At 39.4% G+C, this 72,089-nt stretch overlaps 2 protein-coding genes across 2 annotated transcripts; one reads left to right on the forward strand and one right to left on the reverse strand.

Annotated features, from left to right (window-relative positions):
• The first annotated feature begins 19,391 nt into the window (after positions 1 to 19,391).
• Positions 19,392 to 27,676, forward strand: LOC131524080 (uncharacterized). Its single transcript, XM_058750822.1, is given in 5 exon segments — positions 19,392 to 20,295; positions 20,670 to 23,531; positions 23,534 to 23,582; positions 23,584 to 24,616; positions 27,623 to 27,676. Coding segments are annotated over 5 exon segments (4,902 nt in total).
• Positions 27,677 to 44,770: 17,094 nt separating this feature from the next.
• On the reverse strand, positions 44,771 to 59,995 carry LOC131524839 (N-acylneuraminate cytidylyltransferase B-like). Its single transcript, XM_058752200.1, has 8 exons — positions 59,730 to 59,995; positions 59,360 to 59,502; positions 57,736 to 57,891; positions 57,342 to 57,475; positions 47,710 to 47,804; positions 47,465 to 47,636; positions 46,328 to 46,493; positions 44,771 to 45,056 (listed from the first exon to the last, which is right to left on the reverse strand). The coding sequence occupies exons 1-8, from the start codon at positions 59,921 to 59,923 to the stop codon at positions 44,842 to 44,844; spliced, it is 1,275 nt and encodes a 424-aa protein (XP_058608183.1). The 5' UTR covers positions 59,924 to 59,995; the 3' UTR covers positions 44,771 to 44,841.
• Positions 59,996 to 72,089: the final 12,094 nt, after the last annotated feature.

Here is a 72,089-nt window from a genome sequence, read left to right on the forward strand (position 1 = left end):
TTCGTAAGAAACTTGCCTCTCAACTTATACTTCCAATCCTTGATTATTGTGATGTTGTTTATCAGACTGCATCAAAATTAGATCTTGCTCCCCTTAACACAGCATATAATAGAATTTGCAGATTTGTTTTGGGGTGTTCTTTTATACTCATCATTGTATAATGTATGATGCACTTCAGTGGTCATCTTTGCACACAAGACGACATATTCACTGGCTTCAATTCATATTCAAATTCATTTGAAATATCCTAGTTATTTACAACAATACTTTGTACCTTTTTTTTAAATTATCAAGTTAGGCATTCTGTTCAGACCTATTTTTGGGTCCAATAGACTGGATTAATTTATCTGCTGATATTCGAGCTATCACGTCATTTAAGATGTTTAAGCAAACTTTATCTTATTTTACTTTGGATTGTACATGTTATTTTTGAAGATGGTATTGATTTTTATATATATATATATATATATATATATATATATATATATATATATATATATATATATATATATAGTTTTGGCTTATGTTGTGAGCAGATACACTGATCGGTATATTTTGTATTATGTTTTGTTTTATATTTGCTACTAGTTATTTTTTGATGTTGTGGTGTTTTTTTTTCCCAATTAATGTTTGTGTTTTGTTGTTTATGGATGTAATGTTAATTTGTGTTTTTTTTTTTTTTTGTTACTATGTTGTGATTGTGATACATTGTGGGACCCCCTCGAAAACGAGATGGTACATCTCAAGGGGTTAATCCTAATAAATAAATTCAAATAAATATATTACTTTTTACTAGGGTGGTTATTAACAAATGCTTGTCTACTGGCTCCTTCCCTAACAGTTTTAAATATGCTGTAATGACACCATATCTTAAAAAAACAAACCTCGATTCTTCTTCTCTTTATAATTTTCGTCCTATTTCTAATCTACATTTTTTCTTAAAGGTTCCTGGTAAAGCTGTAATGACACAAAAGTTTGTGTGGCTGTAAATTCTGTTCATTATATGTTACTATCCAGTTTTAAAGCTTTACAATACTGAATCTGCTCTTTTAAGGGTCTCATGTGATATCTTTACAGAAGCTGATTCTGGGAAATCCATGGTTGTAGTTTTATTAGATCTGAGTGCTGCATTTTATTTGGTCAATCATTAGGTCCTGTTGACATGTCTGAAGATATCTATGGGCCTTCTTAGAGCAGTCTTACACTGGTTTTGTTCATATCTGACTAACAGATTGGGGGTGGGGGGGGACCTTGACATTTTTCTTTTTAGCGTCCTGTAATGTCTCCAAATCTCAGGTGAAAATTATCATTTTGACCCCCTCTATAAAATAGTGGGTAACTCAGTAAATATTCATCCATGACATCTAACATTTTGGCTTTAATCACTATACACAATTAACTTTTGTGGTTGATTGACTCGCCTAGTCCTATCCCATGTTGTGTACACATTTTTTTTTGTACATTTTCTTCATTTATGTGTTTCTTTCACCAGAAAAAAAATAAAATAAAAGAAAAATTTGAGCCAGGGACCTCTGGTTGAGTTGACATGGCTTGACCCATGTGCATAAGTAAACAGAAGTTAAAACATCAGTAGATCCAGATACACACGTGAAAATTTAAATATTATAAATAAGCATAAATCATTAAATAGGACCAACACATAGAGACACAACACCTCAACATGTATATAAAGTATAAGCAAATCTATGCAATTACTACATATATAATCATTTTAGAAAACAGATCTTTGCAGACACATTTCTCTGATTAATGGCCTTACATGTTCAATTTGTGTGACTTTGTGTTTGTTGCGGTACGCTGTTGCAGGAAGGACATGGGAAGCACGAAGAAGTGTTAACAGTCTTTAATAGGTGAACACAGGAGTAAATTCACGAGAGGAGCAGGAACAAACACACGTACATCACAAGGAGACCTGAACAAACAGGAACTTAAATGCAAGTGGTAATTGGGAAACACAGGTGCACATAATGACTAATTAAACCAAACGAGGACAGGAACATGACCAAAAAATGGAACAGAAACAGGGCAAAACAGGTCCATAATCCTGACAGTGTTTTTATGTTAACAGCATTTTAAATTGTTGCCCAGATTATTCTTAAAACATGACGAACCTTGTGCAAACTGTGTTAGACACTGTAAGCATCTCAAATATCTGAAAATGAGCAGGTACTCAATATCCCAGCAATGCAATGTGACATGAATAATTATGCAATTGTTTAATTTTTTAAAATGTATACCTGTCTTATTTATCCCTCTTTTAGTTATTTTTCATTTGGTGAGTGAAAGCATATTTTCATTAGAATGTTATTTTTTAAAAGTGTTACTGATTTAACACTAAGAGTTATATTTGCACTGTAAAACAACTCTGGTTATGTAAAGAGTGACAATTTAACACTATTAAAATGTGTTCCAACTCCAGATATTTTAAATCCAGTCTAATGAGTTGACTTTACTGTACTCCAACCAGGTTAAATTAGGAGAGTTGACAGTAACTGTCAGGAAATAATTTGTGACAACTTGCAGAGTTACATTGATAACAACATTGAGAGTACATCAAAACAATCCATAAAGTTAAATTCAACTTCAGTCTGGGATCAGAGTAGACGAAATAAAGGCAAAATGCAAACAGTTGTTTTAACAGACTAGTTCTTTATTAATGAACATCATGGAAGGTTCACTTTTAAAATAAATGATGAAGGCACAATGTAGGCATTTCTGTCATCAGAAATAATATGAAAGCTGCTTATCAAATGGTCTGTAATACTGTAATAATATAAAAGACCTGTACATGTCAGTCCTGTGTGTAAGTCGCTAAATGTCAGTCAATACTTTTGACTTTGCAACACAGTACAGCAGTGCTTGAGTCAACACAACTTTCCGCACATGAAAAATGGCAGAATACTGTATGTGGATCAGTTGTGTTGCAAACAGTAAAGTTCAGCGCGCAGCTGTTTCACAGAGCAGGAAAGGCTGTGCAGCTTCAACTTCCTCCAAAAAGAATGCTGGTTCACATCTACATAACACAAAACAGACCAATTCAAATGAATGCTAATTGTGTTTTATAAATATGGCAAGTTTATGGTGGAAAAAGTTCAATCATCTTGGACCTTTGAATTGATTGATTTCCAAGTAAAAAATAAACCAAAGAAATCATAAAAGCAAGATATGTGACTCCAGTGGTTTAACCTCAATTCTATGAAGCAACACAAGTAATTTGTTTGCACAAAAAAATTAATGACTTTATTCAAAAAATATTCATCTTCAATGCATGTCCACACAACAAAATCTGCTCTTACATCAACACAACATGCATGCACTGCGATGTTCACATGAACACACATTGGAGATTAATATTTTCTGTTATTAAGCCCCGGTTTAAGCCTATATTCCCAGACTAAAATGTAAATCTGAGCTGTTTCAACTGAAAGAAACTTGCACTAATTGATCTTAAAATAGGTCAGTGCCCTTGTTTTGTTTCAAGATGCACACCAGTAATGTTTTTTTTTTTTCTCTAAGGCATGTTTATAAAAATTAATTAAAAACGTCCTATTTGAACTATGGCCTAATCCTGGTTTATTCTAAGCCCTGTCTGTGAAACCAGGCCATAAAGTGGTAAATATATATATATATATATATATATATATATATATATTTTTTTTTTTTTTTTTTCTTTGCAAACACAGCACTCGCATAATTTAATAAAACTTATGTTGAACCACTGGAGTCACATTGATTACTTTAATGATGTCTTTATACCTTTCTTGGGCTTGAAAGTAGTAGTTGCATGGACTGTCGATGAAGAGACAGGAAGCGCTCAAATTTCATTAAAAATATATTCATTTGTGTTCTGAAGATGAACAAAAGTCTTACCAGTTTGGAACAACATGAGGGCGAGTAATTAATGACAGAATTTTCATTTTTGGGTGTGCTAACCCTTTAAATATAAATTAAGACACACACCTTAAGAAATCTCACTAAATAGCAGCTGCCTGAAGGAGGCTGATCTTTGCTGTGGCTTTGTGATGCTGGAGGAAGAGATGTCCCTGTCCAGTCTAAAATTAAAGGGCAAAAAAACATCTATACATATCACACATCAGTGTGTGGACATTTTGCTTGTTTTGTCAAGAAAACATCTTCCCATCAAATTAGTTTGAAAAAAAAAAAAAAACTATTGGTTTGACAACTGATTTTGAAGTAAAAAACAAAACAAACGAAAACTTTTTTTTAAATAATTTTATAAAAATTTGCTTTTGTAAAGTAATTTGACTGGACAAATTCAAAATGAATGTTATGAAGCACAGATATTATATTAATGCCAAGTAAATGGCAACAAAGCTATGATTATTTTTGGTGTTTGTGCCCAAACCACTGGATGTTTTTTTTTTTTTTTTTGCTTTTGAAGGCCTGACGATGGCGCAGATGTGTGTGGCTTGCCGTTCGCTGTCTGGTGTGTTTTCCCGTTAGTTTGTTTTATTATGTGATTTTACGAAATGCTTCGTCACTTTTAGCGTATGATAGACAAACTCTGCTTGACATTAAAACATACCACCGAAGAGCTACTTAATCATGTCCAAAGTGGTACTCAGTTTCTTCCACCGCCAGCTATACCTGATTATTTGTGCCGCGCACCGTGCCCTTTCCTGGGGAGGAAGCGCTGCAGGAGACGGGGACGACGTGGAGGTATCGCGGTCAAGCTCAAGCTGTTTCTGTTGTCTAAATCTGTTTGGCATGGGCCTACACGTGTATGAGGCACATTTCAACCGCTTCCTTGTGCGACGTTCACTGGAGCCAGCATACGCGTGGATTTTACCCCCCAGAAAGAATACAAGTGTGTGTGTGCGCGTGTGTATGAGTGGATGTGTTGATTTTGCACTCTAGATGTTTTAGAGTTTCACCCCTTCATTGCTGTGCAATGTTTTTCTGCATTGTTGGGGATTTGTAGATTGTACACACAAAAATTTTCTGTATTTTTTTATTTTTTCCCGTTTCCCATTCATTTCCTATGGTCGGTCATTTTTGACCGAAGACCATGAGTGGGACTATTTTTTTTACGACCACTTAACTTTTTCGAATCATGCCCTCAATTTTTTTTGTGTTCACATACCAAGTGCCATAAAAGTCACCGAGTTTCGTACCATTCTGGTGAAGCTACGATTTTTTAAAATTCAAAATGTAAAATTCTCCGGTCAGAAATGACCGAAGGCTGCATATGCAATCAGGGCGCCTGCAGGATTTCTTCAGTGGGTACGCACTTATCAGAATTACCTGAGCCCGTCTTCCCCTTCTCCCAAAACAGACTAGCTACTGTTATTAAAATAGTTCAGTTTTGTATGTAATGGAAAATTGTTTTTTTTTTCTTTCATAAAGTTAATTTAGAAAAACGAATGGAGCATTTTTTGTTTGTTAAATGCATTTTAAGCAAGGACCAAGCAGCCAGTGGCAGCAGTGAGTTAATCATAGCCTGTGTTTGATTAATTTAGCCGTATCAAATCATCACGACTTGCCTAAAATAAAATCTTTAGATATAAAACAGTTCAAGCATATCCCAATGTTAGTTTAAATGTTTAACCTATATAAATGTGCGCTGTTAGACGCATATCCAATAGTTTGTGTGGAGAGTGTAAGCTGATGCGCGCTCTGCAGGACATGTAGGCGCCAGAGCGGTCACTTGCATTTTTTTTCTTACAGTAGAAACAACTTAAAACAGGCCTACACCGTAATTTTTGCTCATTATGGTAAGAGAAATACATAATTCGGAACTTTAAAGGGTCTACTTTTATTTGTGTGCATTCACAATATCAACAAAATAGGAAAACAGGGGATGCGCTTTCTGTCGGTCTTGAACAGGAGCGCTTCACAATGATGAACCGAAACTCAGCGAAACTGACTCACAGATACGATAAATATATCTATAGAAAGCTTTAAATGACCATTTTAAAACGAAATAATAAAGTAAAGTAAAAACCCTTTCATTATCCGTAAAGATGCATTTCTCTATAAAGGCACGTACAATGAGGACATGGCGAGTCATTTTTCTCATCACCGTGACACCATCTAAAATATTTAAAAAAAATGGAAAAGCCTAAAACAGGCCCGATTATAATTTGCGTTTTATTTTATAATTGTATACAATAAAAAATAAAACACAAATTATAATGGCATATGTAAAACTTTGTTCTTTAATTGTATAGCTGCGTATATTTTCTGATATTTATGTTGCTCTGTCCTGAATACCTTAAAATTATAAAGATTAGTTTAACTAGCTACTTATAGCCTACTATTTTTCATTATTTTTCTGAATACCGTTAAATTTAAAGGATTTATCATCAAGTGAGAACAATTAAAAAAGCTTTTAGAAATGTTTATCTGTATTTATAATGTAAGTAAACATTTAGCTTTATTTACCAGCATTTTACATTAGGCTATTCATGAATGTAATAATAAAATGTGACTTGGCCTTAGCCTACCTTTTTTTTTTTTTTCTCAAAAATGCACTTTTATAAAAGTTATTTTTAATTCATGCAGCAAACGTTTAAAACACATCTTTAAAACTTTACTTTAAAAAACTATTAACTTTTTTATGTGCGTGCGCAGGCGCCCGTGTCTGTTTTGTCATTGTGCATATAAGAAGTGGCGCCACCCTGGCGCCGGGCCTGCTCATGACTCTAAATTTTTAATACTCCTCGATCTTTGGGACAAGGGGGAGGACTGGCTTCTATTTTTAAACAGAACTTTTGCTGTCGGACATTAGCGACTTAAGTCTATTCGAGCTTTGAACTTAAGTTGTTCATACTGAACTTGATAACCCAGTGGCGATTTCAGTCATTTATCATCCACCTAAACTACACAAAGATTTTATTAATGAGTTCTCTGATTTTTTAGGGGGAATTATTCCTAATTTTGATAGGCTTTTAATTCTAGGTGATTTTAATGTTCACTTGTGCTGTCCAGTTAATTCTTTAGCCAAGCAATTTTTGAGCCTTACTGACTCTTTTGATCTGGTACAGTTTGTGAATGATCATACTCTTGATCTTGTGTTATTACATGGCCTGACAGTATGTGATTTTGAAATAGAGGACCATGTCATTTCTGATCATAAGCCCATTGTATTTACAGTTCCTACTAGTTTTAATGTTTCTTGGCCTTCTAAGGCTGTTCGCTGGTCTCGGACATTTTCATCAACTACTAGCATTGATTTTTCTGCTGTTTTTAAGGAAGTTTCTCATGCATCCGACCAGTTTTACTATGATGGGAATGGCGCAGAGTATCTCAATCAGTTTAATACTACCTGCACTAATATTTTTAATTCTATAGCTCCTTTGAAAGCCAAAAAATGTAAATCTAAGTCGGAACCCTGGCTCAATGATACTACTCGTGCTTTACGTCAGATTTGTCGAAGGGCAGAAAGAAAGAGGAAAAAAGATAAGCTTCAAATCTCGTACTAGATACTAAGGGATACTTTGTTACAGTATGAGAAAGCAGTGAGATCAGCAAAGTCTAAGTATTTTTCAGATCTTATTGAAAAGAACTGGCATAGTCCTAGAATACTTTTCAATACTATAAATGCTGCTGTTAACCTCTTTGTTGGTTTGTTACCCTACATCATCTTTGTCTATGTGTGATAAATTTTTGACTTTCTTTGTGGACAAGATTAGGGATATTATCTTGAATATTGTGCCTTCTCTTTATGATCCTTTTGTCCCTCCTATTTGCACTAGTATTTTGTATCAGTTTGAAACTGTAACTTTGCCTTTTTTTTTGCAAGATATTGTAGGTCAGCTTAAACCATCTGGATCTGCCCTTGATGTTCTTCCCCCTAAGTTTAAAACATTTTTTTTTGAGGAGATTGGATCTAATGTTCAAATGATTATGAACAATTGCCTTGTGAATGGGTTTGTACCAGAGGATATGAAACATGCCATTATTCATCCACTTTTATTTATTCACAAATTTTTTGTCAAATTTTAGGCCAGTTTCTACCCTTTCTTTCATGTCTAAGATTCTGGAGAAAATAGTATTTCATCAACTGCAGAGCTTTCTGAATGGAAACTTTTTGAAACATTCCAGTCTGGTTTTAGGAAATACCACTCTACAGAAACAGCACTGGTAAAGGTTTTAAATGATATTTTATTAACTGCTGACTCTGGCAAGTCTGCGGTGCTAGGGCTGTTAGATCTGAGTGCAGCATTTGACACAGTTAACCATGCAGTTCTCATTCCATGATTGGAGTATTGTGCAGGCATTCGGGGAAATGCTCTTTAATGGTTTCAGTCTTATCTTTATAAGAGAAGCTTTTCTGTTAATATTGGATAATTTACGACAGGTGCAGCCCCTCTTACCTGTGGCGTTTCGCACGGCTCTATCCTTGCTCCGATTTTATGGTTTTTAAATGTTTGAATGGTCTAGCACCTGAATATTTGTCTGATCTATTCTCCATTCACAATCCAGTAAGGTCTCTGAGGTCATCCAACCAGAGACAACTAAATGTTCCGCAGGCTAGGTTGAAACTGAGAGGTGATTGTGCTTTTTCCATTGCAGCACCGAAACTCTGGAACAGTTGACCTGTTTACATTAGAACTGCTACAACAGTACATGATTTTAAGGAAAAGCTCAAAACATATCCATTTTCCTTAGCATTTAGCTAATTTGTGTATTTAGTGATTTTAAGTGTGTATAATCTGTCATGTTGTAATTGTTTTTATTGAAGGTTTTGATATTTTGTTCAGCATCTTGGTCAGCAGTTGATGTTTTTAATGGTGCTATATAAATAAAGTTGACATTGACATTGACATTGACACGATTCTCTAATATGTTATTAATTAGATCTTACCATCACCAGGTTCTAGTCTGTACTTCTCTGTACAGTCTTTAAACACCAAGCCAAGTACCCTGAGCCACTTGATGCGTCATAGAATTGCCCCTAAAAACACAAATAGCAAAAACACAAAAACAACACATTTAAACATGAAGGCATATCCAAATGTTAACCAAAAGTTTAACCTCCAATGGGTCCTCCAAATAAAGAAATAAATAGTTTGAGGATGAACACACACTGTAAACATAAGTCTTAAAGGTGCAGTAGGAGATCTTGGAAAATGCTAACTTTAGCCTGATAGCATTGAAAGTGAACGTCCCACCCTCCCTGCAATCACAGTCCAAAGCCATGCCCCCTGAACGCATACGCTCATTACTAAATCAGCGGTTCCCAATTCACGTTCATAGAATCGGGTGTGTTAACTAAGCGATACATGCACAATATGCAGAGATGGGGGGTGCACGGACTGGAATTGGGAACTGCTGGGCTACATCATGTGTCATTCACTGGTGAGTAACTGAGAGTGGCTCGATGAAGCAGCGTCAACTCGAGCTCTGATAAAACCCCCAGGGACATGATATGAGGTGATTACAAAGGGCAAGGTACCTAAGAAGAAGGTGGAGATTGGGGAGGTGGAGGGATGCTTGAGCAGCTGAGACCGGAGAGAGGTAAGCAGCTGCTTATATACTCTGGCTGTTGATTGAAAGATTAGATGGGTTCGCTCCTCCCTAACTTACGTTTAGGAACTTCATTTAACGAGTTCGTTTGCCCATATAATCATTAGGAAATAGAGTAAACTTATTTGGCTTGCTGTCCACTGAGAGTGGCTCGATGAAGCAGCTTCAACTCGAGCTCTGATAAACCCCCCCCAAAAGCGCAGAATAAATTTGGGACAGCAAGTTGGACATAGGGTGAATGAGATATTTGAAGATGTAGGTGTTCGGGATACCCAAATATTGAAGACTAATGGTGATACCCCCCAAAAGACGTGAAATTTTAAGATATAAAGGGGGGAGCAGTCCAGACTCAGAAAGATGCTAGTGATTGGTGAGCTTGCCTAATGTGATGAAGATCAGTTCGAACATATGATTCGAAGGTATGAGATGTCCATCGACCCAGCATTTTAATTTGGTGTTCGGAAAGACCTTTCTGGGCTGCTGTGGTGGCTGCCCCTATGCGGAAGGAATGGGAAGAGAAATGTTTGGTTGGGATGCCCAATCTGTTGAGGATGATTTTTTTGGAACCAATGTCTGGAGGCAGGGAGGTTTTTATCATTGATAAACAGAGAGTCGAGATGGGAGGTAATTTGAGACTTCCTCTGGTGAAGGAATAGGGCTATGGACTGATAAGGTTGGATGGGGGTTGGCAAATTAAAAATGAAGATTGAGTGGCCGCGTTTCATTTGATCGGTTTTGCTGGTTTTGATGGTGAAACGAATGATGTCATGGTTTACTACTTGAAGGTCGGAGAATGTAGGATGAATGGCTGGGTTGAAGTTTGAGTTGGTGGTGAATTCTGAGACTCTGAGGAAGCCGAAGAAAGCCAGATTGAACATGGCATCTAGGGTTCTTATTTTGTTAGGGGAAAATGAACCTGAACGTAGAGTAGTTAAGCAGATACTGAGGAGGTCGATGGTTAGGGGTTGTCTGGTGTCTGGACCGGGGGGGTTGGTTTTTTGTAAACCTTTGATGAAGAGAAAGATCTGAGGGTTTGAAATGTTAGGGCATTGTTGGCCGTGGATGAGCTTATAAAAGAAATGGATGACGCTGAGGTACACTTTGATGGATCCTGGTTTAATTGAATTGGTATGATGTAAGTAAGTGATGAAGGAAGATATAGAGAGGAGGGAGAACTCAGGGAAAACCAAGTTGTGGGTTCTGTGGAAGATTTTGAAGGAACTCCAAGCTGTCCAGTAGGTTTGGAGTATTCTGGGAGAAATGGCTTGTAAAATGGTATTGATAGAAAGGGTATGGAGGTGACTGAGGGGGTGGTCTAGAGGAATTGGAGTTCTGAATAAGGAGGAACTGGAGTTGGGTTGGAGTCTGCCTCCGGAGCCAATGTTCTGAATTTCTGATAGAATTAGGGAACGGAGGTGAGATGAGACTGGAGGTGGATCCATGGCGACTGCGTTGGGAGGAGCTTGAAGAAGGACTGCTGTGGCAAGAGAATGGGCTGGCAAGTGGATTAGACCTGAGGAAGAAGATGGATGCTGGGCAGGGAGCCCTAGAAGTGACTGGTGTCCGAGATGGCAAGGAGGAGCTGAAGCGAGAGGAGGGGGAGGGTTAGCAGGGAAGAGGGGGGAAAGAGTCCTTTGCGGAGGCAACCTCACGCTAGGGACTGCGCCAGGGGGAACATTAGGAGGAATTTGAGACCCAGAAGGGAGAATAAGGGGATGAGAAGAATTGACGTTAAAGGATAAAAGAGGGGGTGGGATCGCTAGTGAAGGCAACCTCGCACTAGGATCCGCTCTCTGAGTAGGGTATGAGAAAAATGAAACCGTCTGAGAGGAAGTTGCGCATGGGTTATCAATAGAAGGAAGGACGGGGAAAAAGGTTGAGATAGATGCGTCTTGTCTAGGAAGTGGAGAAGCCTGTATAAGAGAATTCGTGAGCGTTGGAGGGGCTGTGGAACGGTTTCTTGCAGCCGCTGTTGTTGGCCGGGCGGAAAGGCCGGCGGACAAGGAAGTATGTGCAGCTGTAGTTTTTTCCCCCCTTGTCTTTGCCGCGGCCTCTGGATTAGTGCGTTGAACGCGTTCAGAACACCGAACCGGAGGAGAAACAGAAGTGAATGAGGACTGGTTCTTCTTTTTTGAAGTTGAGGAGTTTGTTGGGATGCTGGAGCTGTTATTGTAATTAGAGAGTAAGTCGTAGGGTTGAGCTTTGGATGATCTGCGGGAGAAATGAAGTCCGGAGTTGGAGAGGGCTTGACGTAGGCTGTTGACGGACCATTCTGAAATGGGTAGAATCAGAGAAATGGCGGCAGTAGAATGAAGAGATGGACGAGGCGCAGTTACCACTGGCGATCTTGAAGGTGGAGGAGAGAGGAGTCTTCTGTAGCGTGGTTTGTATGAGCGGTGGATTTTGTGACCGAAGCGCTCAGAGGGAGTCTCCTGACTTGGATCCGTGCGTTCCGATGATATGCGAGTTGCGACTGTTGGTGTCTCGGGACAAGAGAAAAGTTCGTCATCTGAAGGAAAAAGCTGGAGGTCCGGTATGTTTGACATGGTTCTGAACAGCACTACTGGATGATGCTAGAGCAGCTGAGACCGGAGAGAGGTAAGCAGCTGCTTATATACTCTGGCTGTTGATTGAAAGATTATGATTAGATCATACCTGTGCCCTTCAGCAGAAATATACAGAAATTTAAATTGAAGTTATCAAACACTGAATTCTAAATGAATCCTTAAAGCTATAAAGCTATATATATTTTTTTTTTGTCCTTTGATTAATAGACATCACAGCATCTGGTTATTTTGGCTGTTATTTCTTTAAGAGCTGCTACTGCTGAACATGACGCGGATCTGACACGCATCATATTTTCTCTCAACTCTTTTTACCTTTTTCTGACCCACATCAGGTCTTAAAAGTCTCTATTAATGAGCTGACGAGTTGAATCGAGTGTGTTAGATGAGGGAGGACAGTTTTGAAAACCATTTCAGAGACATGTTCTTAAATGTGACTCATATAAAATATATTGCATGCATGCACAGTTTTAAGGCAGCTTTAATCGCCTCTTTGGTAACTTCATGACTTAACTGACCACGACATTGCATGCAGGTAGTTTATTTCGCGCTTTGATATGAAATGATACAGGCTACAGCGTGCGCTGGCGCCTTTGTGCGTGTGATTTAAGATCACGTGCTGCGAGCACAGTACCGTTTCCGCGCTCGTTTGACTCACGCCTGGTGCTGAAGTGAAGTGGAGCACGCATCTGAAACATCTCCGGTTTGATGTGGTCGTAAAGACGTTATGAGACTGAATAAATGCACTTTTTGTCAAGAGAAAACGTGACAGAAGCTGCAGTTGTGAGTGGGGTGGCCAACCCTAAGCCCCGCCCCTAAATATTTTTAACGTGTTAAACTGAAAAAATTAATCGCCTGCTTTAACGCGCTAATTTTGACACCACTAATAAATACAGATAAATACATTTAGACCACTTAACTTAATGATTGCTATCGGGGTGTGAAGAGACTTTCAACCAGCATAACAAAAAATGTTACTGAAGACAATCACTTATTGCACCTTTAAAGTATACATTTTTTCTTAATTTTAAACTCAGACCCTATCCATAATAAATCAATTATATTAAAATTCTTACCCATATACTTCATTTTAACAACAAGTATGTTAAAACATTAGTTAACCCAAAAATGAAAATTCTATCATTTACTTACCCTCAAGTTGTTCTAAACCTATATTAATTTCTTGTGCTGAACACAAAAGATGATATTCTGAAGGATGTGGGTAACCAGTTTCTGGTCCCCATTATTATTTCCCATTCTTTCATTATAAATTTTAACTACCATCAAGTCCCTGGCAATAAAACCTTTCAAAGGTTTGCATACCATATGCATACCTTTTTTGCTGCTTATTTATCAGAACAGTCTTTTGTCAGCCTCGGTTTTCTTCTTGTGGGATGGATGAACATGCTGCTTCTGAAGACATTGATACATCAGATGTATTTTTAGAAAACAAATGGTCAAATTTAAAGGGGACATCAGATGCCCATTTTCCACAAGTTGGTATGATACGTTAGGGTCTTGAAATGTCTGAAACACACTTTGGTTAAAATTCCTCAGTGGTGGCGTAAAACAACACCCTTTATACCTTGTCAAAAACAGCTCGGCACACAGCGACCTGTTTCTGTGCATGTCTCTTTAAATGCTAATGAGCTCTGCTTTGCTTAGGTAGATCGGGGGGCGCATTCCCTTCAAAAACAAAAGTAATCCACTGCGTCTTCAGCGACACAGATGTCGGGAGTAAATGAGGACTGCTATGTTCATTATTATATAGGGTAATATGTAAATAATACAATTTAGCTCAAAGGGAATCATTTATGATTTTATAGGGAATTAGAACAGAATCACTGTTTTGCGGCTGATCACTGAGTCGGCTGGCGATTCATTGAACGAGCCGCATAACATCAACTCTGCGCTCGATATTCAAATCCAAAATATAGTGAAAACACTATTAATAAGCACAGTAACAAGATCAGCAGATTAAGACATTAACTTGTAAGCACAAAACACAAGATACTTCTCTTTTCAATATAAATAAGACTTTATATAAAACTACATAAACTAATCTAACACATGAACACACTCATTCACACATTCACACGTTGCAGAATGAGAGAAAGTAAGGACAGGATGAGTTTAAGAGAATGATTGTTTAAGTTGCAGATTGGCTGGAAGTTCAGTAGTCGTTGAAGTGATGTCTTGGGCGTTGGCTGGAGATGCGGAGTTGGTCTGGTTGAAGTTTTGAGGCGGTCACAGGCTCGCGTGGCGGCAAAACTTAAACTGAGAACACGAAACGCAACGGAAAAGAAACTAAAATAAAAGAAAGAAAGGATGTAACGAGACTAGGTGGTTTTTCTTTTCATTGTGGTGTTAAGTAGCAACTGGCCTGTAGGCCAGAGCATGCTCAAAGAGCACTAAAAGCAGCGTCAAAATGCAGTGGCAAAAAAGAAGAAGAGAGAGCAAAGAGAGAAGAGAGAAGGGAAGATTTGATGGTGTCCTGAGTTTTTAAACTCGGCTTCTGGACACATCCCATCTGGTGTCTTGACCAATTAGATAGGCTATTATCTTAGCTAGGGGTGTTCCTTCCATCATAAATCAGCATGTTATCAGTCACATGGTCTGAATTTTACACACTCTTGCAAAGTATACTTTTGGATGTGATTTCTATAACCAGAATATGATAAATTTGACAAAGAATCAATTGGAAGAAACGTTTCAAGCTAGAATTGTCGAATTCATACATACCAAACACGAATAAACCTTAAAGTCATTCAATAGTTATTAAAAAGACATACATAATATGTGTTTAAAACATGATAGTCTAATGTGTGGGTTACATATAGGCCTGTACGATATATCGCATGCAATATTTAATGCGCGTCTCGTCAGTAAAGCTGGTTCTGTAATCAGCGGTAATTTCCATCATGTGCGTGATTTCACATGGAGCAGCATTTACTACACAGAGCCGTTGTTCACTGACAAGCTGCGCAAATCCACGTTCATTATCACATATAAATTGTATAGGCTAATTGGTTAACAAACAAGTCCAAGTGTGCATATAGCCTACTGCATGCATCCAATCAGTCATCACAACTTTACTAAACACACAAGCACAATATCTGGTGCTGATGTTGACGTTGCGGCCACACTTTTAGCCAATCATTAGGGATGAGCAGACAGACTTTTTTTTTATAGCACAGACAGGGTTTTTAGCGCGATAATGGATCTGATTTTGAATGTATAACTGTAAGTGACCATAATGCCTATATAAGTTCGATGGTAAAGAGTGGAGAGTGTTTTAACTCTCAAAACGTGAATTACACCTGTTGAGGGAGATGACATGAAGGCTGTATCACTGCAACTCCGAAATCAGAGCACAGTTAAATTATTTAATCAAAATCTATTTTATACGACCTTGTCTTTAATTTCCAGATTGGTATATCCTTTAAAGATGCTGGACTTGTTAGTTTTGACTGTGCAAAGTTCTATATCAATATGAACTTCACGAAAGATTAGTTCTGTGTGACATTATAGAGCGACACAAAGGCATTATTGTTGTTTTTTTTTTTAATTGTTGGATTATCAAACAGAACGACACAGTTTTGACTGTCATGGTGTGTGCATGAACGAGTGTGAAATACCTATAATTACATTGCTTATTCTGATCACTATTGGGCACTTTTTTTGCATTTAAATTCTGACTGTTGACATTGAAAATGATGCCTGTGTTTTTCGAGGGTATCGGTTAATTTCTTGATTGCCGTTTTGTCATTGTCTGCTTGCATATTTGAATCATATTTGTTAGTTCTCTTTAATGTATTTGTCCCGATTTGATCCATGGGACATTTATCATATTTATATTATTTTGTCATCATTATTTCGTTATAAGGAGCTAAAAATGATTCTTATCAACCTTGATTATTTTGACAGTTAAAGTTTTGGGCGGGTTTTTGTGAGCTTTTGGGCAGGAAATCGTCCATACAATCTGGCAACATTGTGCACAGAACAGACGCAGAGACACTGCGCCGGGAGAGTCAGACATCTTCCAACTGAACCATAGCTAAGGTTTATCCAAAAAAGTCGCTAGGTTTGTCAGTTTGTATATTCAATGGAAAAAAGCCGCTAAAAGGGTCTGAAAGTTGCTAAATATAGTGCTAAAGTCGCGCTCGTGTGTGAGACGCAGGAGCTGATGGCAGCAGGCAGTGGATATTGTGGATGAGTTCTTCTGTGTCATCCATAGACTGTAAAGGTGTCATCACGTTCTACTAGTTCTACAGCTTAAGAACTTTCACGCTTAGTAACAGTGGCGTGCACAGACCTCCGGAGGGCAGGGGCAAAACCTAGGGGGTGGGGGTGGGGGACAATATGGCAAGAATATCACGTTTTTTTTTTTTTTTTAAATATCACGATTCACAATATTATCACAATTCTTTGTCGATGTTGGATTTTCTATTTTGCAAGCTGTTTGAGCAGTACAGCCAGACTAATTTCCCTATTATAAAGACAAAGCCTTTCAAGGTAACAAAATATAAAAAAGTATGGCAGATATTTAGGCCAAAGTGGGTGAAGATAAGAATCGTTGTCATTATTATATCTTTGTTATTAAAAAATGAGAGCAAAGATGCACATTACAAATACACATAATATACAAATAAAACAGTGTTTTATTTTCAGGTAGTCTACAATAGGTACATTTAGCAGGAGCATTCAAGAAATTGAATGAACAAATATAAAAATAAAACACTATATAGATTGAGTCCTATTAAAGCAACTGTATTAAAGTTTTACAGTCAAGAGTAATGAGTGATTTTTCACTTTGTGTTTGGTGTTTCATTAACATTACAGGAATAATTCACCCCAAAATTAAAATAGGCTAGTGTTTGATTTTTATACCTTCATTTACTCACTCAAAAGTTGTTTTAAACCTGAACGAGTTTCTTCTGCTGAAAATAAATGCTATTTTGAAGAATGTGGAAAACCAAACAGTTGCTGGTCTACAGTGACTTCCATAGTATTTATTTTCTCCTACTGTTAAAGCCAATGTGAACCAGCAACTGTTTGGTTAGCCACATTCTTCAAAATATCTTCTTTTGTGTTCAGCACAAGAAAGAAATTAATACAGGTTTGGGACAACATGTGAGTGAGTAAATAATGACAGAATTACAATTTTAGGGTGAACTATCACTTTAATGACAGTCGGCAGCATGTTTAGTACTGTCCCTTTAAGACCTGCACGCATCTAATATACAGGCACGCATCCTTTTCTCTCAGCTGTTTACCTTCATTTTAGACATAACCAACTGAGTCTATACATAAACCTGGTGTGTTTTGACAGTATTAGCACAAAACATAACTTAGTTCAGTAATCAGGCGCTGTTTGACGGGCTTTTTAGAGCACGCGCTTTGGGTGTATGTGCTCAGAAAAGGCGCTGTCAGAACAGAACACTGAGTGAAACATTTAACCAGTAAGTCTTTGAAGCAGATGAAGATAATGTACTTCTGTGACTGCGAATAAGTGCAGTGTCCCGTGAGAGTAACTCTACCGCTGAGTTAACACTGATGTGAATGTATGTGGCGTTGTACAGTATATAGAGACGGAGGCGCCAGAACTGGAGCTGATAGAATGTGTGCTGTAGCACGATACTACGATATTTCTTCAAAAAAGCAAATCGTGGAGACATTTTTATAGTCCACGATCAAAAATCGTCATATCGAACACCCCTACCCTCGGCAGAAATCGCAGACCGGGAGCACCGGACCGCAAGGGCAATTTACTGTTTGTACGGTTGGACAGGGGAACTTTGTGGGATGCCGTCGAGCGGATGCCGTCAATTTGATGCGTGTTTAATACATTACAGCTCTGGTGCCGTGTGAATCGCACTACAGGTGCGGGCCAACGTGCAGGGGACGTTACAGTGGGCTCTGGGTTCATCTAAAGCGGATGTTCCTTTTGCTGTCTGCATTGTTTTGCTTCCGGTTTCGCCATCATTGGACTTGTCCCAGTGACTATTCTGCTTTCAGTGTTTAGGGACGGGACTACGAGTTTGTCTGTTCCATTGAACCGCCAGACGAGCATTATTAACTCATTAACTCAGTTTCAGATCGAGTGTTGACACGCTGCGTCTGATTTCCTCGTCCATCGTTCATGGTGTTGAACGCGCTACATCAGCTGGACCGATGATGGTGGGCTGTTGGTGTGGTATTTTTATCATGGATTGTGTATTGTGAGTAACCAATCCAAATTAAAAGCCTCCAGTGGTATTTAAACATGAGATAAAGCCACCTAACTGTCCCCATTATTTTCTGCAGTTTGTTTCCTGTAAACATATGATTTTTCTGTGAATTGATTGTTGTTGTGTGTTTATATTTTTTTTCTTATTCGATTGGATTGTTGTTGTGTGTTTGTTTTTCTTATTTGATTTAAGTCGGGTATATTACCCATATATATTTTTGTGAGTGACTTTTTTCAAGTTTATTTTTGTTTGTTTATCTCTTATGTGTTGGTGGCCTAAAGGCAGCCTATAGAATGTGTTTCTTTTTGTGATTTATTGATGGTTGTTTTTGCCCATTCCTGTCCACTCCAGCATTGTCGGGTGACCGCCTCGATTCGATGAACCAAATTTCTGTGGCGAACTTTTAAAATTGTTTTAGATTGCCTGTTGCTCCGTTTATGTGTTTGATATACTTGGCTTACTGTGTGTGTTTTGTTATTATTTTTATTATTTTTTTCTCTCTTCAGAATTGGGGCAGCCAGTTACAGAGGATTAGCGTCTCTTTCCGGTTGTGGTGGTGGGTTCTTTTGCCTGAGTGCTGTGCTCACAGTGAGGTGTGGCGTGAGTGTGCAGTGAGGGTGCACGCATGATTGCTGTATCAATTCTGTCAAGGATAGCCAGCGCCCCATTCTGAAGTGAGCGTATGTGTGTCATTTTGTGCGTAGATTCGTTTTGATTTATTGGTGTTGTCGTGTTAAATAAAATGATATTTTTCTATTACTGAGAACAATAAAGTTTTCTATTGTTTTATACTCAACCCATGTCTGATACCTGACTCTGATATAACGAACCTCTGAGCTTTGCTCTTGGTTAAAGGGCATTTCCCCGGAGATAGGCCCCGGGGTGGCGTAGTCGGTAACTTTTCTTTAATCTTTAGTGTACCTCTAGACCAAGCTGCCACATTTGGCGTAGTCGGCAGGGTATATGCAGTTGTTCAGATTCAGACTTGGGGAGTGTTTTTTTGTTTTTGTTTTGTATGGTTGCAGAACGTTGGTGACTGTGCAGTGGGGTTTTTGACTGGGTGAGTACCCTTTTCAGCACACTTATGGAGAACGAACTACAAGAAATGAGGGATTTAGTAGCCCAGTTAAGGGCAGATAATGAGAGACTGCGTCAGGAGAGGGCGACTGTTGAGCAGCCCGATCCTGGTGCAGCCTCTGCTAGCACGGCGCGCCCTTCTACGCCTCGGTCAGCTGATGTGGGTGCTGGCATGGTGGAACGATTCGTGTTCATTCCGAGAGACAGACGCTGTCCAAATTTTAATGGCAGGTCTGGTATCTCTATTGACGAGTGGGTTGAAGAAGCCAGAGCGTGCATGCGCATTCGTAATATGACACCCGCCGAGCAGGCCTTTTTCCTCTATGATCATCTTGAAGGAGAAGCCCGAGACGAGATTAAATATCGGTCAAGTACTGACAGGGGTGACTCAGACAAAATCATTTCTGCGTTGCGTGAAGTATATGGTTGTGCAGAGTCATATATCACACTACAGGAAACATTTTTTTCACGGCGGCAACATGAGGGAGAAACGTTGTTAGAGTTCTCCCTGGCTTTGTTGAGTCTTTTTGAGAGGGTGAAAAGCCAGTCGCCGCACGTTATTTCTAATGGCGATATCGTTGTGAGAGATCAATTTGTTGAGTGTGTGTCTGATAATGCACTTCGTCGAGAGTTGAAACAATTGATAAGACGGGAGCCCACTGTAACGTTGTTAGAGGTCCGGGGGGAAGCAATCCGTTGGGAAAGGGAGGGAATGCCAGGGGGGGCCAGGGGTCGAACTCAGTCGGTCCCTTTAATAGGTGGGTTCCAGTTCGAGGTTCGGGGAGGTCCAGGTCCAGTTCGGGGAGGTCCGGGCCTGGCTCGGGGAGGTCAATCGTCCGAACTTGGTGAGCTGCGAGAGATGCTGCGTCAGCAGCAACAGCAGATCAATCTGCTCACCCAAACTATGACCCGTAACCAAAATACCTTTTCACGTGGTCGTGCGTCTCATTCAACCCAATTGATCTGTAGAAGGTGTCAACAACCAGGCCATTTTGCACGAGAGTGCTACGGGGAACGTTGTCCCCCTCGTCCCCCGTCGCGCCCTCTTGTTGCCCCCTTGTCCAGTCAACCAAGGTCATTGTCCGGCCCTAATCCTTCGGAAAACTAGTTCCTTCCGGGCTTAGGAGCCATAGTTCGGTAGGGAGCGCACGTGGCTCTAATGTTTTTAATGGTAACGAATCGGCATCCCACTTGGTTTCCTCATGTCCACACCTTATTGTTAATATTGGGGGTGTCCAGGTACCCTGTTTAATAGATACTGGTTCCATGGTGTCAACCATTACAGAAACTTGTTTTCGGTTGAGGTTTGAGCCATGGGGCCAGGATCGCCTGCGGTCATGCCACTGGTTGCAGCTCCGTGCAGCTAATGGACTTGAAATTCCATATATCGGCTACCTCGAATTAGACATTGAATTGTGCGGTAGTACAGTCCCTGATTGTGGTGTGCTGGTGGTCCGTGATCCCCCTGGTGGTGGTACTGACACTCCAGGCATTCTGGGAATGAATGTGCTCGGTCGCTGCTACCGGGAGCTTTTTGGCCGTCATGGAGCCACTTTATTTGAGCTACCGTTTGTGGCTCAGGATTCTATAATTACCCGGGCATTTCAAGATTGCCAACAGGTCACTCATGCTTCAGATCGCAGCAGTAATGCTAAGGTAAGAGGGCGTAGCGTGTGTCGCATTCCAGGCGGCACTTTGAAGTTTGTGACTGCAACGTGCTCATCCTCCCTTGCAGGCAAAACTGTGCTATTTGAGCCCTTTGAGACTGGTTTGCCTGCGGGATTATTGGCCTCACCCTCTTTAGTGCAGGTAAATGCTGGTACTGTTTCGGTCCCCGTCGTTAATGTCGGCACCATTGATGTAGTGCTTTATCCTACTACAGTTATAGGAAAGTTGGGAGAAGTACATTTGGTGGGTCTACCCTGTGGTCTGACTGAAGTCTCATCGGTGACTGCTCAGGTGGCTTCCTGCGAAGCCTCTGTTATGTTAGAACCTATAGATTTGGTCGATTTAGGAGGGTTATCGGTTGAGGAACAGGAGCAGGTTAGGGTTCTCCTTCATGAGTACCGACATGTGTTCTCAATGCACGAAGGGGACTTGGGTTGTACTAACCTTCTCTCCCATGAAATCCCCTTGATAGATGATACTCCGGTCCGACAGCGTTACAGACGCATCCCGCCATCAGAGTACGAGTTGGTAAAGACCCACATTAGTCAGTTGCTTAACTCACAGGTAATTCGGGAGAGTTGCAGCCCATATGCCTCTCCAGTCGTCTTGGTGAGGAAGAAGGACGGTAGCCTGCGCATGTGCGTAGACTACCGTCAGCTCAACTCCAAGACGCGTAAGGATGCGTTTCCATTGCCTCGTATTGAGGAAACATTGGATTCATTGGCAGGGGCCCACTGGTTTTCTACTTTAGATCTGGCCAGTGGGTACAACCAGGTCCCTGTCTCCGAATCCGATCGTCCTAAGACTGCCTTCTGCACGCCCTTTGGGCTATTCGAATGGAATTGGATGCCCTTTGGTTTGTGCAACGCCCCAAGCACGTTCCAACGCTTGATGGAGCGGCTCTTTGGCGACCAGCGGCACCAATCCGTCCTGTTATATCTTGATGATATTATAGTGTTTTCTTCCTCGGTGCAACAACATCTGCAGAGACTAAGGATGGTGCTGGATCGCTTGGGAGCCGAAGGCCTCAAAGTAAAGCTTGAGAAATGCACATTTTTTCGTGAGAAGGTAAGGTATTTGGGGCATGTTATTTCGGCCCAGGGAGTAGCGACGGACCCAAGTAAGGTTGAGGCCGTAGCTCAGTGGCCTTGTCCTAGGACTGTGGCAGAGTTGCGAACCTTCTTGGGTTTTGTCAGCTACTATAGGCGTTTTGTAGAGGGGTTCGCTAAATTAGCGGCCCCATTACACAAAATAGTGGCCGAACTAACTCGAGGTAAGTCAGGTAAGCGTAGTCAGGAATTGACCGCTGTGTGGTCCTCAGAGTGCGAGGAGGCATTTCAGACTTTGAAACTTAAACTTACGACTGCACCAGTCTTGGCGTATGCAGATTTCACGCAACCTTTCATATTGGAAGTCGATGCCAGCTATGCCGGGCTGGGAGCGGTGTTGTCGCAGGAGGTTAATGGGAAGGTTAGACCAGTTGCCTATGCTAGCCGTGGCCTTCGTCCGGCTGAGCGAAACACTGCCACATATAGCTCTATGAGGCTTGAGTTTTTGGCCCTTAAGTGGGCCATGGCCGAAAAATACAGAGAATATCTGTTAGGGCATAAGTGCGTTGTACGTACTGATAACAACCCGTTGAGTCATCTGGCTACGGCCAAGCTGGGTGCTACAGAGCAGAGGTGGGCAGCTGAATTGGCCGCATTTGACTTTGAAATTCAGTACCGGGCAGGTAGAACTAACCAGAATGCTGATGCACTGTCGCGGCTGCCTCCAGCAGTGCAGACAATTGACAGTAGTGATTCCTTGGGGTTGGTTGTGCCAGAGCTATTGAGGCGAGCTGTGAGTATAGAACCAGTGCAGGCTACCACCTTGAGTGCCATTCAGGTCTTGCCGAGTTGTTCAGCACTTGACCTGCTGGCCTTACAGGAGGCAGACCCTGTTATAGGGGAAGTCTTAAGGTTTTGGAGGAAAGGGCAATGCCCAGGGTCGCAAGAGCGGAGACTTTTTCCTAAACTGGTGACTATGCTCCTTCGCCAATGGGATCGGTTTGTGCAGCAGGAGGGCCTATTGTATCGCAAGACTTTCCGTCCTGACGGAGGGGAAGTGGTGCTTCAGGTGGTAGTTCCAGAGATTTTGCAGTCAGAGGTTTTAACATCATTACACCAGCATCATGGACATCAGGGCGTTGAACGCACCCTTGAGCTGGCACGGCAGCGGTGCTACTGGCCGGGTATGTCCGCTGATGTGGCCCGCTGGATTCAGCGGTGCGAACGCTGTCAGCAAGCCAAAGATGTGGCACCAGTTGCCCAAAGCTACATGGGGCATTTATTGGCCTCTCGCCCGAATGAAATAGTGGCTATTGATTTTACAGTGTTGGAGCCATCGCAGGCCGGCCAGGAGAACGTGTTGATAATGACTGACGTTTTTAGCAAATTTACGGTGGCAATTCCCACTTGGGATCAGCAGGCCACAACTGTGGCCGGGTCCTGGTGGAGGAGTGTTTTTTTAAGTTTGGGGTTCCTGGTCGGAATCGACCAGGGCCGCAATTTTGAGTCCCACTTGATCCAGCAGTTGTGCAGTCTCTACAAGGTGGGTCGGTCTCGCACCAGTCCGTACCATCCAGCCGATAACGGCCAGTGTGAGAGGTTTAATCGGACCCTACACAATTTGCTGCGAACCTTGCCCACCGCGAGGAAAAGGGACTGGGCATCATGCCTGGCGCAGGTGTTGTTTTGTTATAATACCACCCCCCACCAGGCCACTGGTGAATCTCCTCATTTTTTAATGTTTGGGCAAGAACCGAGGTTGCCTATAGATTTCTTGCTTGGCCAGATACGAGAACCTGTGGCAGGCCGAGTACACAAGTGGATAGAGGAGCACCAGGCACGGCTACATGTTGCCATGGAGGGTGCTCGAGAACGGCTGCAAGTTGTGGCAGGCCGTCGTAAGGCAGGACATGATCAACGGGTAAAGGAACTGCCATTGAGTGAGGGCCAGTTGGTCTACCTGCGAGACTATGGGGTCAGGGGTCGCCACAAGATCCATGATCTGTGGAGTTCCACTGTGTATCGGGTAGTCAGAGCCCCTCTGGCTGGCGGTTCAGTGTATACAGTGGCCCCGGTAAGAGACCTGAGTCTGGTTCGGAATGTCCATCGTTCCGCATTGAAGCCTCGAGTCCAGGGGGAGGCACCATTGGTTGGTCTCCCCGAGAGTCTGGCTGAGTCATCGGTGCCCTTGGAGGCCGAGGTAGAACTAGAAGATGGGGATATGGCCTATGTTGCATCTAGGGCCCCTTCGTTGGCTCGTGAAAGGACCACCGTAGGTATGCTTCCATTGGAAGAACATGCCACTGCTTCCAATGTGATTGATCTGGAGGTAGTGCCTATAGCGGAGGCCAGCATAGATCCAGTGCCTGTACTAAGGCCCTCTTCCCCAGGACCGTCTGATCGTTCTGTGATGGCCCCACGCCGCACAGGGCGAGCAGGGGCGGGGCAACATTCCAATGTGCATCACCTACCGCGGACTATAGGGTCCGGAGTGGTGGGTACTCCGAACCCTCCGGTATGTGGTGTTAATACCGTCACTGTTTTGTTTAGGCCCTGGAGTTAGGGTCTTGTGGGGTAATACCCGTTAGATGTTTCACCGTCGGGACGACGATGACAAAGGGGGGGGTAGACTGTAGCAGTACGGTTTATTTCTGCCGGGTTATGTAATATGCAGGGGGAGTGCCCCTTTAATTGCGTTCCTTCTGTATATAAGGGTGTCGCTATGGGTGTGCGTTCTCTCTGCGTCATTTGAGCGAGACACCGTGCTTTCCAGCGGGACGCATGACTGTTTGTACGGTTGGACAGGGGAACTTTGTGGGATGCCGTCGAGCGGATGCCGTCAATTTGATGCGTGTTTAATACATTACAGCTCTGGTGCCGTGTGAATCGCACTACAGGTGCGGGCCAACGTGCAGGGGATGTTACAGTGGGCTCTGGGTTCATCTAAAGCGGATGTTCCTTTTGCTGTCTGCATTGTTTTGCTTCCGGTTTCGCCATCATTGGACTTGTCCCAGTGACTATTCTGCTTTCAATGTTTAGGGACGGGACTACGAGTTTGTCTGTTCCATTGAACCGCCAGACGAGCATTATTAACTCATTAACTCAGTTTCAGATCGAGTGTTGACACGCTGCGTCTGATTTCCTCGTCCATCGTTCATGGTGTTGAACGCGCTACATCAGCTGGACCGATGATGGTGGGCTGTTGGTGTGGTATTTTTATCATGGATTGTGTATTGTGAGTAACCAATCCAAATTAAAAGCCTCCAGTGGTATTTAAACATGAGATAAAGCCACCTAACTGTCCCCATTATTTTCTGCAGTTTGTTTCCTGTAAACATATGATTTTTCTGTGAATTGATTGTTGTTGTGTGTTTATATTTTTTTTCTTATTCGATTGGATTGTTGTTGTGTGTTTGTTTTTCTTATTTGATTTAAGTCGGGTATATTACCCATATATATTTTTGTGAGTGACTTTTTTCAAGTTTATTTTTGTTTGTTTATCTCTTATGTGTTGGTGGCCTAAAGGCAGCCTATAGAATGTGTTTCTTTTTGTGATTTATTGATGGTTGTTTTTGCCCATTCCTGTCCACTCCAGCATTGTCGGTTGACCGGACGCGGCGCCTCGATTCGATGAACCAAATTGCTGTGGCGAACTTTTAAAATTATTTTAGATTGCCTGTTGCTCCGTTTATGTGTTTGATATACTTGGCTTACTGTGTGTGTTTTGTTATTATTTTTATTATTTTTTTCTCTCTTCAGAATTGGGGCAGCCAGTTACAGAGGATTAGTGTCTCTTTCCGGTTGTGGTGGTGGGTTCTTTTGCCTGAGTGCTGTGCTCACAGTGAGGTGTGGCGTGAGTGTGCAGTGAGGGTGCACGCATGATTGCTGTATCAATTCTGTCAAGGATAGCCAGCGCCCCATTCTGAAGTGAGCGTATGTGTGTCATTTTGTGCGTAGATTCGTTTTGATTTATTGGTGTTGTCGTGTTAAATAAAATGATATTTTTCTATTACTGAGAACAATAAAGTTTTATACTCAACCCATGTCTGATACCTGACTCTGATATAACGAACCTCTGAGCTTTGCTCTTGGTTAAAGGGCATTTCCCCGGAGATAGGCCCCGGGGTGGCGTAGTCGGTAACTTTTCTTTAATCTTTAGTGTACCTCTAGACCAAGCTGCCACATCTTTATAGTGAAAACGACGTCTCCCATCATTCCACCAGTCTTCACAGCATTATCAAGATTTGCCTTTGTTATTGCTTTAAACATGCAACTTCTAGCGGCTGAAACTTACATATTGTGCCTTTAACTAGGGTTCCCCTTCAGGAACTTGAGTTGCGTTGAATGCTTTAGGAATGCCTTTAGCGAGACCATGCTCTGAAATGTGTGTAATCAGTCCAATGAATGGGCACGACGTCACGGACGGGGTGACGTAGTGACCAGGAAGCTATAAAAGCAAGTGCGGTGGAAACAGCGGCAGCTTCTGTCATTCAGCGAAGCGCTCTGTGTGTGTATGTCTTATTTACCATTGTCTGTCCCCATCTCAAATAAAGCAGCAATGCCAAAAGCTAAAGACAAGTAAGTAAATAAAAGCAAACATCAGTTTAGGTCAGTTACATCACGGGTGGGGATACACACAGCCTTTGTGTTGTTTGCTTGGGAGCGAAGCACGCTCAGTCAGCTCTCGAGTGCTTGCCTTCATGCACATCTATTCTGACATATCATATTTTGTCCAGTCCAGTCCATAGAATTTTGATTTCGAGAGAATATGTGGATTTCACTTCCGAAGGTTTGTTGCAAGTATGCCACATTGGTCCTCTTAGCAGCATGAAAAATGAAACTTTTATTCAAATTCCGAATGGAGAATAGGCTATAATGTAATGTGATGTGGTCGTTACCAAAGCATTACTGTCTCTACGGAAAATGTGTCACTACCGAAACATGGGATGTTTTGTCAAAAATAACGAATACTGAATTATCAACTAATATGTTTCATGATGTTTAATGATAGTTTCTGGTTCAATGTATATTCAAACTAATGAATCCTTAACTTTAAAATAAGTATGATCAACTTTTTGCCTTTTACAAAGAAAAATTGGATTCAAAATACAACAAATATCATAAATTACACTTGGAATATTGTTAAAAATGTAATTTTTATTGATCTACCTCTGAAAAATGTTTTTATAAAATAGGAAAAGTATATATGTACAATGTAGATTTAAGCAAAATCTTAATAGGTTAATATAAGTCTTCTAATTATATTATTATTATTACTGGATTTTTGAAGTGACAAATTTGAGGAGAGGACAAATATTCCAAAACATTCTGAAAATACATTATGAGAATTAACTGCACAGTTAGCTACTAGAAATGTGTACCTTGAATATTCAACACGGTTTCACTCCCAACTCGTCACATATTGACGCTTCTACCCTTAACAGATGAAAGGATATTGACAATACGACAAACATAACGCTTTCCTCAGTGGACATCCAAACTCATGTTTTATTGTTTGTAGGAGACTGAGATGCTGTATCAGATGCAGGTAATCACAGACGCTCAGTCCATCTAATACTTTACTCTACATAATAAAGCAAGCTTTTACTACAGTAATGGACTAAGCTTTCAATGAAGCAACTCAACGTTCCTTCGTTACTAGTTCTAAAGTGACTCTGTTAAAGGGGACAACACACTCAGTTTCACCCAATCTCATGTTAATCTTGAGTACCTATAGAGTAGTACTGCATCCTTCATATCTCCAAAAAGTCCTTAGTTTTACGAGTTTTACAGCTTTACGATTCTGTCCGAAAACAGCCGAGCTGCTGAAGGTGCGCCATTGGCGGAGCTAAAGATTGACGAGCACTTGCGTCGATTGCCAACAAAATACAGACATTTGATGCTGTTTCACTTACCCTCTGCAATTCTGAATCATGAGCGGGATCTTTATTAACTGGGATCGGTCCATCTTTCGGTATCAAATGATGTGCAAATCCAGTGTCGAACTGGGCCTTAAACCCGGAAGTAAGATTTTTGGCACAAAAATACTCCGTCATTTGTCCATGCTTAGCATGCGAATCCAACTCTTTGAAAGTGTAAACAACTCTGAATGCATGAAACAGCATTGAACGTTTTTTTTAAAAACGCTTGTTTTTCTGGATCCAAGATGGCGGCGCGATCAGACGCAGCGGCTGCTCCAGGTCCCAAAGACGGTGCTTTTTTGTCTTTTAATGTCGTCTGTTCGTCTCCAAATAGTGTAAATTTACCGCTAGTTCATAAGGAAATCACTCCTAAACTCAAATATGTTCACCAAAGACTTTTGGATATCGGCAACGCATACAAAGACCAACTCTCGCCGGCGGCTACTGAGAAGCTACGAGGCCTCTGTTTACTGCTGAAGCCAGACCTCGAGACCGCGGCCTCGCCTACTGTCGCTACTCCGCACAAGGCGGCGCCGCAAGCGGTGTGAGAGAGGACGGAAGCGCCGGTAAGCGCGGAGGTATACGAGCTAGGCTGAGGAAAACCCCACAAGACCGGCTCTTCCAACACTCATGCTCTCAAACGTTCGCTATCTGGAAAACAAACTGGACTTAATTCAACTCAGTCGATCTACACAGCATGAGACAAGGGATTGTTGTGTGTTTGTTTTCACTGAAACATGGCTGAACGACAACATCCCGGACTCCGCCATTCAGCTGCACGGACTAACTTGCTACCGCGGACAGAGATTCATCACTGTCTGGTAAGACTCGCGGCGGTGGCTTGTGTGTGTACGTCAACAAAGAATGGTGTAACAATGCTGGGGTAGTGACAAAACACTGTTCATCGCTGGTGGAGTTTATGTTTGTGAAGTGTCGACCGTTCTATCTGCCGCGGGAGTTCACGGCCATTGTTATTGTCGCGGTATACATCCCACCGTGCGCAAACGCAAAGGACGCGCTTCGCGAGCTGTACAGCGCCATCAGCGAACAACAAACAAATAACCCCGACGGCTTTTTCATCATAGCCGGTGACTTCAACCACGCAAACTTAAAGACAGTTTTGCCAAAGTTCTACCAACATGTGAACTTTGCAACAAGGGAAATAACACACTGGACTTTGTTTACACAACAGTTAAGAGCGCATACAAAGCTGAACCCGCCCCCACCTCGGGTACTGGACCACATCTCTGTTATGCTAATCCCAGCATACAGACCACTTCTGAAACTGGCCAAACCGGTTCACAAACAGATCAAGGTATGGCCAAACAATGCCACCTCAGCACTGCAGGACTGCTTCCAGGACACAGACTGGAACATGTTCAAAGAGGCGGCCACCTACAACAACCACACAGACCTGCAGGAGTACACTGAAACAGTGACTGCTTACATCCAAAAGTGCACTGATGATGTGACAGTCACCAAGACCATCACCACACGCGCCAACCAGAAGCCATGGATGACAGCAGAGGTTCGTGGGCTGCTAAAGACCAGAGATGAAGCATTCAGATCAGGAGATAAAGCAGCCCTCAAAACAGCAAGAGCCAATCTGTCCCGCAGCATCAAAAATGCAAAACGGTCATATGCTCAAAAAATCAACAATCACTTCACAGACAGCAGTGACACACGGAGCCTGTGGCAAGCTATTCAGACCATCACAGACTACAAGCCCCCGCCACAGGCCTGTGATGACGACACATCCCTCCCAGATACACTCAACCACTTTTACTCACGGTTTGAAATGCAGAATGACACACCTGCACAAAAACTGCCCACACCTCCCAACGACCAGGCGCTCTGTCTGTCTCCAGCCGACGTAAGGAAGTCCCTATCTAGGATCAACCCACGCAAGGCTGCGGGTCCCGACAACATACCTGGCCGTGTACTGAAAGACTGTGCTGCACAGCTGACAGATGTCCTAACAGATATCTTCAACACCTCGCTGAGCCAGGCAGTCGTCCCCACATGTCTCAAATCCACAACAATCATACCGGTACCAAAGAAATCACCTGTGTCCTGTCTAAATGACTACCGTCCCATAGCACTGACTCCAATCATAATGAAGTGCTTTGAGAGGTTAGTCATGCACAACATCAAAACCAGCCTCCCCAACACACTCGATCCGCTCCAGTTTGCATACCGTCCGAACCGCTCTACGGACGATGCAATTTCTCCACTCTCCACCTGGCTCTTACCCACCTAGAAAATAAAGACTCTACGTTAGAATGCTGTTCATTGACTTCAGCTCAGCATTCAACACAATAATCCCACAACAGCTCATAAATAAACTCAACCTGCTGGGCCTTAACAATTCCTCTGCAATTGATCCTGGACTTTCTAACCGAAGACCTCAGTCAGTCCGTGTCGGCCACAACACCTCGAGCACTACCACACTGAACACAGGTGCCCCACAAGGCTGTGTGCTCAGCCCGCTGCTCTTCACGCTGCTGACCCACGACTGCACTGCCAAGTCCAGCTCCAACCACATCATCAAGTTCGCTGATGACACAACAGTGGTAGGCCTCATCAGCAACAACGATGAAACGCACTACAGAGAGGAAGTGGCACAGCTGGCTGAATGGTGTGGCACTAACAACCTGTCCCTCAATGTGAGTAAGACAAAGGAGGTTGTGGACTTCAGGAGAAACTCCGGTGATCACCCCCCACTGACCATCGACAGCTCGACTGTGGAGAGAGTCAGCAGCACTAAATTCCTGGGGGTGCACATCACAGAGGATCTCACCTGGTCCACCAACACCATGTCACTCTCCAAGAAGGCACAACAGCGCCTACACTTCCTCCGCCGGCTGAAAAGAGCAAGTCTCCCTCCACCCATCCTCACCACTTTCTACAGGGGCACCATTGAGAGTGTGCTGACCAGCTGCATCACTGGCTGGTACGGGAACTGTACTGCAGCAGACCGCAAGACCCTACAATGGACAGTGAACACAGCTGCAAGGATCTTCGGTGCCCCTCTCCCCTCCATCCTGGATATTTTCCTCACACGATGCTCCAGCAAAGCAAATAGTATCGTGAAGGACTCCACACACCCCTCCCACAGTCTCTTCCAGCTCCTACCATCAGGAAGACGGTACCGAGCATCAGAGCCCGCTCTGCCAGACTGCTCAACAGCTTTTTCCCCAGGCTGTGAGAGCCCTGAACTCAAATCACCCGCCCTCTCTGAACCCCCATACAAACCCCTACCTCCTGTAACATGTAACGTGCAATTCGAAGTGTGCTACACACAGGTGAGTGGGCCTGTACAAACCACCTGTAGTAACACACTCTCCTCCTCTATGCGCACTAGTCACTTTTCACACACACTGCTGTGTGTACACAAATCCCACAAAAAGAACTCAGTAATATATGTATGTTTACATGCTCATGCACTACAAATCATCCTGCACTGTTCCCCAGCCAGCTGCTTGAACTCAATGTTTCTCCTTGCACATGTACAGTATTTATCTGAAGCATTCGTATAGTTTGTATTTTTTAGTTTGTATAGGTACTTTTTTATAGATTGTATATTTATATTTATAGTCAAAATCTATCAGTAGGATAGTTGTGTATAGGTTTATATTGTCTTACTCCATTGTTGTATGCCTGTATTTATGTAGCACCGTGGTCCTGTGAGGCACGACATTTCGTTACACTGTATGCCCCCGCATGTAGCGGAATGACAATAAAGCTCAACTTGACTTGACTTGACTTGACTTTTGTTATAAAAGGTATGTTTCAACCCATGCAACAATTCTAATGTTTTAATAACATATCCTAGATTACTCTTAACCTGGTTTTAATACGTTTCTTGAGCAAATTGACATAAAACAAGTTACAAAGATATCGTGGTGACATATGTCACATCGGGCTATTAACCTTATAAAAGTTGGTGGAATTTGGAAAAATGGTAATAAGCTGCTCAATTAATTTAGCTGATTCAATATATATATATATATATATATATATATATATATATATATATATATATATATTCTGCTGCTCATATCTACGTGCATGTTTAACATGTTGACCTCCAGTGTAAGGTAGTTATTTATTTTTATTTAGTTTGCACATTTTCAAGTTCTGAAAAAATAAAAATAAAAAATCTGAAAATCTAAAAATTAATTTTGCGGTGGTAATGGATCAACTACCGTCGGTGGCGCGGTGTTGTGTATATTTATATATATAATTCTGAAATGCAAAAATAAATAAATGAGGCTCAATCATCTATTAACAAAGGTGCGTGTTTATTTTAGCACTTCCGTCAGTGAACACTCAGCCTGCAAAACACTAAAATAAATATTTAAAAAAACACAGTTAAATAGGAAAGTAGCCTTAAATAAGAAAGTTAAATACACCCTGTCTACCTCACGCGAGCGGTGCGGCGAGAACGCATTATAATCAGTTGATGCTGTCTACACTAGATGCGGCAAGGCAAGTTTATTTATATAGCACATTTCATACACAATGGTAATTCAAAGTGCTTTACATAAAAGGAAGTGAAATAGTCATTACAAATAATAAGAAATTAAAAATAATAAAAATCACAACAATAAAAACAAAGTGATTTAAAAATTGATTTTAAAAGAATTTAAAACATTTAAGAATAGAAAGTGATTATATATAGTGCAATCAGTTCGGACGTAGCACAGTGCTCATTCAACAAATGCACAGCTAAACAGATGAGTTTTGAGTCTGGATTTAAAAGTGGCTAATGTTTTAGCACATCTGATCTCTTCTGGAAGCTGGTTCCAACTGCGGGCAGCATAATAGCTAAAAGCAGACTCGATCCTAATGATCTGAGTGGTCTGTTAGGTTTATATTCAGTGAGCATATCTCCAATGTATTTAGGTCCTAGGCCATTTAGAGATTTATAAACGAGTAAAAGTACTTTAAAATCAATCCTAAATGTAACTGGAAGCCAGTGTAAGGACCTGAGGACTGGTGTAATATGCTCAAATTTTCTGGTTCTAGTCAGAATCCTGGCAGCAGCGTTCTGGATGAGCTGCAGCTGTCTAATGGTCTTCTTCGGAAGGCCGGTGAGGAGACCATTACAATAATCCACCCTGCTGAGATAAAGGCATGAACCAGTTTCTCCAAGTCTTGACTGGAAACAAAACATCTAATTCTTGCAATGTTTTTGAGATGATAGTATGCTGATTTAGTTACTGCTTTGACATGACTACTAAAACTAAGGTCTGTCTCCAGAAACACCCCAAGATTTTTGACTTGGTTTTTAGTTGATTGACCCCTAGAGTCAAGGTATGCATTCACCTTGATAACTTCATCTTTGTTTCCAAATGCAATGACTTCAGTTTTCTCCTTATTTAACTGAAGAAAGTTCTGGGACATCCAACAGTTTATTTCATCAATGCATTGGCAGAGGGAGTCAATGGGGCTGTAGTCATTTGGAGATAAGGCTAGGTAAATCTGTGTATCATCAGCATAGCTGTGATAGGCAATTTGGTTCTCTCATTATTTGACTTAGTGGGAGCATATACAGGCTAAACAAGAGCGGTGCAAGAATTGAGCCTTGTGGGACTCGCATGTCATGGACGTCCACTTAGACTTATGCTCTCCTATACTCACATAATAACCTCTCCCTTCTAAGTATGACCTGAACCATTTGAGTACCATCCCAGAAAGCCCGATCCAGTTTTCCAGTCTCTCTAGAAGTATGTTATGATCAACAGTGTCAAACGCAGCACTAAGGTCTAGTAGTACCAGAACTGATATTTTGCCTGAATCAGAATTGAAGCGAATATCATTTATTATCTTAATGAGTGCTGTCTCTGTGCTATGATGTGCTCGGAAACCAGATTGAAAATTGTCCAGGTATCCATTTAAGTTTAAGTAGTTGTTCAGCTGATTAAAAACTACCTTTTCAATAATCTTACCTATGAACGGAAGATTTGATATTGGTCTATAGTTGTTCAACATTGTGTTATCAAGATTGCGCTTGATAACACAAGATGCACGACGACAAATCCCTCACAGTAAACTGCCTCGTCCTATTTATGACATACTGTCTGACACAAAGTTCAAATGTCTTGTGTAGACAGACTCAACCTGTTGTGTTGCGACGCGACGTCTGGTTTATACTGTTCCGCCACCAAGCAAGCGGGCGTGTTAACTCCTCACCTGCACGCGCTCTCTGTGGAATAGGAATCACGGCGTATGTTGCCACATTTCTTGTTAGCATCTTCCATTTACCGCTGTCTCGTTCGTATTTGGCCAGTTTGGAGAAAACCTCACCAATACAAACCTGACAAGCCGGGCGTTTGTGATCACGTGAACTTGAAGACACTTATACAAATGCGGATGGGTGACATGAATTGAAATTATTCCAGATCGGCGATATAGTTTTTGGTTTCCCAACAAGGTCCATCGCGAAATAAGTTCATCACGAAATAAATTTGCTGAATGCACAATACTGTTTTCCTGCGCTCAAACCTGAAAGGAAACGCCGTGGAAGGCGTTTGAGGTAATTTGTGAATTATTAGCTTAGATTTATAGTCTAAATAAAACAATTTTCAACTGTTACTATTATTACACTTGTATGCGTAAGGGATAATCAACGGCTAGCTGTGCATTAAACGATTTAAATGCACCTCCGCTGCGCGTCGCAGGCGGTTCTTCGCCTCCAGGTCGTGCATTCAAATCGCTTAATGCACAGCTAGCCATTGATTATCCCGTTTATGCCATGGTCATTTCCCAGCATTCACATATTAAAGATGTTAACAATATTTGTGCTGCAATATTTGACCAGAACGATAAAAATGACGGTTATTTTTGTCTGTAGTACTATTCTACTGTAACTGTATGTTGCTATGGTTACCAATGTTTATAGGAAGCACATTAATATAGAACGTGATTAAACTGACCTGGCACTACCTGTGCAGTTCAAGGAATTTAATCAACACCTGCCAGCCAATCAGAATCGAGTATTCAGACAGACCATGGCATAAAAAACTTTGTATTATGCTTGTAATAGAGTGTGTGACGTCACGTGCACTACCGCCGGTGGCAATAGACAACCGCGGTGGAGAACTATCAAGGAGAAGTGGCCGGCAAGATGGCGGCGAGGTAGGCGGTTGTGTGTTTGTGCTACAGGGAAATAAAGGTGAAGTGGTGATAACGTGGACATAAGTGAAAAAGTAATATATATATATATATATATATATATATATATATATATTTAAGTCATAGTTCCCTTTTGACATCTTTATGCATGGGAAAAAGAGGAAAGAAGAAAGTTAAACAAGCTTGGCTTGACAACATGGCTTCCAACACGTCTGATACGGTTGATCAGTTTGAGGATTCAGCATCGGCCTTTGGTAGCACTGAACTGAAGTTTCAGCGAGATACGGAATCACAATGGTTTGACACATATCCAGACTTTGATAATGAGGTTGTTGACGAAACGCGCGGAATCTAACGTAAGTGGAAACAGTAACGATGTCTTGGCCGCAATACGCGAGCTGGCTTTAAAGCACGACAAGACTTTTCAAAAGATCTCTGTGATCGAAACTACCACCGAAGCAACCTCGAAACAAATCAAAAGTCTAACAGCGACGGTGCAACAGCTTATTGTGGATGTCGGCGTTCATAAAGAGGCTCTTAATCATCTGGAATCAGAGGTCCACGCTTTGAGAAAGGAAAACAAATCATTGAAAGCAAGTGTACAGGAATGTAGCCGTTACAGTTGGAGATGGTGTCTAAAGTTGCACGGCGTTGCGGAAAAAGATGGAGAGGATGTCCGAAGCATGGTTCTTAACATACTAGAGAAGATCGCTCCTGGAATCGGAGACAGGCTTGGGACAGTGTCGATGTCGCTCATCGTCTGGGACCGAAACGAGCGGATGGTAAGGGTTTTGGGGTGCTGCCAGAGGATGCAAATTTCTAAATGAAAACAGACTGCGTCTTCGGAGCCTCTGTCTCCCGACGATCGAGCAGCGCGGGACAAGCTGTGGCCTCTCGTGAAGAAGGCGCGGAGGAGGGCAAGAGAGCAAGCTTCCGTAGCTCTTTTGCTTTGATTGATGGGAAGCAAGTCGTCTACTCGGATGTTACAAGCTGCGACTGCACTGGCTACCTCTCTCATGCAGTGCTCTAAAACGCGTAAAACGGTTGACAGCACTATCTGTATAAAAACTCTTAAGTTGTGTGTAACGTGGAATTTTGTTTTAATGTTTGTTCCTCCATAATTGTTGTCAATCTTTATATTAACCTCGACTTTTTTTCTTTAATTGTTTTTCACCATTGAAGCCATTATATTTTATAGGTTATTAACCACCTCTCCCTTTACATTTTAGGTAAAACTAAAGAAAGCTATTCTTTTGTTGTTTTTGTTTAAATTGTGTTCGAGGTTTGCGGGACAGTGTGAAAAGAAAGCTATTTTTATTTTGTAAAAGAAGTGCAGCTGATCTTATCTTTCTTCAAGAAGTTCACTCAGGGGAAACTGATGTTAGGTTTTGGAAGAATCAATGGGGAAACTCAATTTTCTTTAGTCATGGCAGCAATCACTCAGCTGGGACTGCTATTATGTTACACCGTTTTAAAGGAACTGTTTTAGAAACTTTGAGCTCTGATGAAGGCAGATGGGTTATTACCGTAATCAAACAAGATAATGCCACCTTCATAACATGCTGTGTATATGGTCACAACTCTCGTGCATCCAACAAAGTAATGTTCTCTCATCTAGTGGATAAACTTAGGAAAGTAAACAAAAAATATATTGATGCTTATTTTATTCTAGGAGGAGACTTCAACGAATGTATGGATGATTATCTGGATAGATACCCCCCTAGACTTGACGGTGGAATGAATAATGATTTAATTTTTTCTCTTTGCACAGATCTCTCCCTGACTGATGCATGGCGGTTCTTTAACCCTTATACGAAGGATTTTACCTGGTCAAATAAAACTTTATCTCTTAGATCTAGGATTGATTTATTTTGATTTCTTCATCTATCCTCAGTTATGTAAAAGATATTTCCCACACCATTGCCCCTTATCAGATCATAAATTAGTTTGTATAAAGATGAGTGACATCCATGATAATACAAGACTCAGGGGCTATTGGAAACTTAATAATACCTTGTTAAAAGATCAAAAATTTAATGATAGTATCATCAAGCTTATCAAAGAATTATTCACTGACTTAAATGGAGATTATAAAAAAACATGGGAGTTCTTCAAATATAAAGCCAGACATATAGCAGTTAAAAGAAGTAAAGAAATTAAAAAGAGTAAACATCAAAATGATTTAGAGTTGGTTAATAAACAATGCATTACTAGCTAAAAGTAAAATTACAGAAGAGGATAATTTAGAAATAAAAAGATTACATTTGGAGCTTGATGAAGCCTATTTAGATTTGGCTACAGGTGCATATACAAGATCTCGTGCAAAATGGCTGGAGAAGGGGAAAGAAATTCTAGCTATTTTTTTTGCCCTGGAAAAAAGAAATGGTCAGAGAAAACTCTCTCTGCTCTTAATATTGACGGAGTTATTTCCAAAGACCAAAAGTAATCTCAGATTTTGTTGCAAATTTCTATAGCAATCTTTATACCTCTAATTTCAACTATAATATTTCTGAAAAATTTATTGATTTAGTTAAACACCATATTAAAGTTATTGATCTAGAGTATAGTCAAATTTGTGATTCTCCTTTATCAATTGATGAAATCAAGCAAGCTCTAAACAAATCAAAAGTCTAACAGCGACGGTGCAACAGCTTATTGTGGATGTCGGCGTTCATAAAGAGGCTCTTAATCATCTGGAATCAGAGGTCCACGCTTTGAGAAAGGAAAACAAATCATTGAAAGCAAGTGTACAGGAATGTAGCCGTTACAGTTGGAGATGGTGTCTAAAGTTGCACGGCGTTGCGGAAAAAGATGGAGAGGATGTCCGAAGCATGGTTCTTAACATACTAGAGAAGATCGCTCCTGGAATCGGAGACAGGCTTCGGGACAGTGTCGATGTCGCTCATCGTCTGGGACCGAAACGAGCGGATGGTAAGGGTTTTGGGGTGCTGCCAGAGGATGCAAATTTCTAAATGAAAACAGACTGCGTCTTTCGGAGCCTCTGTCTCCCGACGATCGAGCAGCGCGGGACAAGCTGTGGCCTCTCGTGAAGAAGGCGCGGGAGGAGGGCAAGAGAGCAAGCTTCCGTAGCTCTTTTGCTTTGATTGATGGGAAGCAAGTCGTCTACTCGGATGTTACAAGCTAAGCGACTGCACTGGCTACCTCTCTCATGCAGTGCTCTAAAACGCGTAAAACGGTTGACAGCACTATCTGTATAAAAACTCTTAAGTTGTGTGTAACGTGGAATTTTGTTTTAATGTTTGTTCCTCCATAATTGTTGTCAATCTTTATATTAACCTCGACTTTTTTTCTTTAATTGTTTTTCACCATTGAAGCCATTATATTTTATAGGTTATTAACCACCTCTCCCTTTACATTTTAGGTAAAACTAAAGAAAGCTATTCTTTTGTTGTTTTTGTTTAAATTGTGTTCGAGGTTTGCGGGACAGTGTGAAAAGAAAAGCTATTTTTTTATTTTGTAAAAGAAGTGCAGCTGATCTTATCTTTCTTCAAGAAGTTCACTCAGGGGAAACTGATGTTAGGTTTTGGAGGAATCAATGGGGAAACTCAATTTTCTTTAGTCATGGCAGCAATCACTCAGCTGGGACTGCTATTATGTTACACCGTTTTAAAGGAACTGTTTTAGAAACTTTGAGCTCTGATGAAGGCAGATGGGTTATTACCGTAATCAAACAAGATAATGCCACCTTCATAACATGCTGTGTATATGGTCACAACTCTCGTGCATCCAACAAAGTAATGTTCTCTCATCTAGTGGATAAACTTAGGAAAGTAAATAAAAAATATATTGATGCTTATTTTATTCTAGGAGGAGACTTCAACGAATGTATGGATGATTATCTGGATAGATACCCCCCTAGACTTGACGGTGGAATGAATAATGATTTAATTTTTTCTCTTTGCACAGATCTCTCCCTGACTGATGCATGGCGGTTCTTTAACCCTTATACGAAGGATTTTACCTGGTCAAATAAAACTTTATCTCTTAGATCTAGGATTGATTTATTTTTGATTTCTTCATCTATCCTCAGTTATGTAAAAGATATTTCCCACACCATTGCCCCCTTATCAGATCATAAATTAGTTTGTATAAAGATGAGTGACATCCATGATAATACAAGACTCAGGGGCTATTGGAAACTTAATAATACCTTGTTAAAAGATCAAAAATTTAATGATAGTATCATCAAGCTTATCAAAGAATTATTCACTGACTTAAATGGAGATTATAAAAAAACATGGGAGTTCTTCAAATATAAAGCCAGACATATAGCAGTTAAAAGAAGTAAAGAAATTAAAAAGAGTAAACATCAAAATGATTTAGAGTTGGTTAATAAACAATGCATTACTAGCTAAAAGTAAAATTACAGAAGAGGATAATTTAGAAATAAAAAGATTACATTTGGAGCTTGATGAAGCCTATTTAGATTTGGCTACAGGTGCATATACAAGATCTCGTGCAAAATGGCTGGAGAAGGGGGAAAGAAATTCTAGCTATTTTTTTTGCCCTGGAAAAAAGAAATGGTCAGAGAAAAACTCTCTCTGCTCTTAATATTGACGGAGTTATTTCCAAAGACCAAAAAGTAATCTCAGATTTTGTTGCAAATTTCTATAGCAATCTTTATACCTCTAATTTCAACTATAATATTTCTGAAAAATTTATTGATTTAGTTAAACACCATATTAAAGTTATTGATCTAGAGTATAGTCAAATTTGTGATTCTCCTTTATCAATTGATGAAATCAAGCAAGCTCTACATAAAATGAAAAAAGGTAAATCCCCTGGGATCGATGGGCTTTCAGCTGAATTTTATCTTCATTTTTGGGAGTTTATTAAATTGCCTTTATTTCATATGTATAAAGAATGCATAAGTGAGGGAGATATGAGCACTACTATGAAACAGGGAGTCATCTCTCTCATACCTAAGCCTGACAAGGATCCTTTAATAATTGATAATTGGCGACCTATTTCTTTGTTAACATTAGATTATAAAATATTAGCCTCTGTATATGCTAAAACATTAAGTTATGGTTTAGGCAATATTATTTCAGAATCTCAATCTGGATTCATGAAAGGCCGTCACATTTCTAACAACATAAGATTAGTTCTGGACTTGCTGGATTATTCAGATCTAATTCATTCAGATGGTCTCATACTCTTTCTTGACTTTCATAAAGCTTTCGACTCCATAGAACACAAATTTATTTTTCGTACTCTAGAAATATTTGGATTTGGTAAAGCGTTTATAGAGACAGTAACCACGTTTTATACAGGTATTAACAGCTCACTGATTGTGAACATTGACACATAAGAGGTTTAACATATATCGTGGTGTCAGACAGGGCTGTCCAATCTCCCCATTTTTATTTCTTTTAGCCACAGAGTTACTCTGTCTAAGAATTAACTAAGATGATAATTTGAAATGGAATTTCAGTATTTGACAGGGAGATCAAAATTGCGCAGCTAGCTGATGACACTACGCTGTTTTTGGAGGACAAAAATCAGTTACCAAAAGCTCTGGAATTGGTTGAACAATTTTCATGTGCTTTAGGTCTAAAACGTAATACTTCGAAATGTGAATTTATGTCAATTCATGATATGGACGATATATTCTTAGGAGGTATCCCAGTTCAAAAAAGTGTAAAATATTTAGGAATTCATATCACTAAAAATTCAAACAGTAGACATCATTTAAACTTTTTTGATCAAATGAAAAAAACGAAACAGATCTTTAACATCTGGCTTCAGAGAGATCTCTCATTATTTGGTAGAGTTCTTTTATCTAAGGTTGAAGGGCTCTCTCACTTTGTATATTCTGCTCTTTCTTTATTTGTCAACGATAAAGCTATAAAGGAAATTAATAAAATATTTTTGGATTTTATCTGGAAAAATAGACCTTACAAATTAAAAAGAGATGTGCTTGCTAATTCCAGAAGCGAAGGTGGCCTTGATTTTTTGGACTTGCAGATACTGTAAACACCTTTAAAATAAATTGGTTGAGAAGGTGCCTTATGAATCCAATGTCACTGTGGGTCTTTATTCCAAATAAGATATTTGACCAACTTGGTGGCCTATCTTTCTTACTAAAGTGTAATTTCTTGCCTGGCAAATTACTTATTTCCTTATCTAACTTCCATCAGCAATGTCTTCTTTCATGGAAATTGTGTTTTGTCCATGGTTTCTCCCCCCACAAAGTTCTCCTTTGGAATAATGTTGATATAACTGTTAGAAATAAGTCTCTCTTTTTCTCTAGATGGTTTAATAATAACTTAAACTGTATTCTATCTGTGTTTGATGATTTTGGTAATATTTTAACTTATGAACAATTTATGAATCTCCATAATTTTCCAGTCCCACCAAAGGAATATAATACTTTGATGAGAGCCGTCCCAGTAGGCTTAACCCAGTTAATTAAAAGTCACATCAAATTCAGTAAAGGCAACAGTGTTTATCCGGCTTTACGTTTGGGTGGTATTGATATTTTAGATCGGAAATGCAATAACAAACATATTCGCAAAATATTTCAGACAAAGAGAAAGATTATTCCAAGAGGGAAGTTCTACTGGGGTTCCTTTATAACAAATATAAATTGGAGAAAGGCCTGGCTTTTGCCAAGTAAATTTTGTATATTTAACAAAGTTAAGGAGGTTCATTATAAAATCCTTCATAAAATTTATCCTGTTAATTTGTCTATTTCTAAATATTCTGATGTTGATGAGTCTTGCTCGTTTTGTGGTTTTGTTGAAGAAACAGCTTCCCATTTGTTTTTTGACTGTGGTGTCACCAGCAAATTATGGGTTGACTTAAGCACCTATGTTTCTAACCTTACAAATGTGACCCATACCTTCGTCCTCAAAGATGTTATTTTTTATTATGAAAATCCAAAGCTACCTGTTGAATATGTTGTTAATTTTCTTATATTGAATGCAAAATTCTTCATTCATAAGCAAAAGTGGCTTAAATCTCCTTTGTCTCTCCCCCTCTTTCTTTCTGAATTTTATTCTCTTGTTTCATCTCTAAGACTGACAAATAACAAAAGGAGTGCCAAATTTTTGATGCACTATGACAGCTTTTCTAAAATTATGTAATTTTATTTTTGCACTTTTCTGTATAGATAATTCCATAATTTGATGTACGCAAATCCAGAATATTCGGGGGGTTTTTTGTCTTTATTTTTATGTTTGTTCTTTGTAGGAATACATTCATGTCTTGTTTCCCTGTTCTTGTATATTTCAAAAATTTTTGCAATAAAAAAAAAAAAAAAAAATAGACAACCGCGGTGACAACCGACCATCACGGCGACCGTCACAGCCCTAGGTTAAACCATATACCTGAAAAGGTAGAATTTTGATATGTTACAAAAGATTTGTGAAATTTAATGGCCACAGTTATGTGGTTTTGAAATGTTGTGGCAAAGCAAATAAAATGCAAAAACTATATTAGCTTACTTCTGAAAAAGGTTTTTGTTTTATCTTCCCAGAAAAGTAATCATTTTGATATATGTTGTGGAAAAGCAAATAAACAGAAAAAACGTATTTAGCAAAAAAAAAAAAAAAAAAAATATATATATATATATATATATATATATATATATATATATATATAAAATGTTTGTTTTTTTAAATTGAGAAATAAACGCCCAATGTAACATATATGTAACATGAAAAATTTATCATAAACGCCCAATGTCATATATATGTAACATTACAGATCATTCACAAGGAGGGGTTGCATTTCAAAAACAACTGCAGAAACATGTTATAAGTGGTCCATTTGGTCTGTTTTATATGCCCCATAATTTTCCTATAAGGAGAAATTGGTCGGAGTTTTTAGGGGTTAAACTGTCAACAGAGGGATTTAAAAAAAACAATCATCAAGTGTTTGCTGTATAGTAAAGGCAATAGAAAACTACTGTTGCACAATGAGAAATGAGGATGTTTCCTTATCACTCAGTAACTTGTGAGGACACAGGGTAAGATTAATTATTAATACATATGAATGAACCCCCCCCCCAACCTGTCAACAGAGGGCTTAAAAAAATTCATCAAGTGTTTGCTGTATAGTAAAGGCAATAGAAAACTACTGTTGCACAATGAGAAATGAGGATGTTTCCTTATCACTCAGTAACTTGTGAGGACACAGGGTAAGATTAATTATTAATACATATGAATGAAACACCCCAAACTGTCAACAGTGTTTTGATTTCAGAAAATCAATTTGAGCGAACGCAGACAACGTGATTAATATTCATGAACCCAGCAGCTCATTAATCCTTAGTGCGTTTTATATTGATGACAAATATGCATTCATACTTGGTTATTCTAATTACTAAAGTTCTATCATCATATAATATTAAATTATCATAATATTATATTATACACTGCGTTCCAAATTATTATGCAAGTGATATATCAGTAGGATTTCGATACAATAAAGAGTCAGATTTTTGTTTGTGTTGTTTTTCACATCTTTTTAGTTAACTGGTATCAATCTCAGAAAGGTTTGTTCAATAGTTTGCCAGTTCTTCTTAGGTAAATGGAAACCCTACTTAAAGAGGTTGTTCTACATTATTAAGCAAGTCACAGTTCTCATGAAATATGGTGAGGAAGAAAGATCTTTCTGAAGATGAAAAGTATGAAACAATGCAATGTCTTGCAAAAGGCATCAAAACAAACAATATTTCTCGAAAAGCAAATAGAAATTATTGAACAGTCAAAAGATTTGTGAGTGACTTAGAGCACAGAAGATCTTGGTCAGATAAAGATTTATTAAGGAAAGTTTTTGTCAGATAAATGAACTGTATTGTAATACCAGCTGTAAAAAAGCCACTGCTGAGCAGCAAACAGGTGTTTGAAGCTACTGGAGTCTCAAGGTCCTCTTCATGCAGACTGGCAGTTGTGTGTAAAGCTGCGTTTCAGTCACTGCTAACCAAACCTGCACAGTGGCTGTAGAAATACACTGGCTGTAGAAATAAATTTTCTTCGTGGCCGAGCATTACACTGTGTTCCAAATTATTATGCAAGTGATATATCAGTACGATTTCGGTACAATAAAGAGTCAGATTTTTGTTTGTGTTTTTTTTCACATCTTTTTAGTTAACTGGTATCAATCTCAGACAGGTTTGTTCAATAGTTTGCCAGTTCTTCTTAGGTAAATGGAAACCCTATTTACCTAAGAAGAACTGGCAAACTATTGAACAAACCTGTCTGTAGATTAATGTACAATGTTTTATAATAATAATTTATTCTTTTTAGTGTCCATTTCATTAATTTAACATATTTAATATTGGGGGCATCCAAAGTTATTTGAACATTTTTAAAAAAGTAATGCAATAGTTACTTTCCCTGGTAATTAGTTACTTTTATAATGATGTAACTCAGTTACTATTTGTGAGAAGTAACTAGTAACTATAACTAATTACTTTTTTAAAGTGACGTGCCCAACACTGTTATTAATACATATGAATAAGTGATAAGTAAGTGAATATTGCAGTTGAAGGAACATGCAAATATATCAAGATCAAGTACAGAGACAAAGAAGCATCAACAATTGATAATGTTTGCTCACTGACACGCACAGGTCTTTTATTAACTTCAGTTTCGTTATCACAGCAACTCAAAATGATTGTTTAGATGACATTTAAAATAGAAACTGGAATCTAGAAATTGGCCCTGTCTATGCGATCCTGGTACACCTCCAACAAGCTCTTTTTCTTCAGCATCAGTATGTACTCGGCAAACTCACGAACTGCTCCGTGTCCGGCGGGTTTCTGACACATGTATTTCGCCGCAATGAGATCCGCCACAGGTGAGCCACACGGGACGCCATTCAGCCCCACCTGAGACAGGATCTCTCTGTCTTCAGGCTCTGAACCTGTGAGGGAAAATATCACACACTGCTCACTGCAAATTCGTGTTCGCAAGTAGTTCCGAGTTTATTTACAACATTCGTTTGGACTTTACAGTGTAAAACAATGCAAAATCTTCTAGAATGATATTTTAATGACATTTTAATTTATTTTAGTAATTAATGGATCACAAGCATGTTTATAATATGAGGCAGAGTTTTTCATTTTTATTTATTTTTACTATTATGTATGTTAAGAGTTTTTTGACTTCAGGAAGTCAGAAATAGAATAAATTATTTATAAATTATTATAAATTATGTCAGGTGTTCAGTACTAAAATCTAAAATGGCTGATTTAGTGCATTTTTTAATATAAAAAAACAACAACATATTGCTTGTTATATTTTAATATATTTGTATTAAGTACGTAACTGACAGATTCTGTCACCATTTTCCATAATTGCTGTCAATGAGCACAATAGACATAAGTATTTAACTTGATTGTATTACCCATGTGATTGTCTCATTTTTTTTATTGACAAAAACCTGAATTTTTTATTTATTATTAACATCTTGTCATTTGACTTGTTCATTTTAAAGTTTCACAAATGAAGAAACGGTGGTAATATCAGTGATTGTTTTCTTTGCTGCTGTTATAATATTTAGCTGTTCAGACTAAAATCAATAAATTATAGCATTAAAAAAAATCCTAATGAAAAATCCTTCACAAAATCTTTTAAACATACGAACACACACACACACACACACACACACACACACACACACACACACACAAATACATTTAAACACAGACATACACTGTACAAATATTTTTTTTGAAGTTGTAAATAAAACAGATTATTGAATTATGTTTAACAAGAAAATACTATTTTTTTGTCTTTCTACTTCAAAAATCTCATATCTAGTTCAATACTTGCCATTTCTTTGTAATTAACTGTGAAATATACTAGCAATTTGTGATTGAGAATTGTTTCTACACCATTGTAGATAAATTAATAACTTTTTTGTGGTGCCTCTTCTTACTTGCACATTTGCCTAAAGGCGCAACTATTTGTATTTTCAAAATTTCTAAAATTTTCCCACAACTTTCTTGTATTTTCAATGTCTTTTGGGGGAAAAAACTGGAACAAGCATTCTTTTTTAGTGAAACACTTTCTGAAAATTTCCCTTTTTTTTTTTTTTTTTCAAGATTGTGAAACCTAAAATGTGCTGAAATGCTGTAGACATGGACATAGCTTAAACTGGGTTTAGCTGGATTTTTTTCATGGCATTCTCACCCATGAAGGCCACTTCATCCCAATGCAGCTTCTTTTCTTTCATCAGCCACTCCACCTCGAGCCCATTCAGCTGCTTTCCAAACCAGAGGCCACAGCCGGCATGCTGGGCGACCTTCTCCAGCAGACTCCTGGACAGCGGCACATTTACACTGGACATGAGGATCACCTAAACACACACAACAGTTAGCAAACATCAAATCAAAATGGACCCCATCTACTTGCTTAATACATGTTCCTGCTCTTAATATTGCAATATTTTATATTCACCAAATACAAAGGATTGAATTGAAAAAAATTAAATAAAAAACTTGCTAATCTGTAAAAAATTTAAATAAAACAAAAAAAATAAAAAAAATAAAAATAAATGAATAATATACTAAAGACATATACTAATATACAGAAGTTACACAGTGTCATGCACATAAATACAAAACTCCACCATAACACGTTACACTAAAATAATGCAATAAACATTAATTAAACAAAATAAGATTTAAGATATACGCGCATAACTGATCACAAAAAACTAACAAGAAACACAATTGTTTTAAACAAAATACAATTAAATATAAAATCCCATGCAGTGTTCAGTAATTTTAATGTAATTTATAAGATAGCTGTTCATTTTTACTTACAAAGTCTGTTAATTTTACAGTTTTTTTTTTTACTGTAAACGTTCCAATTTTCATTTTTTTTTCTCTGTTGTGAATTTCTTAGGTTATTTTTGAGTTTAATTTAAATTGATATTGTGTGAAATTATATTGTCAATGTTTCTTTTCTTGCTCCTGTGAAGCACTTTGGATTGAAGTTGAAGTTTACAAATAAATGTTTTATTATTATTATTATACAGTTTTTCACTGTATATAGTAAAGGAACTTGTCTTTAATCAGTTAACAGGTTTTAATCGTAGCATTTCCAGAGTTTTACTGTTATCTTCAATATGAAATTAAAATGTACAATTCTTATCTTTATATTAATTGCAGTGTTTATTAGGAATGATTTATTTTCTTTTAAAAGTCATGCGCCCTAGTAATCTTAATCGAAATAACTTCCTCTCCCTCTTCCCGCCCAACAATTTTCTTATTCATGCAAGCCTTAAAATTACAAAATTATTTGTACCAGCCTACATGACCGTACCTCGATATTTTCCCTCTGCAGCATCTGTATGCCTGCCACATCTCGAGCATTTATGGCCACAAGGTCCTCTCCTGAAACCGACGCGTATATCTGTCCGTTCGTCAAACAGCCAGACACTGTACACAGAAACAGCCTGACAGCCGTGTTCTCCTCTCGGCCAAAGTAGCCAAACCTGCAGAAAAGGGCAGCATTTCTGTCTTCATGAATGTTTTTGTCTGACCACAGAGTTTGTTTAAACAGCTCACCTCAGAACCCTCTGCTCAGCGACAGGCCAGTCAATATCCACGTCGATATCAACACTGTACTCAGGCAGCATTTCATAGTAGGCGACCTTGCCCAACTAAACCACACAGAGAACAGATCAAAATATCTGAAGACGTTTCACACATGGGTCATTCTTAAAAAACGTTTTGAATTTAGTTCAGGTCATTTTTCTCCAACAAAAGCTGATGGTACACTCTTAAAAAGTGTTCCAGGAAGAGACATTAAAATCAATAGAATTTTTCCATTCCATAAAGGGTTCTTTATAGTGGAAAAAAGTTATTTAGATTTTTAAAATGTTTCTTTTTAGGAACTTTTCATTGGAAGGTTCTTTGGTAACCAAAAATGGTTGTTCTATGCCATCACGGCAAACATTTATTTTTAAAAGTGTATTTATGCACATCTTGACATTTGAATTTTGCTCTTTATTCTAATTTGTTTCACAAATTTTGAAACAGTTGTAACATCAGTGATTGTTAAATATTTTTTTTCTTAGATGGTGTCAAAATCATCTAAAAATGCTTCAGTTTCTTTTTTTGTTTTAGTCCTGTTCAAACTAAAATCAGTAAATTATACATCAAACCATTTTTAAACATATATTTAAACACTGTAATGTCAACAACGAAAAGAAAAAAACAAACAAACAAACAAACAAAAAAACATTGAAACGTAATCTTTTTGTGGTGCCCCTTCTTACTCTGCACATTTAGCTTGGAAGTACTTTTTAATCACTTTTTGTATTTTTAAAATGGCTGAAACTTTTTTGTAGCTTTTTGTATTTTCAATGTTTTTAACTTTTATAACATCAATGAAAATAATCAAGGGACAAGCATTCCTTTAAAATGGTTTATTACTTATTTTGATTTTATTTATAAATTTTTAATTATTTGGATCAGTTTGTGTGTTGGTTTGCTTAACCCCCAGAAAAAAAAAAAAAAGAAACTGTCATACGTGGTGGACAAGGGGCATTTTGGGCACTCATAGCGTCAGACTATTTTATACTATTTTATTCTCTTATTACATAACATATATAACCAGGGCTGGGAAGGTTACTTTTAAAATGTATTTCGTTACAGATTACAAAATACATGCTTTAAAAAGTATTTTGTTACGTATTTTGTTAGATTACTTAATTTTAGTAACTTAATCTAAATACTTTGGAATACTTAAGTTAAATGGCATATTAACTTTGATGTCTTGTTTTTATGTTAACCACCTCTAAATAAAAATGGGTGGCATGAATACATTTAAAACAATTATAAACGCATAAATAATGCTATGAGATTAATATTTTCAATACAACATTTTAAACATGGAAATAAAAAAATTATGGGAGGAAAATATGTTTTTAAATATGAAACTAAAACCGCCAGTAGGTGGTGGCAAATCACTGCCTTAATGAAAGAGTCATGGAATCATTCGATTCGCTCAAAAGGTTCATTCAGGAATCAAGCAAGTGATTTTATGAATGTAATTGAATCATTCTCAGCTGATTCGTTCAAAACGCGGCTTCATTCAGGAACCAAATGTTGCTCACAGACCCGCAACTATTCTGATGTGGATTTATTTTGAAGGCAGTGGTTATTTGCATTAAGTGCAAATAGCCATAAATTCTATTTACACCATGTTGGAAAAAAGTAGCATTTTCTTTGCAACAAGTGATAGTAGATGCTATTAATACTTATTGCAAACAGTGGCAGATATGTGATGGGAAAAGGGAGAAGAACGGGAGTTGAATGAGTTCAAACGGATTCAAACTCAAGCATATCAGCACGTGTCTCAAATAGACGTCTTTTCTAATTATGTCAATCCCAAACAGATTTTTTGCGCTTAGTAAATAGACCAGCGGTTGTATGGAACCATTTTTGTTTGCGCTATAGAGCAAATCAGACAACACTGTTCTTTTAATAAGTCACTATGAACTTTTTATGAATTGCATAAAATCAGCATCACATTTGCAATCGCGCTAAACAGCACTCTACTTCCTCGATTGATATTGCTTAACTATACATAAATATAGAAAAACAAGGACTCGTACAAACTGTGAGAACAACTTACTTTAAGATGCTTTTTTCAAGGTTAGATGTTCCTTTGAAACTGAGAGACGTTTTGTAGGTAAACAAAAATTACATAGCCTACTGTGATGTTCCGTTCTTTTTCACATTTATAAGTAAAATCGTCTTTTTATTTCCATGACAATTACGTGCTAGGCTTTCTGATTTTCTCTTGCATTTTAATGATTCCCTTTCGAGGGAACTTCGAACTGCGTCCTCTAGGGGTCGCTATGGGGAACGCCGTCAGCGTGACCCGTGTCTGAAGCATATATACAAAAACACCACATGTTGGCCGGCGACAGCCTATGACGTCACTACCGGCACGACCACAGTATAAAGGGGCGCCGGGAAAATACGTCATTCTCTTCTTCGTCTTCAGTGACTGTTTTGTTTGAAGCGTGTATTCTACAGGTAAGAAACGATTTTCTACTATGGCGAGCACTAGCAAGGCGTTTAAGAGATGTGTGCATCCGTGTCCTCGTTATTTGACACCTGATGACACACACGATCTTTCGTCTTTGTTTGGGCGAGGAGCACGCACGCGATGTTCTCGAGGGGGCAATCTGCGTGCACTGTGAGCTTTTTTCTATGAGAAAGCTCCGCTCTCGTCTGTCTCTCTTTTCGAGGAAGGAGGGACAGCCGTCTGCTTCCCGCGGCTCAAGACCCACTGCTGCTGAGGCACGGAGGAGGATGGGCTCGTGGGGCTCGCAGGCGGAGCTGGCTCATGAGTTAGAGAGGGGCTTTCCTTCTCGCTCGTCGGCCGCATGACGAGTGAGTCGCTGGATGACGATGATGCGATCTCTCTGACATCATCTGATCCAGCGGCTAGTGCTCTGCTGGGTTATGCCCAGGAAGAGCAGGAGATGTCTGAGGGCGAAGAAGTTGAGACTGAGCCCTCTCAATCCTCCTGCCCTGCGTATGACGAACTGTTGGAGGTTATGGAACGCGCCACGGCGAGGCTTGACTTGCCGTGGAAGCGGGCCAAGATGGTGGCGCCAGCGGGGTCGTCTCGATGGCGTTATCTTTCTGGCAATAGCCCCCAGCTCGAGTGAGCCTTCCATTTCTTCCTGATCTCCATGCGGAGGTTGAGAGGGAATGGAAAAAGCCGTTTCCTCTCGCATTCATAGGTTTCAGCATACCAGTTATGCTAACATTGAGGGATGCGTGAAAACGGCTATGAGGGGATGCCCCCTGTGGAAGAGACGCTGGCCAGCTATCTCTCTGTGGGCGAGACATCCTCTCTCAAGGCTCCCTCCTTGCCATCTAAGCCCCTTCAGGAAACATCTCGCTTAAATGGCAGGGCATACTCAGCAGCAGGTCAGGCTGTCGCTTCGTTGCACACGATGGCGGTGCTTCAGGCTTACCAGGCTGATCTGCTGAAGGACCTGGATAAGGGTCAGGGCTTGTCACCTGATGAAGTAGCTGAGCTGCACCGCTGCACGGATTTGGCTCTCCGTGCCACTAAGCAGGCCGCCACTGCTATGGGCAGGTCTATGGCGGCCATGGTGGTAACGGAGAGACATCTGTGGGTGAATCTGGCAGATGTTGGGAAGAAAGAGAAGGGCTTTCTTCTCGATGCTCCAGTCTCGCCTTCTGAGCTTTTCGGTACCTCCGTCGAGACGGTGGTTGAGAAGTTTAGGGAGGCGAAGGCGCGCTCAGCGGCCTTCAAAACCTTCATTCCACGAAGGTCCAGGTCTGAGCCCGAACAACGCAGGGGTCCTGGCCCATCTCCATCTGGGGATCAGAGATGGGCACAGAAGGCTAGTGTCGCGACTCATGCCCCTCCCCCGCAACCCTGCAGTTCCAGGACCTGCGGGTCTTTTTACTTCAGTTTCTTTGGTTTGAGAAGGTGCATGGCTATCTGAGGATATCTATGTACTAGCTTAGGGACTGCTCCCCTTCCGAGGGTTTTTAAGTAGCAATCTCCCTGAGCCCTTGCCTAGAGTGTGTGTCTCCCCTGCTAGGGTTTAAGTACGAGCTGACATTGCTCCCCTCACTATTGAGGGTCACCTATGAGCATGCTGCTCCCATCTGAGCGTCTGAGATTCCTCTCATGCTGAGAGTTGAGTTCTCTGCTCTCCAGAGCTCTGTCATCAGCAGCCTCAGGTTGTTAGGTCTCTCTATGCCTCCCTGTTGGGTTGCTCTCCTTGTTGGTAGAGTTAGCATTGCTCCTCTCATCATAGAGTGTCACCTATGAGCATGCCGCTCCCTTCTGAGCGTCTGAGTTCCCTCTCATGCTGAGAGTTGGGTTCTCCGCTCTCCAGAGCTATGTTGTTGGTCGAGCTAGCATTGCTCCCCTCACCATAGAGGGTCACCTATGAGCATGCCGCTCCCTTCTGAGCGTCTGAGTTCCCTCTCATGCTGAGAGTTGGGTTCTCCGCTCTCCAGAGCTATGTTGTTGGTCGAGCTAGCATTGCTCCCCTCACCTTAGAGGGTCACCTATGAGCATGCCGCTCCCTTCTGAGCGTCTGAGTTCCCTCTCATGCTGAGAGTTGGGTTCTCCGCTCTCCAGAGCTATGTTGTTGGTCGAGCTAGCATTGCCCCCTTCACCTTAGAGGGTCACCTATGAGCATGCCGCTCCCTTCTGAGCGTCTGAGTTCTCTCTCATGATGAGAGTTGGGTTCTCTGCTCCCCTAGAGCTCTGTGTCCCATATGCTCTCCTTGTGGGTCGAGCTAGCATTGCTCCCCTCACCATAGAGGGTCACCTATGAGCATGCCGCTCCCTTCTGAGCGTCTGAGTTCCCTCTCATGCTGAGAGTTGGGTTCTCCGCTCTCCAGAGCTAAGTTGTTGGTCGAGCTAGCATTGCTCCCCTCACCTTAGAGGGTCACCTATGAGCATGCCGCTCCCTTCTGAGCGTCTGAGTTCCCTCTCATGCTGAGAGTTGGGTTCTCCGCTCTCCAGAGCTATGTTGTTGGTCGAGCTAGCATTGCTCCCCTCACCTTAAAGGGTCACCTATGAGCATGCCGCTCCCTTCTGAGGTTCCCTCTCATGATGAGAGTTGGGTTCTCCGCTCCCCTAGAGCTCTGTGTCCCATATGCTCTCCTTGTGGGTCGAGCTGGCATTGCTCCCCTCACCATGAGGGTCACCTATGAGCATGCCACTCCCTTCTGAGCATCTGAGTTCCCTCTCATGCTGAGAGTTGGGTTCTCCGCTCTCCAGAGCTATGTTGTTGGTCGAGCTAGCATTGCTCCCCTCACCTTAGAGGGTCACCTATGAGCATGCTGCTCCCTTCTGAGCGTCTGAGTTCCCTCTCATGATGAGAGTTGGGTTCTCCGCTCTCCAGAACGGTGTTTCAAATCCATGTTATGGTAAGTGCGCACGCTAGTCTCTGTGCACTTTCTGAAAGCCACGTTGTGGTAAGATTGCACACCAAGTGTTTTGCGATCTTTCTAAAATCCTGTATGGTATGGGTTACGCGCTGCGGCTTCGTGCCCTTTCTTTGAGTCGGTCAGGTCCCGGTTTTCACCTTGGGCCCCACTCTACCTATGTATCCCCAGTGATACTGACTTGAACAGGGTGTTGCTACCAAGGATCTGTTGAGACAATTCCTTCAGCGAGCTCATGCAGAGCAAGCAGTAGCCCCTGGGTGACAGGCCAAGGCCTAGTTACTATCCTAGGCGCTTGGTCGTATCCCCTTAAAGGAATCTCTATTATATCTGATTCCAAGCCTTTGAGCTCTACCCTGGGTCCAGGAGGCCCGGCCCCTAACAGGTAAGTTCTGGGGTATGCAGCTCAGGTTTTTGGCCGAAGGGGATAATGTCACTGACAGCCGTCGAACTGTCCCAGGGGCAACTCCCTTAGCCAGGTAGAGTTGATACTTAGTGCTCGCCTTTTTGTGCTGGCTTGCAGTCCCCTCAGCATGGTGGCGTGGGTATTCCGTTCCCCATAGCGACCCCTAGAGGACGCAGTTCGAAGTTCCCTCGAAAGGGAACGTCTCAGGTTACATATGTAACCATGGTTCCCTGAGTAGGGAACGAGACACTGCGTCCTCTGGGCTCGGTGCCATGCTTCGGACGCAAGCTTCAGACGAAGAAGTGAATGACGTATTTTCCCGGCGCCCCTTTATACTGTGGTCGTGCCGGTAGTGACGTCATAGGCTGTCGCCGGCCAACATGTGGTGTTTTTGTATATATGCTTCAGACACGGGTCACGCTGACGGCGTTCCCCATAGCGACCCCTAGAGGACGCAGTGTCTCGTTCCCTACTCAGGGAACCATGGTTACATATGTAACCTGAGACGGTCATCACTATAGTCTGCACAACCTGATCTCACAGAATTCCGTGTAATGACCACGGACTTAATTAACCCCGAATCTGTGGTGGCATCACGGAATCGCCCAAAATTCCGTGATTGGCTCACAGAAGGCATCAGCCGTGGTCCATGCACGGATTCACTGGTGCAACACCAGCGCTGCATCGGACCACGTAAAAAGAGTGACTCCGATGCAGTTATATTTTGTAAATAAATTTATACTTTCACTGGATTACCTGACCCCACCCCTACCCTAAACCTACCCAGTTCTGAACAATAATGATGACGTCTGCATATTGATGCTAAGGGTTTCCCATTTAAAGTGTTGAACCAGTGGATCCGTGCGTGGACCACGGCTGGTGCCTGTCACTGACTTACATTGGTATCACTTCTGTGAGCCCATCACGGAATTTTCGGCGATTCCGTGATGCCACCACAGATTCGGGGGTTAATTAAGTCCGTGGTCATTACACGGAATTCTGTGAGATCATGTTGGTCTGCACTCTGCAGGCAAGCTGCTGTATGGACAGGCTGCGCGCAAGTCTGAGTCTCACCAGTTGCCTCATGATTAAAATCATTTACATTAATATTCAAATAAATAAATGACATTAAAAATCAAAGTAATCACTAAGGTAATCTAAAATACTTTTCGGATGTAACTGTAATCTGATTACCACCCATTTAAAATGTAACTATAACGAAATACAGTTACTCATATTTTGTATTTTAAATACGTAACGGCGTTACATGTATTTCGTTACCAGTGGTGGAAAGAGTACTGCAAATTTGTACTCAAGTACAAGTACTGTTACATTGCTGAAATAATACTCAATTACAAGTAAAAGTACTGGTGCCAAAACAGTACTTAAGTAAAAGTACAAAGTACTAGTCTCAAAAACTACTAAAAAAAATATTCATTCATATCAAAGATCTATCTGGATAATAGCTACTTTGAACAAAATCCACTTTTATCTTATTGACTGAAATTAAATATTGGATATTGAATACTCCACCTCTTGCTCATAGCAGATTCATGTTTGGATAGGAGTGTCTAAGAATATCTGTTTGTTACGTCTGACATCACGCTTCACCAATTCTGGGTCCTAACGCTCTGCCAGACACCCCCCAAAAAACACCAAACTGTGCTAATATACACACACGATGTCATGTAATACTGAAAAATTATAACCCTAACCTTTATTTCCATACTGAAATCCCAGATGGCCAGACAGTGATTCAGCTAAAATAGTAGTGTCTGAGACACTGTGAGCACGGAGACTGTAGTGTGCACAGCAAATTTTTAAATGCTTAGCTTAAATATGTAATGTTAATTAAATAGTGCTCATAAATGGTTGTTGAGATAGTATTCTCAAGTGAAATAAGTAGAGGCATGGACCCGGAAACAGCAGTCCTTACGTCACGACTTAACAAGAGGATTCTCCCCAAGCCATCAAACTGACGTTATCAGAGTGAGAACACCATTCCAGAGTGGAAGCAAATTTTTCAGTTTTTTATTAAAGATTACGACTGCAGACAATTTTTTTCCCCAGTGTATTGCACGGTTAAATTGTTCACCACAAGACTAGTAATGTGCATTAAAAAGTTGTTTCATGACAACTAATCATTTTCAATACCATTGGCAAAACTACAACATACTGTATACTGCCATATAGATATTTTAATATTTAAAAAAAAATTGTCCATCCATTTTTTCAAGGCAATCATTATTTCAAGCTTTGAAACTGGTTTAATCCAAGTCTTCTAAAAAGACACATTCGCTTTATATGATGAACAGCTTTTAATATAGGCCTTCATGTACATACAAATATTGATCAATTACCATTACAAAAATGTAAATCTTAAACATTTGCTCATTCTGTGTATTTGTGTCTTTAAAATAGGGTAACTTTGTTGCAAAAGCTTACAACACAAGGACGCTTGATTTCAAATTTGATTTCAAACTGAATTGAATTTACAAAAAAAAAAAAAAGACAAGTACAGTCAGTAATAAAATTATAAAACAAATGACCTCAATTCAGTTGAGGTATTCGAAATATGACAACATTACATTTTTATTAGCAGTGATTTAAGAGCCATATATTTTAGGCCTATTTATTTAGGCTAGATAAATGGAACATCAGATGGCTTTGACCTATAATGTCTGTACAATGTAGTGATGCAGTTAGGCAGACTAGGATATTTATATGTATAAATCAGACAAACATCCCATTCCAAAACATTTCTAGCATAAACTTACATTGTAAAGAAATTAAAGGTCCATCTTTGATTGTTGGAAGACTTTCTGGTGCATTTCACGTACAGACAATACAATTTCTAGTAGCATTTCCATCGGTCAGGCGTGGATCTATTCTGAATGGTTGATAACTTTCGACAAAGTCTAATCTAGGAGCAAAGAGAAATAATTTCTACTTTAAAAGCACGGAGAAATCGTGATAGCACACAGTCTGCGCACAATATCACAGTGAGAGGACAAGCAGTTCATTTGTATAAATTAGGCCTATTTGAAAGCTCGCATCCAGTTTTCTGTGACTACATGACTGTTCTCATGTTACAATAAAGCGCTCGCCACATTTGCGTGGAAATGATTCAAACTTTGCGGAATACCTGCAATCCCGCGCAGATATTCAGACTCTGTAACTGACAGGAGGCTGATGCGTGTCAAACTCGCTGTCTGAGAGGATGTGTATCGGTGTATATACGGTAGATACTGTGGAGAATGAGTAATGGAACCGTGTCAGATAGTTAAATATCGATAACAAAATATAGATATTTATGATAACGCTACCATGTAGTTTCTCCAAACTTTGAGTCCATAAATCACGCTGTGCTCCCTCACTGTTCAATCAGCTGCTCTTCACCTGCTGCAGCGGCGGCTTTTCCCAGGACCCGGTTCAGTTATCAGGGCTTTTATTGGTCCGTTTACGATCGGATATCTTTATGGCTACTGAAGTTTCGTGAAAGGTTTGAATATCAATTCAAATTGTGGGCGTAGCTACTCAGTAACGAACTATGATTTTAAAAGTAATGAAGTAGATTATTTTGCTTAATTTGTACTTAAGTACAAGTAAAAGTACAGCTTTAAAAATATACTCAAAAAAGTACAAGTACCCGAAAAAACTACTCAATTACAGTAACGTGAGTAGTTGTAATTCGTTACCTCCACCACTGTTCGTTACTCCCCAGCCCTGTATATAACTTATGTTATAAAATTAGGCCTTATACTCAGTGTCTCTTGGTTAATTTGATTTCTAGGGACAAGTTTGCCACCATATTTTGATAATGCCCCACCTGTTTAAGGCCGTTTTCCCACGCCTTTCTCGTACTAAAATAGAAAGAGCCATTTTCGTAGAGCTCCCCGGGCCAATCTTGTCGTCGCGGTCTGTGTGCCACGTCAATGTTCAGAGGTGTTGGATTCTTACTCTCTAATTAAAATGAAAGACAGAAGTGAAAGACGTGTGTAATTTCAAATGTAGTTTCTGCTAATATTATAACTGTTACTACACAATAGCGACAGGGATGGGCGCCATAGAGATTCAAGATATGATATAATAAATGAACCTACTTTTGTTTTTACAATATGCATGCTTTAAGTGACCATGAAGGATTGTGTGTCATAAACATCAAATGGAAAGTCATATTTGCCATGTAATACACACATTTGATTATGAGATGTTTTTGATACCTTTCTTGTCCACCTCCTCCCAGCGAAACTGGTGCCTGCGAACCACGGAAAACACATATTCATAACCCTGTTCGGTGATCATCTGCAGGGCTTCTCTGAGGTGATGAGGGTGGAGGCATGGAGACGTGGCCTGAATATGACAGACGATGTCCACCTCTAAAACACAGCCAGAAAATAAATGACCAATGCAATAAAGCTGGAGACCTTTTCAGTCCTAATTGGTTTTTAATGTTGCCATTTTAAAAGGGTGAAGGAAATTAATATATATTTTTTAATTGTTTGTAATTTCTTTATATTCTGGCTCTCAGCAGAGACATGTCAGCAATATATTCTTTGTTAAATATAATTCTCTGCTCATTAAAATTTACATACACTGTAAAAAAAAAAAAAAAACACTTTCAAAGTTGTAAAACAACAGATTATTTTGAGTACTTTTTTTTTTTTTTTTTTACAAGAAAATGTCATTTCTAAACGGAAAGTTTTTCTACTTCAAAATGTCGCATTTAATTCAATGTGTTAGCTGTCATTTCTTTGTAATTATTTGAGAAATTTACTAGCAATTTCTGAATGAAAACTGTTTTAGTGTAAACCCTACATCAGTTTTTTTTCTGTGTACTTTTTAACTACCTAAAAATATTTAAAATTACATATATTTAGATTAAAAATTACTTGCAAGCAATTATTTAAAAACTATTGCATTGTTAAATATAAAATTTCACTGTACATGGTAACATATTTTTATTATTGCATTGTTATATTGTTGTTTTGTTCAATTTAAAACAATTATTGTTTTGTCTACATTACTACTAGGTTACATTAATATTCCTATTCATGCACAAATTATTCATTTCCATTATTATACATCATATGTGATTTAGCAGCATGGACTCCTCTTTCAGGATTTCATCTGTTTAATATCATATTTCAATAACTTAAAATATTATGTATGTACATTATATAATGTTAAATTTAGTTCTTAAAATATGATGTATTTTTATACGTCACACTTTATTTTAACATTATTATATTATTATTATTATATTATTATTATTATATAATTTTCACACATATATTTATTTTGTTTTCAAATTATTAAAAAATATATATTATTATATGTTTCCCCACACATTACTGTTTTTTCATCAAAAATGTCACTGTACATGTAAGGTAACATGTTTTTACTGAATACAGCATTGTTATTCTTTTTTCTGTTTGTGCTAACTGCATGCTACATTTACAATCATCATATTTTAATAACTTTATAATAAATAAGTTAAGTTATTAAAACATTAAACTGTAAATGCATTATGTATTCCACAATTTTTAATCATAAAATTTTAAATTATTTTAAAATGTATTTTTCACATAATTATTTTATTTTTAATTTATTATTACATTTTACTTAAAATTTATTGTCTAGAAAGATTTGCACTAATGGAAACTTTATAAATTCATAAACATTTCTGCTGGAAAATGATGGCATAAATGACAGTATTGGTTTGTAATGTTATCATTTAAGAGTTAAACATCTCATTTGCGATTTCTACAAAACGTCATCTATGTTAGCAATTTCATTTTGTTGTTTGAGAGGCTTAAAATGGGTCTCAGAAAAGGTGCGTCTCACCGGGTCTCAGTCGAATGAACTCCTGGATGGTCTCCAGAGAGCTGGACGAATCTTTGGAAACTTCAGGACTGCGCCGATGAACTTTTGCGCCCCAGACTTTTGCGACGCGCTCGATTTCATCGTGATCAGTAGAAACCCACACGCTGCCAAACACATCATTTATTTTCTTTTTGTCTCTTTTTCTTTAAAAAAAAACTTTTTAATATTTTTCTTACGAAACGACGGATTAAGAGGTTTATTCCCCAGTTTACGGCACGTATTCTATACTCAATTCAAATAATAGTGATCAACAAAAGTCATATTAAAGACATCATATTAAAAAAATAAGACAGAACGGAAAATAAAGAAGAAAAAAATTAAATGTACTTGCCTGTCAACGACCTCTGAATCCAAGGCAGCTCTCAGGACCCACGCGATCAGAGGAACACCGGCCAGATTCTTGATGTTCTTCAGAGGGATTCCTTTACTGCCACCGCGGGCCAGAATCAGAGCCGCCCGGTGAGGCTGTCCGGCGGACGGGTAACCGTCACCCGAGCCCACCTCTGCGCACCTGTTGCTCTCCATCGCCGCAGAAATGACAGTGAGGGAATAGAACACTTTAATGAACACGCCTTTATGAGAATAATTTAATTTATTGACTAGACAATTGAGGCTTTATACGGGTCTTGCTGTGTAGCAAATAAACTGTCGTAACATGCTCATCAATCACTCAGTCGATGCTCTACTTTCACGTGTCTCGTATCACTCCGCGATCTCTCTTCTTCTTCTTTCATTTAAACCCAAGTAGGTAACTGCAGAGTCAGACGATTATGGGATGAAATCAGACTCAAAATGATTAACACACACATGCACAATTATCCATGTTGTATATGTTTTACTATCCACAACCAAATGCCTTTAATTTTGTTTGTGCAAAATTCAAAATTACATGAACGTGCAGCGATTTTTACAAATAGAGACAATATTGTGAATACAAAAGTTTGGTTTTGTATCAATGTAGGCTAAGTCAGAATTTGTGCATGCAACAAGAAAGATGTGCACTTTTGGATCAGGTGACGTGCATTCATTGACTCCTTTCCGAGCCGATCCTATTTGATTAATTTGGGGTTTGAGAAAAGACCTCCCGCGTGTTGGGGGCCCCGCGATAAGACGATGGGTGAAATCGTGAAAAGATGATGATCATGTATCGAGATCAGGGCGTCGTTATTGGGGGGAAAAGGGTGACAGAGTGCATAGGGCCCAGAGGTCTAGCTGGGGGGCCCGCGATCGCCTGGACATCGGGGGCACCAGAACATGATTCCATTCAAGTAGTGGGCTCCCCGATATTAGGCGCTGTTTTTTAATTACAGCACATGCGAAACCGCATAAAGCAAATACTCCAAAAGCATGAAGCAGCGCTCCCCGATGCATCCGTCAGCCGCGCGTCAAAGCAGAGCGACATCAGTCACCCGCACAACTCTGACGAACGTGCGCCGCGCTTCTGCCATGATTAAGTGATAAACAGCGCGAGTCGCTCGATCCATTCAAATGTGACACAGAATTGTTATACAGTCGTGTGATATGAGAACATTAAAGGTTCTGTAGTGATGCTAGCTAAAAACAAAACAGCCACAAACAATGAGGTATATTGGAAAACGCCAATAGGCTTATCACCATCAGCGCCATAGTAATTTAATTTGAAGTTAGTAACACTGTACAAATAACCTGTTGGCAGAAATGTATTTTTTATAAATATTACTGTTATTACATATTGTGGAATATTTACATTTTATAGAAGGTGTTTTGTAGTTTCTTCGTTTAGTTTTTTTTTAACAACAATTTTATAGTTTATTATTACGTATTACTTATTTTAAAAAACATATAACCATGGTAATGAGGACCATGGTTTTACTTCTTGTGACCACCATCCTACTAATACTAGTCAGCTAAACTCTGAATTATAAGCAAGGACTTATTTCTTTTTAGATGTTTAGTTCTAATGAAGTTTAATTTAAGTAAAATGTTAATTCAATAAGGGCCTGATGAATCAGTGTCTTATATAAATTAGGTGTTTATTACTTACAAATAACAAAGTTCTTAAATGGAGATTTACACAAAAATGAAAATTGTCATAATTTACTCAACATCATATTATTCCAAACCTGTATGAATTTCTTTCTTCTGTGGAACATAATTTGAGAAATTCAAGAATTTTTTGTTCATACAGTAGAAATCAAGGGTAACCAAAATGGTTTGGTAACATTCTACAAAATCTTCTTTTGTGTACAAAAGATGAAAGTAAGTCATAGGTTTGGAACGACATGAAGGTGAAATGACCACCGAATTTATTAGAAGTAACTTTCCAGCAGTCTAGCTCAAAATCAATGCTTTTCAAGTGCTTTTCTATGTGACAAAAATGCATTACTTTTGTTGCATTTGCTGTGAATTCAGTCATATCTATCATATCTATGTATGATATCCACTGGCTTGCCTTCACGGTTTAAAACAGAAATATTTCCAATATTGGATCGGGAGGGGGCCTCCGACTTGCGGTTCGCAGTGGGGACCCCGCAGATTTGCGCTACGCCACTGACTATATATCGTTTGAAAGCTTAAAGTGCATATTGCAGGTTTACATTTTTTTCCAAATGAATATATAAACTTGTATGAAAATACCATATGAACCATTAATTCAGGATTTGAAAATGTTTTACAAGACGTGAGTGCACAAATTTAGAAGAAAAAGTGATGCTTTCCTTGACAGCTCTCAAAAACCGCTTTTTTCTCAACATCGCCTCATATTACGTCACAGAAGGGAGTCGTGTGCCGCGCTCTGCTGGTATTCAGTGGAGCGGGCGCGGGTCAGTGTGTTTTCGAGAGTTATTTTTATTTCAATTTATCATTGTCATGGTAAATTGTGTTTGTGGAGGTAACACTAACTCCAGCCTGTCAGGACAGGTTTCCTAACAAGAAATAGGACGGTATATTCAGGGCCTCGGTGCGTTTGTGCAGCTGAAGAGACGGGACTTCACTGTTGCATCTGCTTCGAGAAATGCGGTGCTGTGTAGCTTAACGATCATTTTACACCGGATGATTATCATCATCCTGGCGATATGAGTTCCACATGGGATGCCGAAGCAAGAGCCTAGTGAGACTCGGTGCACACAGCAGCTTCATCGGGTCCCGGTCAGCCTGTGGTTCGGCCGCCGGCGGGAGACGTGATGCTCACGGATCCGTCAGAGATGCTGCTCCACGAAAATGTCAACTGTGCACCGTAAGTCTTGTTTTTTAACATTTGCTAACTTCCAAATCAGTGAACATAATTATTTAAATAATGAGACACAACGAGACGTGTAAGTTGTTGAAAATCACCGCAGCTAACGTTAGCTTGTAAGCATTAGCAAAATATTTTTAAAAACCATGTAAAAATGTTACCGTATGAGAAGGCATAACTGGTAGGTTAAACTCAGTTTGCTAATATTATAACCATCAAGTCTAGTTACAGCTTAGTGTCATTGTTTGTACAACTAATTGGTAATTTTTTGTCATGTGGTGTGTTTATAAGGCTTTGGAAGACGGGAGTGTGAAGATCTGAAGCAGTGGAGGCCAGCTATTAACCACCTCTACTGGACTGCAGTTCTACTCCTGATGGAGATGCAGATGTGATGGAGGCCAAGTGGAAAAGCATGGTCAGCAGTGAATGTGATCTTAACGTTTGCTCCCAGACAGCAACAGTGTTGGCCCAGATCCGGCCCACGTGAAATCCATGCAGGCCAGATGTGGGCCAGATGTGGGCCGACACTGCTTGCTGTCTGGGTTGCTTCTCCCAGCATATGCATCAGGCCTCATGGAGTCTCTGAGAGAGGAATACTGCAGGTCACCACAGGCTCCACGAGAACACAGCACTGTCTTGTCGTCCACTACACCTGCTGCTCTTTCCAGATCACTCCAGAGGATCAACAAGATCAGGCTGTTGGCATGTATCTAGCACAGCATTCACCATTTAACACACGTTAACAACGCATTAGTGTGATACCCAGACTGAAAGACTGTTAAATGTTTTTAAATGTGTCAGATGGTATATTTTTCTTTTGGTAGTATATGTTTGGTACATCTACACACACACACACACACACACACACACACGCACACATATTTATATATATATATTTATTAAAAGTTGAAACGTGTTTTGAGTTAGGTATTATCAGTGCTATGAAATATTTGTTATAATTTAGTGCTGCATAAATAAAACCGAATTGAATTAACCATAAATGCAGATCTACTTGATATATATATATATATATATATATATATATATATATATATATATATATATATGATGTAAACTTCATAAACAAGTTTTTATACAGTAAAACTATTTGTGATTGTGATTATTTTTTATTGTGACCAAAATGGGGCCATTCAAAATCTTTATAAATTCCTCCTTCCTTTATAAAGTCTTCTAATGGCTCACACAACAGCCATTGCTTGATGTGCCTGCACAGAATGCCATAGGCCCAGCGGACAACTTGCCTTTATGCTGTCTATATTTATTGTGTTATACCAATAGGATCAAAAAGTGTTATTTACTGGTAGTCGTGACCTAAATATAGGCAACTTGTAATTGAGAAGCAAAATTATTTAAAATAAAGTTTAAATATTCAAATCTTTAACTTACTATGTATTTATACATACAAATATTCAGCTCAGATTAATAATTGATCTCTGCCCTAAACATACATGTGTCTTCTGGCCTGGAGAGGTCCATGCTCCTGTCTGAAGTGCATATAGGCTATCTGTAGCACATACGGGTTCAGACAGCAAGCCTCAAAGCCTGGGTGCAGACTCAGACACTGCACATCAAGTGTGGGGGTCACATTCTCCACTAAGACCTGGTGTGTAACGTATCTAACTCCCTGCAGCACTGACTTTACTCAGCTGTGACCATGGCCTTGCATTTACCACAAGCTACACCTAACGTTAGTGTCAGATATTAATGAGTGTGACGCCTGATCAACGCTTATTAGTTTCTGTTACTAGTAAGTATAAATACTCATAGATGACCAATACTAGTTTTGCTATTGCCTGATTAATACATATCGTTAGCTAAGGTGTGTGTATATCTGTAAGATGACTGGTCTCTCACCAGGACACCTGTCCTATTCTCCTCGCACATTAACTCAATTCGTCTCCTCTGACCGTTGTTCTGTCTAATCCTGACCTGTCCCTGCTCTCTCGGCCGTATAGCAGGCTCATAATTTTATCTGTGGTCCGTCATACGAGTGTAAATAAACATTTAAAATTTCCTCAGCATCCGAACTGTCATTGCGATCCATTGCTTTCCTATGGTTAACATGGACCGCTCTCCCTTTTGATGCGTCACTTCCGGTTTTGGCGGTTTTAGATGCGGAAGTAAAATTCTCTCACAAAAACGACTCCAGAAGCCTTAATAGCATATTTTAAATTTTATTTGAAAGAAAATCTAGTTCCTAAATTATTTTTCTATACATCGACTCACTGGGGTCTCTAACCTGCAATATGCCCTTTAAAGATTCTAGTTTTCATATGTGGTGACTGATTTTTGAAATATTTTACGGAGTAACGGTAATTTATTAATTTGCAAGAAGGGTACTCATCAGAGTCAGACAGCGAGTTCTGATCTTTACTTTGAAATAGTGATGCACATGAAAAATCAGTAAAAACCTAAATTCATTTTCATGTCAAGTGTTCAAAAGATAACATCCATTCTATTTTTTGAGAAAAAAAGGTCAAAAAGTGTTTTGAATATAAATAAAAAACAGTAGATTCTCCATTTTTTATGCAGCGTGAACTACAACCCGAATTCCGGAAATGTTGGGGCATTTTTTAAATTTGAATAAAATGAAAACTAAAAGAATTTCAAATCACATGAGCCAATATTTTATTCACAATAGAACATAGATAACATAAATGTTTAAACTGAGAAATTTTACAATTTTATGCACAAAATGAGCTCATTTCAAATTTGATGCCTGCTACAGGTCTCAAAATAGTTGGGACGGGGGCAATGTTTACCATGGTCTAGCATCTCCTCTTCTTCTACTTCTACTCTTCTACTACGAAGCCATGCTGTTTTAGTAGCTGCAGTATGTGGTTTTGCATTGTCCTGCTGAAATACACAAGACCTTCCCTGAAAGAGACATCATCTGGAGGGGAGCATATGTTGCTCTAAAACCTTTATATACCTTTGAGCATTCATAGTGCCTTCCAAAACATGCAAGCTGCCCATACGTATGCACTTGTGCACCCCCATATCATCAGAGATGCTGGCTTTTGAACTGAATGCTGATAACACGCTGGAAGGTCTCCCTCCTCTTTAGCCCGGAGGACACGGCGTCCATGATTTCCAACAAGAATGTCAAATTTGGACTTGTCTGACCATAGAACACTTTTCCACTTTGAAACAGTCCATTTTAATGAGCCTTGGCCCACAGGACACGATGGCGCTTCTGGACCATGTTCACATATGGCTTCCTTTTTGCATGATAGAGCTTTAGTTGGCATCTGCAGATGGCACGGTGGATTGTGTTTACAGACAGTGGTTTCTGGAAGTATTACTGGGCCCATTTAGTAATGTCAATGACAGAATCATGCTGATGAGTGATGCAGTGTCGTCTGAGGGCCCAAAGACCACGGGCATCCAACAAAGGTCTTCGGCCTTGTCCCTTACGCACAGAGATTTCTCCAGTTTCTCTGAAACTTTTGATGATGTTACGCACTGTAGATGATGAGATTTGGAAAGTCTTTGCAATTTGACGTTGAGGAACGTTGTTTTTAATGTATTCCACAATCTTTTTACACACTCTTTCACAGATTGGAGAGGCTCTGCCCATCTTTACTTCTGAGAGACTCTGCCTCTCTAAGACATCCCTTTTTTAGCTAATCATGTTACAGACCTCATGTCAATTAACTTAATTAGTTGCTAGATGTTCTCCCAGCTGAGTCTTTTCAAAATGTCTTGCTTTTTCAGCCCTTTGTTGCCCCTGTGCCAACTTTTTTGAGACATGTAGCAGGCATCAAATTTGAAATGAGCTCATTTAGTGGATAAAAGTGTAAAATTTCTCCGTTTAAACATTTATGTTCTCTATGTTAAAATATTGGCTCATGTGATTTGAAAGTCTTTTAGTTTTCATTTTATTCAAATTTAAAAAAATGTCCCAACATTTCCGGAATTCGGGTTGTATAACACAAGTCCAGGGTTCTCGTCGCATGCTTTCTAGAGGTTGAATTGAAATCAAGTACTGCCATACTGCCCTTAATACTTTTGAATGTGATGTCTACTTCATAAATATTGAGAGAACTATGGAAAAACATCTTTCAGATCATTCAAACCATATATAGAAATGGAGGCACCCTTATATGGTTACTAATGGGGGTTTGATGGTCATCTAGTGGAAAAGTGTGGAACTGCGCCCAAACAAAATATCACCGAAAGCTAATTTTTTGATATATCAACCTTGAATTTGGAACACACCTTGTTCAGATTTTTGGTTTTGATTTTCTAGTAATTTTACAGTGAAACATGTTTTGTAAAATATATATTTTATATCAAATTTAAATATTTAAATTAGATTGTCCCCATAGATTATATTAGATAATAAACAATGTGTATATCTGATCTGAAATGCTAATTTATACAGCGATATAAAAATAGCATATTTTAACAACAGTAAACGACCAAATTCCACATGTGATCGCAAAAGGAAGTTATTACAAACACTCGATGGTGGTTTGAAGTGAGTTCTGAGTAAAAGTATACTATTAATCTCATAAATTGTCTTATGTAGCATGATGCTAATGTTAGCTCTAATGCAGCTGCAGAACAGGTCCAATTCTTCCTTATAATGCATTTTGTCATAATACTTCATGTAAGGTCGCAATAAATGTTTTGTTGTATTTATTTAGAAATACTTTTGATAATAGTTGGGAAAATGTATAACGGGATTGAAGCGATGTGGCTTGGTAAACGTTTTATTGCCAGTTTAAAGGCTGATAATGGCTGAATAAAAACAAAAGAATAATGATAAAAGAATAATAAGGATTATGTCTCATACCTGGCGGAAGTGTGAAAGGTTTCCGTAAAAAAGTTTGTCATGTATTTCTTTATTTACAGGTAAATCCTAGTATTTTAATACTATATAAACCAAAACGCATTCTTGTACAACTTTGATGAACTTTTTTGATCCACTTCAAATGTTGACTACTGTGTATACAGTATATATACAGTTAGGTCCATATATATTTGGACACTGACACAGTTTTCATAATTTGGCTCTGTATGCCAACAGAATAGAATTAAAATGAAACAATCAAGATGAAATTGCAGTGCAGACTTTAAGCTTTAATTCAATGGGTTGAACAAAAATAGAACATAAAACACTTAGGAATTACAACCATTTTTATACACACTATTTTCGGAGGCCCAAATGTAATTGGACAAATAAAATGTTAAATTAATTTTTTTAAAATTAATTTGAAGATCAGGGTAAATTTAACTTATTTTGTCTTCTGGGAAACATGTAAGTATTTTCTGTAGCTTATGAAAAAAAAAAAAAAAATTTAGGAAAAATAAGAAAAATGTACATCTTCATTCTCTCCAAAGGTTTTCACCCCCGGCTCTTAATGCATTGTTTTTCCTTCTGGAGCATCAGTGAGCGTTTGAACCTTCTGTAATAGTTGCATATGAGTCCTTCAGTTGTCCTCGGTGTGAAAAGATGGATCTCAAAATCATACATTCATTGTTGGAAAGGGTTCAAATACACAAAACATGCTTAAAAATCAAAGAATTTGTGGGACCTGAAGGATTTTACTGAAGAACAGCGGGCAGTGTAACTGTTCAGGACAAACAAGGGACTTCTGAACAACTATTACTAAAAAAAAACAAACAAAAAAAACAGCTGTGTTCATTCAGGTAACAACACAGTATTAATAATCAAGTGTATGTAAACTTTTGAATGGGGTGATTTTTATAAATTCAACTTTTGTTTTCTCTTGTGCATGTATGTAGCCTATGTAAACATATTTTATGTGAAATATCTTATTCGGGTCAGTACTAAATAAAAAAATACCATACATTTTGTATGATCTCTTATTTTGGTAAAACAATTAACATTTTTCAGACTCTGCAAGGTGTAAACTTCTGGTTTCAACTGTATATACTAGCTATTTCAAATGCTCATGTGCAAAGTATCCTTGGTCAACATGCATATATGTCTGTGACCTGCTGAATCTGTCATGTGTGAATGTTCAGGTCAGGTGTGAAAAATGTGGCCTATTCCAGCAATGCCTTGAGCACTATGTGTTTAGTTAGAAGTAATGTTATTCCAGCTAGAATATATCGGTTTACATAATGTCATTTGTAGTTGTGCTTGGCCAGGCATGATAGAGTGAATTTTACGAGGATATACATTCTTCACACCCGGCTGCAAATGTCTCTGTGTCTTGGCCCCAAGGCCCCTGTGCTGCTTAGGTTAATAAAATGTAAAAGCTCCCATGATGCCTGGAGGGAACATTCATGTTCTGCCAACATTAGCATAAGGGAATTGTCATTTCTGCAGTGCAAACAAGCTATGAAACATGGCCAACATTGTAATTTCAGTAGCTAGCACCTTTCGCCTGTTCTTGTGGTCTTCACTGTACATTAAATGATTAATCAAGGTGCCTCAACTATGTGACCCTTTTTTCAGACATCAGCCTGCAACTGGCAATAGAGTGGGAATTAATATTGAAGGATTCTTGCAGAAAGGGATTTGTGGTGGCATCTGAAGTGGCATCTTGTTCTCCAGGCACTGAGCCACTAAACTGTTAGCTGCGCTGGGGTGAGCAAAGGTTAGAAAGACTGAAGGGTCATCCACAAAATGATGTCTTCTTTTTAGAACTGGATGAAACAGGGAGGAAATGAATACTTACAAAATAGTTAAAATACAACAATCAATTTTACATTTCTTAAAGCAGTGATAGTTATGGTGGTACCCGCTAAGGCACTATGTAAGTATTTAACTTCTGTATGTATGAATGTAATGTGTCTTAAATGTTTTTTTGCTGTGGACATAAACAATATTTCTTGTGCCTTGTTGAGGAGGAATAGGTTATTAGGGGCCAAGCACCACAGATGTATAGGCACCTATTGTATCAGTTACTTTTTCTGTTAAGCCCATAGAACGGCTTGCGTGAAAGTAATGAAATTTGGCACACTGATAGAGGACAGTCTGAACATGAACCACAATTTGGAGTCTCTAATTCAAACCCTATAGTGCCACCAACAGCTTAAATTATAACAACCATAACCTGAGGGTGCCTGTGTAGTGCACCTGAGTGGTAGGAGATGAAAAAATGGTTATTTTTGCTTATAACATCTGAACTGTTTGACCAAAAATCACAAGACTGAAGGTCATTGCACAGTGAGTCCGAAATTTTCGCACATTAAAAAATAAATATGACCTCATGTTGTGTCAATCACGTTTACACACTGCCTCCGAAACTTTCGTCCGTCATAAACAAATTCGGATCAGGTTAGATTTTCTGCCTTTATCGCATCCGTAGCATGCATTTGGATAGGAAAGGATGAGGAATACGGAAAAAATACACAGGAAAATTTCAGACTCGGTGTGCAATGACCTTAAAGGTCATCTGCATCCGTAGCAAGCATTTTGAGAGGTGTTTTGCCAGTTCAGAGTTACCATACATGCGAACACCAAAATCCAGAATGGCAATTGTCAAGTTCATCCACTTCATCTCGCAGCACAAAGCACTGTATATAGATCCTTGCACACTGAGTTCACAAAAATTGGTTGTCTTCTTTTTAATATGTGGCTCTAGTAATACTAGCAAAGCATCAAACTGAGCCACTGACATCCTGAAGTAAACTTTGAATCGCCCGTGATATTCCCGCTGCTCTTTAATAAGGAGGGGGAACTCTCCTTCCTCTCTATATCTCAGGATTGGATGGATCCAATATTTCCTTTCTTTTTCTTTTTTTAAGAAGCTAGAGGACAACAAAATCATCCTCAATGCTTGAAGACTCCATTTAGTACTGTTTTGCAAATTTTTTTGCAACGGATTAATTAATACGCATCGGACTCAGTGTGCAAGGTTTCTGTGCGTGACGAATTTTTAGAACAACAAATATGAAAATTTCTGACTCAGACCTTCAGTGTGCAGGGAAAGACCTTACATGTTTCAGTTTTACATAGAATCAGAGGTGATCACCTTAAGGTTGTGACCACCAAACTGACACCAAAGAACTAGCAGAGAAAGCCAACTGTGCTGTTGCCTCGAGTCATCTTTGGCTGGGAGAATAAACTGACACAACGCAAAGACTACATGGAGCCAACAAATAAATAGCAGATTTTTAGTGCCTGTATGAGAGGAAATGACTGTCTATTGAGAAGGTGGCAGAAGTAGCTGCTTTATAGATGAATTAAACTTATATCATTATTGATGAACTTTACTGAGCCAAACTAAATCAAGAATGAACTAATTTCAGCTGAATAAAGACTGTTTTAGAGCTGTTTACAGCAGCACTGAATTCTGTTTGCGTAATTGAAACATTATTTTCCTGTTTCTCACTGTAAAGCTTTTTTGAAACAATCTGTATTGTATAAAACACTATATAAATAAAGGTGACTTGACTAGTCAAAATGGGAAACTGAAACTATGAATTGGAATATAAAAACAACAAAGCAGCATCTGCCAGTATGCTATCATTTTGAATATGAATCATAGTGATTAGTTCACTTTCTTCATTCTAGATGGCCATGTTATTATAAAAAAAATAATAATAATGGAACACTCAGGTAAGCTGTAAAATTAAAAGTGTGCTGCATGTGTATTCCCTCTAGATAGTGTTGTTTGCTCACTTTTGTCACTTTTCTTCTTGTTTACTGAGCTAAGCTGATGAGGCGCCGACTGCCCGACGTCAATTCAACATGCTCCGTTGGCCAAAAAGCCACTGATCGGGTCCGACTATTTTTTTTCCAATTGGATAAAGTAATTTTTTGGAACGATGTTAAAAGATCTCAGACCACTAATCCTTGCCAACACAACACCAGAGAACTGAAAAAAAGCAATAAAAGATGTAATAAATGGGAACTAATCTAACGAGTGAAAATGGCGCCATCTTGTGGTGAAACAAAGGAGCCTCAGGTAAGAAAAACATGACGCAACACAATCGGGTTTTCTTTTTTTCCTCATTGCCACAGTTCTTCTGGATTTAGTCTGTCTCAGTTTGCTCTGTTTCTTCATGACATTCCAGACAGACATGATGATGATGAGATCAGAACCCTGTGTGGAGCACTGGCTGTTGTCAGACTCCTTGTGCAAACAAAATCTCACTGGATTATTACAATTATTTAGCAAAGTGAATGTTTGGAAATGTAAACTGATATTTCCCACTGACACACTACAGATAGAAATAACTGACTTAAAAACATTTTTTAGCAGGTGAAAATACTAGTGTTCTAATAATTTTGGCGACCACTGTTTACGAGTATTTTATTCATATGTAAAAGGTATGAAAGGTTATTATCATGGAAATTACGATCATTAGGCCTAATTGATGATGTGAATGTTTAAACAAATGTTCCAGCTAATTTTTTTGTAAATGCAGGTTGGTTCTTTAAAAAACATTCTGTTTGTTTCTACAGTGAAAAGAGTTGTACATTAGATGGTGAGCCATGCAGTTGGCTTTCTTGGATTTCCAATTTGACAA

Source organism: Onychostoma macrolepis, chromosome 18 (assembly GCF_012432095.1).
Source record: "Onychostoma macrolepis isolate SWU-2019 chromosome 18, ASM1243209v1, whole genome shotgun sequence".
NCBI classification, from domain to species: Eukaryota; Metazoa; Chordata; class Actinopteri; order Cypriniformes; family Cyprinidae; genus Onychostoma; species Onychostoma macrolepis.

Coding starts and splice junctions, on each gene's coding strand:
- LOC131524839 (XM_058752200.1), bottom strand. CDS start 59,923: ATGGAGAGCAACAGGTGCGCAGAGGTGGGCTCGGGTGACGGTTACCCG. Junction 57,892..59,359: donor GTTCATTCGACTGAGACCCG/GTGAGACGCACC, acceptor GCTGTGTTTTAG/AGGTGGACATCGTCTGTCAT. Junction 47,637..47,709: donor GCTGAGCAGAGGGTTCTGAG/GTGAGCTGTTTA, acceptor CCTTTTCTGCAG/GTTTGGCTACTTTGGCCGAG.